The sequence below is a fragment of the Odontesthes bonariensis genome, chromosome 24, assembly GCF_027942865.1.
Source record: "Odontesthes bonariensis isolate fOdoBon6 chromosome 24, fOdoBon6.hap1, whole genome shotgun sequence".
Taxonomy (NCBI): domain Eukaryota; kingdom Metazoa; phylum Chordata; class Actinopteri; order Atheriniformes; family Atherinopsidae; genus Odontesthes; species Odontesthes bonariensis.
Genome location: NC_134529.1, coordinates 18,240,168 through 18,311,906, shown reverse-complemented (window position 1 = coordinate 18,311,906; position 71,739 = coordinate 18,240,168). Strand labels below are relative to the sequence as shown.

Sequence of the window (71,739 nt, the reverse complement as noted above, 5' to 3'; positions counted from 1 at the left end):
CCCGCCCCATCAAAACACATGAGAACTCGTGCACGTAGACGTGCACGCCAGATGCGCCTACACGACTCCTCATTCATCAACTCACCTGTCATTTGCGATCATGGAAGACACAGTAAGTAGACAAGCCCGTAATGAAGTTCAATAGTCCAGATAAATAAGCGTGGGGACGAGCCTACCTTGTATCGCGCGTGCACAATCGGTGATTGACAGGCAGCAGAGCCCAGCTCGTAACCTGATTGGTTATCTTTTACCGGTCCGGTCTGCAATTTTGTAAACAAACCTGCTGGCTTTGGAGGGACCTAGCGGGACATATAGGGGACCTAGAGAACTCTTTTTTTTTTTGTATTGGGGTATTTAATGTACTACTTTCAGAATCCCCGGACAGTTCCAGGCATTATGCTTGAAAAAGAGTTGCAGACTGCAGCTTTAAGCTGCATTTCCTTTCCCTGCTCTACCTCCGTCTCTCTGTCCCTCGCGTCTCTCTCGCATAGCCTACTCACACACACAGCCCCTCCCCTCCGTGCTTCCCTGGAAGCGTGGAAGCTTGCTAGCTTCAGCGTCGCTTTAGATTAGCTCAACGAAAGAATTCACGAAAGGTTGGTATCACGTGCACCTTTATAAAATCACACATTAAAAAGTCCTATAAAAATATTTTATATTTTGAATACAATGTTGTCCCGTCCCGACCCATAGCAAACAAGCGATTACGCCTTCTTTATAAAGTTAACTAGTCGCAAGTTTGCCGTAAAAAAAAAAAAAAAATGTAGTTGGGTTGTCGAGGTCTAAACACTAGCAGCTGCGAATCAAATAAAGTAGTTTTTTTAACTCTTACACTGAATGTTTGCTGCTTCAATCCAGATGAGTATTGAAAAATATTTTCCGCGATTGAAAGAGAAACGTGCGTGTTGATGATGAGGACCAGCCTGAACCGGAGGTATCAGTCTGAAACAGCTGAACAGTCCGACCAGTGTAATTAGCTATGTTATTCATTTGTTTACAATGAAGATGTGAATATCTGCAGAAAAGCCGCACCTGTGTCACCCACCGTGACACAGGTGTCACACATTCTTACGTCCCCCATAATTTTCCTTGATGGAGAAATTATCCAGGTTCTTAACTCCCAATGTGACATATATGTCACATTACAGATCTCTGACAGTGGGGGGTGGTATTTTGGAAAAAAATTCTGAAATGGGTTCTATGTGGTCTATTTAGTCTGTGTTATAACCCCCTTAATTTTAATTTAAGTAGAAATGGGTCTGGGTTCTTAAGGATTAATACAATAAAGTTTTGTGTGACCAATTATTAACGAAGGAATTATTTTGAAGAATTTTTATTTTTTACACAAAAGCTCTCTCCAGACATATCTTTCTTTCATTCCGCCCAGATGAAATTTAATGCCACTCTTCGAAAATCAGAGAAATTTAAGACATTTTAAGACCTTAAAAAACGTATTTTTTATTTAAGACTTTTAGATCGTGTCCCCTCATGCACTGCAGTGTTTGAGGCAATTTCCGGTCAAACATCAAAGTGAACCCAGGGGGGGCACACCGGCGTGGATGGGGGGGCAATGCCCGCGAGTGCCCCCCTGTGGCGCCGGCGCTGAATAAGTGCCCTCATGTCATTGAAGCCTCTTAGCTGTTAGCACTGTTTAGCTGTTAGCATGTGGTTGCCACCATCTTGTTTTTCTGGAAACAAAAAAACAATAACGACAGCGAAGGGTGAGCCATTGAAAAATACATGTGTACACATGCTAGTTAACTGTAAATCATAAAGTTACTTCACCTTAAAGGTGATAGAGAATGGTTGAATGGGGCATTAATTCTTGTTCTGTGATGTGATACGTAGCCCCCAAAAAAATAGTTTGGGTCTGTAATGGCTCAGAACCTCCCTAAAAGGCTCTCTGAAACAGCTATGTTACTATGCTGGGTTTAGAATGCGTCGTTTGCCCTTATTGGCGTAGTTTCAGAGCTTATCTGGCAACCTCATTATGAAATGCAGGTAGGTGTTGGTGCTATTCGGTTGCCGTTGCTTGATTGGCTGGTTAGCTCATTCCCTTAGATGAACAAGCCAGAGCTAACGTGCAATTCTTACAACAGGAATATGGCACAACACACATTTAAAACAAAATAAAATGTGATACTTACAGGCTGTACTGATTGCTGGGGTTGATTTTGTTCAGGATCAGAATTCGTTTTATTGCCATTGTTAGTGAACAGTGTTCACTAACTAGGAATTTGCTACGGCGTGAGGTGCAAACATGTAACATAGGATATAATAATAGAAAATAAAGAATAAAAATATATGAATATAAAATGTACAAGGTGTGTACAACAATACACACTATCCAATATACAGAACAACAACAGTGCAGCTTCATTAGTGCAATTTTAATGATGGTAAAGGGACTGGGGCAGGTTATGAGGTGATTAAGTGTTCATAAGTCCTAATGCAAGGGGGAAAAAACAGTTTTTGTGACGGGAGGTTCTGGTCCGAATGGACCGAAGCCTCCTGCCCGAGGGGAGTGGTGCAAATAGTCCATTTGCAGGGTGAGAAGGGTCAGCCGTGATCCGACCTGCTCGCCCCATAGTCCTGGAGACGTGCAGGTCATGGATAGATGGGAGGCTGCAGCCGATCACCTTCTCAGCGGAGCACACAACTCGCTGCAGTCTGTCTGTCCCTGTCGGAACTGACCCTCTACTGAGCATTACATTCCGACTGAAGCCTGCTCGGAATCGTGCAAGGTTTGTGAAACTGTACTCCGTGAAATGCGCAGCGCAAAGGAAAAGTTGGCGGTTGTATGTACTGGGGATGCTGTTAAAAATAAATAAAAGCCATTGATCGCGAACATTGCTTTCCGGGATCGTAGTCCGCTTTCACAGCCTAGGAAGGCACACCAGTTCCTGTTTCTCGCCGAAGGGGGGTGTCTGAAAGGGGGTGGCTGTGGATTTGGGTGTGGGGGGGCGATTGTGCCAAAAGTGACGTCACTTTTGCTGAAAAACGGATTGGCACTTTTTCTGGCGGCAATTCAAAAAAGGGGAGTACTTGAAACAGAGGTTCTGACACTTGCTGGCACTTCGTGTGTACTCCCCACAGCGGGGAGACTCAGAACTAACACCAAAAACGTGAAAAAGATGATTTTGATACTCTATCCCCTTTAAGTCAAACCCTACTTGATAGTACCTAATAGTATATTTTGGCCATAATATGTTACTTAATATGTTAATGTTCTAAAAAAAAAAACTCAATGTGAAAACGGAATCTACTATAAATTCATTTTTTGTAAAGATTTACTTTTTTCCTTCATTACTTGGAAATGATATCGGGCTGTACTCTTTCCTTTGATGCTGAAGTCACTGTGAGTCATTGAAGTTGACAATGTTGGCAACTGGCAATGTTTAACATGCGTACATATGTTGTGTACAGAACACAACAGATGGTGTTTAGGCAGGAAAGCAAAGTAATATGCAGGCTTGCAATCAAAGATAACCACGAAGGACTCACAAGCTGTCTGATTAGGTGGCACCGACGGACAATCTGCATCAGCGCCTAATTACTAGAACTGACCTTGAATGATGTTTGCCATTCAGTCTGAATATCCAACTGCTGCATCGCACCTAATGACATTAATACATATGCTGGAAAACAAATGCTTTCATTTACACGCTACATAAATCTGACTCTCAGGAAACTGCTGTAATACCCGGAATGCTGCTTTCCACAAGACTTGATCTTTCATGCATCCATCATATGCTACCACTGCCAAAAGGATAAGAATTCTTGTTCATATATGTTTCCGTAAAGACTGAATTTATATGTGGAAATGCCCATAAAATCTTTTTTTCATATGTTTTTCAGGTTTTTCTTTCTTTGTTTGCTTTTTTGGTTTATGGGAGAAGGCATGCGGGAGAGGGTCCGTTCAGTTGACAGACGAAAACTTTATTTATGCTGTTCCTACAATATATCCTCTTCCCTCCTTGCTAATATTTAACCAAAATCGGTACGTACTGTACGGTTTAACATTTAGTGGGAGTTCTGAACCTTGAGTGGAATTTACATCTTTTCTTTTTTTTGGGATGTTTCCTGTCTGAAGAAGATGTTTATCATGACATCCCATACATTATGCACATAGGGATGTTAAAAAATATATGATAAAAAAAGATCGATTTGGTAGATGAATTTTGAAAAAGAAAGAAGACTTTCTGTGCTTAAGAGCATTCAACCCCCTGACTCGCGACACGTGGAGGATGTTCATTAGGTTGTTTTATGTAATAATAATAATTTAAAAAAAACACACAAGTGTGACGCAAAACTATTTCCTTTAAGAGCTCATATCAGCACTGTATGATCAATGATTATGGAAACTTGAGTTGCCTTTTTCCAGTTTTCCGTGTTTCACTGGACGTGAATCATTTTTATTTCACCACGAGCAACAAACAGAGGACTGCTGCTGGCAATGAGCTCGACTCCCAACTCACTCCGACAGCTGTAGCTCAGGGAGAGGTCGATGTGTGAGACAATTTGTCGGAGACATCAGCCCAATGAAAATCACAGCCATGTGTAAGAGCTACTATCATAGCCTATTACGGGCCTGTTTTACATTTATTAAGGGAACAGTTTTAAGTGGGACTCTTTTCAGCTGATTCATTGTGCAAGAGAGCAATAGCCAGTGTCTCCGTGCTCTGTGGGACATTTTCACTTCAACAGATCGTTTCATATTCATCCACTGCTATTACCTTCAACATCAAGCGTGTGCCAATTCTGCTCCCACAGATGGGCTTTTCTTTGTTCTGATATTTCTGTGTGGCCTGTCTTAGCCTCTTGCTCACAATAGACAAATATGCAAGAACTAGTTTATCTTCTGTTTCTATTTAAACGTTCTTACACACCCAACTGAAATGATATTACTCCAATACAGCACAGTGTAGAAGCGCTTCATTAGTGTGTGCAAGAGGTTTTCACTCCAGAGTGTGAACGGTTTTCTTTTGTGTAGATGAGAGGAACATTTTCTGTCTAGCATGAGCAAATTTCATTAGTATGTTTGAAGGCTATTCAGAAGTTTCAGTGAGGACATTTCATTTGTGTTTATGTTGTGTAGGTGAGAGCATTTTACTTATACGTGTGCAATGTTTTCAGTATAGTTTGTGAGACATTTTGGTTTCATTGCTGTGTATGCATGCCCATTCTAAATAATGGAGTGGAATCATCCAGCGTCCTCATCGTTATCTCCTCCAACTTCAAATTCTGTCAGAAACTGACGTATAAGACGCCTCAAGGTCCGCCTCAGGAGCTAATCACACTTCGCGTACCTGCCATTGCACCAGCAAATTGTAACGTTTGCATTGCACCTATACGGTTCATACAAGTGCTTAAACTTGTTGCAGTACGTATTGCTACTGAGAAAAGGACGTAAAGTTACATTTGCCGCACCTTGGAAGTGGCAACTATAAAAATCCTTTCCTCTCGGTTTTTGCTTTGCAATTGATAGCAATTTTTCCTCAGCAGTCCTCTTGTTCACCTCAGAAATAAACGAGTTAATAATTCTCTGCCAGGTTTACCTCCAGTGTAGGAAAACTGAGTTCCGACAGGCGTATTTTTAAAATAAATCTCTGCAGAAGAGAGTCCAACTCGTGAAAATAACTTAAAGCGATACAATGTAACTTCTCAAAAACCCCACTCTGGAGCTCCCCCTACAGGCTTGGAGGTAATGTACGGTTACACTGTCGTAAATACAACACCCTTTCACTTTCACTTTTCACGTTTGTTGACGAACCGGCGAGGAGTCAGAAGGTGCAAGCTATGTCGACCGAGAAGGTAAGAGTAATCAAATGTACCTGGAAGCGTGAGAGGGGTCTATTTGTTTTTGCGGTAGGTGTGCCAGAAAGCAAGTCGAAGTACTTCCGCTCAGCTCCCGGGCCGGTCCAGCAAAGTTACATGGCGCAGTTTTTCCAACTCAGACCCCCGAAGGGCATAGGAGACAGGCCAATCGTAATTTTAAAACTCATTCTAGCCGCACAAATTTTTTTCAAGCTGTTATTTTAAGGTAGAAATGTTACATAGTATTGCTTTAAACAACCCAAGGCAGCAAATGAACCCTGCTTTCATTTGCAATCAGTGTGAAAACCATCATAAACCATTGAATAAGGCAACAGATCTGATTTTGCTCTTGTTTCTAAAAGCTGGGTCCCTGTGTACCAGCCTGCACTGCTTGTAGAAATATATTTGCTGCTTCACAGCAATGCAGCATTTAAAACTTCCTCAGTCATCAGCAGTGACCTCATTTTTGGGCTTTCCTTGTTACAAGTAAACACATAAACCTTACATCCACTTAGCAGATGCTCAAAATTGAGTGATAAACTTATTTTTCCGGACTTTTTGCAAGTGATTGATGAGGCTACGGCTACATGAAAACGTTTTTCACTGTAAACGATACTTTTGCTTATCGTTTGGCTGTCACTACCCCAAAACGATAGTTTTGGAAAACGGGTTCCAGAGTGGGAAGATCTGAAAATGGCGTTGTTTCGTTTCCATTGTCACAGCCAAAACGGATTTGTTTACATCTGCGTCACAGCCACATGGCCAACGCCAGTGACGTATACACATACTGTACGTCAGTGACCAGAACAAAAAGTGGCTTCCATTCAAAATCCGGAAGAAGACAACACAACAAGGACAGACAGCGATCATCATGGACCCCACAACATTGATAGCAGCACTGCTGCAGACACTGCTAACTACAGCGGCGTTGTTGAAGGAACAACGTGAGCTTCGCGCTGGTAGAAGTAGGGGCGTACACGCATGCGCATTGCTTCTTCTATTGTTCTGGTGTAACCGGTGGGGGTGGCTTACAGCGCACCTAGAGGTGTTTCGTGTGTACTGCATCGTTTTCAGCAAGCGTCGCGTTTCCATATGGACACAGAAGCTTCCCTTTGTGGTCGCAATCATTTTCGTACCCGTTTTCAAAAAAAACCTCGTTTCGTTTTCGTGTAGCCGTAGCCGTAACACTCCCTTTATTTACTTGAGTAAATCTGTCGCTGCTTTGCAGCTGTGGTGTGTTACATGTAACCTGACTCACGTCATCTGGCTGCGTTCACCAACTACACGCGGGGACGTTCCCTTTCCTCACACAACCATCTAAGGAGCCTGGGAGTCATAGCTGTTTCGTCCGATTAGAAAATAATCAGAGCCAATCATTAATCGCTGGGTGGGACTTTGGATGAATGGGCGGCGTTATGGCTGGCTTTTGCAAATATTGCCTTTAATCCTGAGATTTTCGTTGCACATACGACAATAATCGTTCACTGATCGCTCCTCGCTCCGTTTCATACTATCTGCCGTCATGGTTTTTGTTATGAAAGGCTAGCTAGTTGCATAGTGGTCCTGGTGTCGCTCTAAGCTACGTCACGGGTTGAGTCATTGGGAGTGGCTGAAGTAGCGTGTCAGTCAAGATGACGGACAGATTCTTCATCCAATCACATGCATGAGTTTTAGAAAAAATAGCCGCATTTGAAATCATGTCGGTTGTGGGCTCGTCCCAGATGGTATGCGAATACCAGAGGGCGGGAGTCAGGTAATGTTACATGTACAAGCCACCAAAATCTTTACACAATTTACGGTTTTGTTGCGAAACTTAACAAAGCTGCAATTCACTTTTTTTTTCAGTTAAGGGGTAGAAAGAAAATACTGAAGGCAGTTTAAATGCTTCCATGCAACTAAATTTGTACAAAAATGGCAAAATGGCTTTCATCTCCATTCACATTTTGGCAACTGGTGTAGTTTTCTTTTACTACTTCTTTGTTGGTGCAATTACTAGTGCTGTTGGCGTCCTTAATGACCTGGCTCGGCTTCTCCGTCTCTCATTCATGTCCTCTAAATGATAACATACAAAAATAAATAGTGTCTAGAATTAAAAGAAAGAGGAGTGAAAACTGTATGAATGAATTGTAACAGATATATGCATGAAACAGAAGATTTCATTCGCATGAACTCCAGCCACTCATTCATAGCAGTGTTGCTGGTTTTTGTAAATGAGGATTTGTTACAGTTATTTTTTTTCTAATTGCAATGTTCAGATTTCACTGTGACATGGCCTTTCTTGTGCTCAACATGTGTGAAATGAGTACTTGATTCTAATAAAGACGTGGCTTTAGTCATGGTTTAGGAGGAAAAATTACTTCACATCAAATCCCCATCAACATCAAGATCATTTACACTTCTCACGCTCTCTGTCAACTCACAAATTCTGTGCATTTCTACAGTGTCTTTTAAGTGTCTTATATTAAACAAACTTATTATAAACTGCGTTCAACAGCCTTTGTGATGATTTCTGATGAGTTTAATCTTTTGACGATCTTGCCATGAACATGCATCTTTCCAGTGGGATTTGTTTAATTGTGTAGAAAAATACTAGGAAGCGATCTTCTTTTTTGGATTTCAACTGATTACAGTTTGATTAACTGAATATCCCTATTTGATACAGTAACGTCTCACCTAAAGACCTCATGTTTGGCTCGGTTACTTTATTTGTTAATATACGGTTGATATACGGAATATATCAACCGAATAATATATATACCTAAGCTCTAGTTTGGCTTCAGAATAAACTCAAGTTGAAACAGTTCACCACACTGAAAACAAAATACCATGCAATTGAGTTAGACAATGAACAATGATAAAGTTTATTAACTCCAACTGTTAATAAGGGTGTACATAGTTTTCGTATACTTTTTATCTGATCAGGTAAAGGAAAATGCAGTACTAACTGAACTGTTAGGACTGCATTTTCCCACTATAGTATATTCACTCGTATTGTATTTATCTTTTTCCATTTATTTTATTTAATCCATTTATTCCATAATACCTCACTGTGTAACTCATTGTAATTATTCCAATCTACCTTTTCATCTACATTTGTATTTATTCACCACCTCACTTTACATGCACATACTCTACACTTTAACTGCTTGCATTTATTCACTACTACACTTTACTTTACATATGCACATTCTCTGCACTTTAACTGCTAGATGCTAAACTGCATTTCGTTGTCTCAGTACCTGTACTCTGTGCAATGACAATGAAGTTGAATCTAATCTTATCTAAAAAAAAAAAAAAAAGTTCTAAAATGATGTAAATACTACATCAGATAAACAATATCTGTCTTTATTGATCTTACATAGGATCAAAAGGGTAAGTAGCAGCCAATGCTGGTAATGAAATACACATGACAACCTTAAGCAGACATTCTGGCTAGTCTAGAGCATTCAGGTGTGTGTTGACTCAACGCTAAGGAGGAAAGACATCGGCAATGATCTTTGTGTAGCGATTGTCGCTGCCCATCAATCTGGGAAAGGTTACAAGGGCCTCAACTCTTGTGTTAAATGTTAGTTCATTACATTAAGACTCAACAATTATGGTTTGTTGAACTGCCAGGAGAAAGCCTCTTTTCTCTAAAATGAACATGGCAGCACAGCTTAGGTTCACAAAGTCACATCTAAACAAACCATAAGCAAAACATCTATAGCAATGTTTTTTTGGACAATCAAGACCAAAGTAGAGGTGCCATAAAGCACAGCACCACAGTTTGTGAAAACCAAGCACAGCATATTAGCACAAACATCTCATACCAGCTGTCAAGCACAGTGGTGGAGGGCTGCTGATTTGAACCTGTTTTGCAGCCACAGGACCTGAGCACCTTGCAACCATTGAGTTTACCATAAACCAAAGTATTCTAGAGCCATCTGTGAGGCCATCTGTCTGACAGCTAAAGCTTGGCTGAAACTGTCAATTCTATCATACAGAAAATCCAAGTTATTGCTGCTAATGGTTGTCGAACAGGCTTTCACAACAAGCTATTGGGGCTACTTGGGTAGTCATAAGTATTTTGGCACAAAAATCACACATTATTATACTCCACAATCAATTTGAAAAAGTTGAATAAACAATCTTTAAAATGATCTCTGATCCGACTTCTTAAAGGATGCCCCAGTATGACCCTTCTGTGTATCATTCTTTGTGTTTCTTCTCCAAAGGTGGTGCACATGGTAATTTAGTGGAACTCCAATCCCGCAGTTTATGGGTTCCGTGTCTTTTTGTTCCCTAATGAGGGTTGGTTTGGTGGTCTGCTAAAGTCAGCGAAGTGCTCGGTGAAGCTCTGCATGTTCAAATACAGCAGCTAGACAAACAGGCAAATTGAGCAATGCAGCAGAGGCTGAATCAGGTCAGAGAGATGAAGGTTCATTGAGCGAATCTAATGCAAGTGGGACTGACCCCTAAAACAAATTAATTCAGTCAAAGTCAATCAGCCTTGTTATTTGTGTTTGGCGGTGCCAAAAGAGAAGGATGGTGACAATTAGAAATAATAAGGCCCCCTACTTTTGTTCTCACGTCTCTATAAATGGCAAGACAGTAAGACCCTACTGGCTGAATTTGTCAGACTACAATAGCAACTGGGCCTGGCCTCACAGAAGTGGGAGTTGAAAACGTTAAGTGGAGCAGAGAAGTGTTTTGAGCATTTACTGACTGTTTGGTGACATGCAAAGAACAGCAGCATCAGTTTTATGATGTAAGCTTACTGCGTCAAACCTTTGTGTGTGTGGAATGTCTGTTTGTGTGAGCTCTTTACTCTTTGACATGTTAACTCATTGAAGGCTGGATGACCCGAACTTTCACAAAAGGACTCAGAGAGAACAAACTGTACATTACTAGCTGTGGTCATTAACCTTGTAACCTACGCTCATCACAGTGATTAACATCGAATGCTCCCACAATGACACCTAAAAATAAACTTAAAAAGATACAGTTTGTAATAGACTGTTCTTTCTATTCATGTATAGTATGTAAGTAAAACGTGGAACTCCACAGAGATTACTGTAACAGTGACCAGCAGCACTTTCAGTCATCCGTGTATTCAAGACACAACCAGCGTATTAAATGACGGTGACTTTTTCACTTCCGTGTTATGTTCAGATCACCCTCTTTTTGCAATGCGACTGTTGCTGTATTGGACACCATTTTTACAGTTTGCAGGTAGTTATTCCCCAGAACCATCAACTATCCTCAAACGTAGAAATGGGTCAAACGAGAGCCAACATGAACAAACACCCCATGGGACACAACTAAGCAAAGGATAGTCTCCATCTCGCATTCCCTGTGACCATTAAACTTTAAACTTCCTCCTCCTTTCTTTCCATTTTGCTCCTGCCCTAAAGCCTTCATGTGTCCTCTTCAACTCATCCAAATTGGGGATCTTACTTTGAGCATTGCTTGGGCTTTGGAAAGTTCCATCAGTCAGAGGCTTCTTCAGCTCTAGTGCTACAAAGATGATCACGGCAATAACTGCGCAACTATTCAACTGACTATTTTCTTTATGATAAACAATAACTTATAATTGTTTTGATTATTTATGTTGTAAAATAATTCCCTGTTTTGTGATTAACTCTTTCGGTGCCATTGACGTCTATAGATGTCAATTAAAAAAAAAACGTTGACTGCCAAAGACGTCTATAGACGTCAATTGCGTTTTTTAACGGAGCGGGCTGGGGAACAATCTAGCGGAGTTTGTCACTAAATCTTAGGCTTGTAAACACTAAACAGAGAATATACTGGCAAAATTACCCGCAAGGTGGCAGCAGTGCCACTTTGCACACAAACAAAAAAAAAAAAGCTCGTTTTCTCAATTTTTTGGTCAAAAACAGCTGTTTTTGGTGAAACCAACCTATGTTCTACTGTCTATTACTAAAGGACTGAAAATGGTAGAAACAAACTCTTTTTTCCTGATGAAAGAAGAGAGTCTACTCTTTCTTTTGGTAATTTCGGTGTGTACATAGTCATAAGACACACTTTTCTGTGGGTCTTGGAAAATCAGTCAAAATACTGTAAAACACTTGGCAGTATGGGTCTCTCTGCACTGAAAATGGCTGGCAGCCAATGAGTTAATGAACTTTCAACTGAATTGAAACAAGTCCTACTTGTTCAGTCTTATTTTAATTGTACTGTCATGAACTCAAACATTTAACATGCTAACTGAGCCCTGTAAAGTTTTAGCTTTTGGGTTTTTATAGTTTCTCTTTGCAATGAACAGTCTGACTTCGGTGTAAACGTGCTGGGATGTCCAATCCTGGGATGATTGGCAACAGTCAAATGTTTCCCACTTTTGAATGATCTTTCTCACTGTAGAATGACTCCACGTTGTTTGGAAATGGTTTTGGAATAATCTTTCACACATTGATGTGCAGTAATCTTTAATTCTCTAAGATCATTGCTGATTTCTTTCCTCCTAGCCAACCAAATGCTCTAGATCAGAATACTGACTGTGAATGCATAGACTTATAAACTGATTAGTATGAAAGGTACAGTATCTGATCCTCTCTAAATCCACTTTTTGTCCGATGTGTTGACTTTATCTTCATGTCCACACAGATGGAAATGAATTTGCATTAAAGAAACAAAAAAAAGAGGAAAACTCTTTCCCTCTTGTAGGTCCATCACAGCTGCATAAAAAGGTCTGCCCATGATTGCATATGGACCGAATGCAATTCTGTATCACAAAGTCAAAACTAACTAACACCATAGTTCCTGTTTTTCTTCTGGACCGACAATGCTTCGGTTTGTTTGGTGGGAAAATGTGTTTCTCGTTATTATACAGCTAGTGCATGCTGCTACGGAGCTACATTCTGTGTTAGTCAAAGACTGTATGTACCACGGTTTCTGATGTTAGCCCGAGGCTAACTTTCTGCTCTTCCAGCTGACTGGAGTGGTGCATATGCGCTCTTTTACAGGCCGTGGTGTGCACAGTTTGTAGAGCTGGGGCTTTAGAGGGAGCTCTGAGAGGAGCGGTTGGAGTCTTTTGGCTGCGGTAAAGTCTAGCATTCTTTCACTTTGGGAACACTTAGCCCTCTGCAGCTTGAAAGCAGATAGAGTAGATCTGAATATTTTTTTCAAATTTTCGGTTTCATTAGAGAAATGTGCTGAAGGTGTATTCTGACAGCATTTTAGAAAATTTCAGTATTATTCTCTCAGATGCCACACTGCTTGCAATAAATAGTCAAGACGTGAACAAACATAAAAGTGATTGAAACCAGTCAGTGAGCTTATTGTTAATGTCTAAATGTATTTTCTGTTATCCAAGCTCTAAAATGTGGAATTTGTATGTTCTCGCCATGGATGCATGGTGTCTTCAGGTACTTCCTTCCACCTCCTAAAAATGTGCCATTTTAGGTTAACAGGTTGACTGAAGTTTATTTGTTTTAAGAGAATTGATTGGTTAGGAGGGAATTATTTTATAAACAGTATGTTGATCTCTGGTTAGGTTTCCGGTTACCATAAGTTGGCATGGTGATCCAACCTAGTTAGAAGGGAACATGTAATCCTGAAAATCCAGCGCTGGACCCGAAGTTACCTGGATAAGCCACTTAGCCTTCTCAGTAATACAGGCAGGCTTTCAGTTCAGTAAAAGAAACACTGCAACACATTTGCCGTATTTTCAATTGAAAAAAAAAAAAAAAGAATCACATCAATCAATCTGAAAGAATCACAAACCCAACTTTGCAGGCAATGACAAAGGAAAATTATGATTTTTTTTTTCAGTGAAGGCAAGGGAATTATTCCTTCAAACTGGATCATGCCAGAATCTGCAGATTTCATTCACTAAAAATCAACAATCTCATCACAATTGCTATATTATTAATCGTCTTTTGTTCCAATAAGCAATATGATATCTTAATCAAGAAGTCCTGTGAGTGCTAAGAGAAACCTTTACTCAACAAATGGGGAAATGATCCTTGCTGATGAAATCCACTACATTAAAACCATGCTACGAACGAACCTTCTGATGACTGGAATTTATTTATAGATGCTTCTCCCAAAAAGGAAGAATGAACGAATCTTTAAATACTTTATATCTTATCTGTAATGGAGTGTGAGTGCGATATCATTCACAGTTTCCAGCTCTGCCTTCCAAAGGTAAAATAAGCTGTATTTGCTTTTTTTGCATGGCAGAGTTGACTTGTTTTAGAATTCTAACATTACCGGTAATTACATTGCGCGTGAGTGTGGGTAATAGGGCACTAAGACGATTCTGATATTCTCATTCCCATCATGGCTGGCTGTGCACTACTGTTGTCAGAGTTTTGCACAGTGGCACAGAGTCAGTTGGAGGCGCCAGACTTCTTTCTTCACCTCAGCCAGACCTCGTCTTTTGATTTCTTTTCTGCTTTTTGTTTGCTACAGTAAACCGATCTTTTCTTTCTCAATTGGACACATCCCCCCTTTTCTTTTGCTTTTACAGTTCCAGTGAAATTTTTGCAATCCTATTTTTAAAGTCTAATCCAAAAACATTTAAACAGGCCAAATTGTTAATATTCTGTTTGCAATCGTGCCTTTGCGTTGCTTCTCTGTTGTAGCAGTAGCTTTTTGTTAATCTGGTGGTTTCTTCCCCCCAGCTCCTTTCCTCAGCTTCTCAGTGTTTTTCCTTTTGAATTTATTTTCAGGAACACCACATTTTCTTTGCCTCTCTATCTGCTCATATTCAGCCTGTTTGCGGCAGATCACAGAGAAGGTCTCCACGTGCTCTGGACTTTATGGCATTATTCCTTTCCTCACCGTGCTTGACACAATGCCCATTCCCTTCTTTTTATCAGGGAGCAGTTGGCAGTGAGGTTTTGTCTGTGACCTGACCTTTTAACCCCAGGCAATTATTTGGGGAAACGGTCACTTCCAAAGGATAGAAATAATGGCCTCTTTAAGCATGTCTCTGAGCTCAATATTTCTCTTTCTTATCAGTGTCAAGCGATCAAACCTTTCAGTCTTAATTGCCTGAGTTTTTTTTTCAAATCTGTTTAGTTTTTAACCATTTGAAAGATTTTAAAACGATTATGCTCTGTGCAAATATTCTGTTAATGTCTTTAGCTCTCCCCTCTGAGAAGCTGGCCTTGTCCATCATCTGGCTGTGACGCAGCACAGCACAGTCTATCTGTTGTTGAGAAATGCATGCCGACGGAGGTGATTAGATTATTCATAATGAGCGTCTAAATGGGTCTCAGTTCTGGGGTAAGTGTTATCTAAACGTTTTACACCAAATCTTAGACTTCTTTCTGCAGAACTTTCTTGATCTAAAATCAGTCCGACCCTAAGAGTGGCCACTCCACTGAGACAACTGGATGTTATAATTTATGATCAGTTGTCTCTCTTGGTCAAGTTGCCCTGCACTTATAGCCATATCTTGAGGGGCTTTGAGAACCGGTTCCAGATGGTCCAAAACATCAGAATCATACGTCTCAGAGCTTATCAATTCCTCTGTTGATGCGTGCAGACGCTGCTGCAATAATCCGTGATTGCAAATCAACAACGTCATACATATCTTTGTAGTTAGGAACAATTTCTTTTTAAAGAAAATCGTTTTTCTCTTTAACTTCCACTGCTTCCACTGCAGCATGGGGAGACAAGTTTGTTCCCCAAAAAGGAAGTCTCTTCTAGTGTTCGGAACTGTTCTGTTTTTCCAGTGTCAGACCTGGAACAAACCACGGTCCATTGCTAAGTTTGTCCAAAGGTTAGTGGGACTAACGGCAACAGCACAACGGACTTATTTCTGCATCTCAGACAGAGGCATCCAGCCGGTCGCTGTGAGATGCAAAAGGAACTGCAGCCACGCACCAACAGCCGCGATAAAGCAGGTAACGTTAGTGGAATCATTTTCACAATGTATCCCAGATAAGAAGAGATTGCAGATGCAGTCATGATGCATATTGCTAAAGATGCCCCATTATACCATGGAAAAGGGTTTATCCCCATGCTAAAAATGTTGGACCCTAAATATGTGCTACCAAGTCTGAAATATTTTGCTTAAGTTTCCTTGCTTCACTTGTACAACTCTACATATGAATAGATGGCTAGAGAGCTGCAGGGCATGTCATTTTACCCCGCTACAACCGACCTCTGGTCCAGCCATACCGTGCAGCTGTACATGACTTTGACGGTGCATTTTATAATGATTCCCAAATAAATCAATTTTGAGATTACTACGGCAGAAGGAAGTATAACATACTGAGAACCAGTAGAGAGATGGCCCTTCTGATGGTTTCACACTGCTTGCAAACCAACCAGAGCCATTCAAACACACACACAGCTGTTTTTCAAATACAAAGAGCTGTGTTTTGCAAACTAAACTAACAGCACTTACAGCATCACACAGAATCCCACAAATTATACAGTTGGAAACTTTTGTAAAGCATCTCTGAATTCATTTAAAATGTCCATAGATCAACTGTCAAATCCCCTTGTCATAGTTTTATTTCTTTTTTGTATCTTTTATTTCTGTTGGCTTAAATGGGCTCTTTAAAGGGGCCATGAAACCACAAACTACTACACAAAAAGCCATTCAAAGTCTTCCAACACATTTCTTCTGTTTGTTTGTTTTTTGAGGGGACAATAATTTCTAAATAATCAGCTGAGTCCAGCACTTCTCTGTTTGACCCGCTATTCATTCCCTTCTTTTACTTAGCGAGTATGTCAGCTGGACCACAACAAGAACACAAAAGAGAGGAAATGCTGATCAGGGCACCATCATCAGATTAATGAAAGCAATGTCACCCCATAACTTTGCCAGACCTCGTCGTCTTTGCTGTAGGTCCAGAGCAGTTCCTCATAATAAGTCATAAATGTATTTTATGCTCTGCTGACATAGTGATAGGGGTTATTTCATAATGCTGTTTGAGGACATAATTGTAGTGATGCCACTTGATTATAACTAACTAAAGAAAAACCTGTCAGTATAAACCTGTGTTTATACTAAATCCAGGTTTTTGGTCCAGAGAAGTGGTAAATTATTCCAATTTTACAACTCAGTATAAAATGGGCACTGCTGAGTGCTATGAGGTAGCTCAATGCTAAATGCATGGGAACGTGCAACCATGTAATGACCTCACAAGGCGCTAAAGTGAAACTGCCAGTGCCAGCCGTGTAATTAAGCATCACACGATAAAATGGAAGCATCTGCAGAAGATCTGATGTACTCTGGTATTAATTAGATCCAGACTTTTACTGTGATTTCAAGAGGAGTTTAAAGCTAACGTGAGAAAAACAAAAGGCCGAGGCCTCGTGAGGTCTTTCAAAAGGATACAACGCTTCTTTGTAAAGAAGCCCATTTTCCTCCTGAACTGTGTTGGAAGGGTAAAATATTGCAGATTGCCTCTGTCCTGAAATACCTTGAGGGGCTCTCGGCACAAAACAACGTTTGAAACACTGTCAAATTCAGAATCAATTGTAATTTGTCTCATCTGAGTCGCCTTGCAGAACTTCAGCACCAAGGGAGCCGCATGCTGTAATGTACCAACAGTGATGGAACGCTGGCGGTTGTCGGTTCGATTGCCAATCACCATTACATCCCTCATGATACATGATTCACATAACTTCTGAAAGATTGATTGAATAATCCCAAAAAAAACAAGTCAAAGGGCTTAAACATATACAACTCACAACTTTGGGCTATTTAAGGCCACAAATTGAATTCAATTATATCAAGTTAACTCACCTCAAAGCACTTTACATGGTTAAGTCAAGACAATATTCCAGACTGAGCGCACTCAGCCATCTGCTTTGACTGCTTTGGGTTACTTGGCTTGTTAACAGTTTTCCTGTTGTGATTTAAACATTTAAACTGAGCTCAAGGAGTGATAAGCTGCCAAAAAAGGGAATGCATGTATAATAATAATTTAATAATCTGTAAACTCATGTTAAGCTCTCACTGTGCCCCACTCCACTTTCAGATCTTTAATGTTCCCGTCTGAGCTCCTGTCAACGAAAAGGTTTGGCACACATTTTGCGCTTTGTGTCAATGTGTCATCAAATTCAGACGATCCACCATTAACCTATAAATAACATGTATTTAAAGATTTTTTTTTTTTAAATGGTTTTGCTAAAAATTAATACAAAATAAAAAATCTAAAGCAATTAATTGCAAATGAGCAGACTAAAAGGTGCTCCAAGCTAAAACAACAAATCCCATTCTTTAAAGCTGCCGTCGGCAGGTTTTCAAAATTCCAAGTCTAAACTCGGAACTGATACAACTTTCAGGTCCCTCCCCCCGACCTCTACCAAGCTCCAAACCGCCCCCCCAAACCCCTCCCCCTCTGTGGACGAGGTTGTGCACGTGAGTTCACACCAGTGTGTTCACACAAGCTGGGGCAGACGCTCAGCAGCGTGTGCACAAGCTGTGATTGACAGGTAGCGATTCCTCCACCCTAACGTGATTTTTGCAAGCATGATTACAGGCTTTAGAGGGAGCTACAGAATTCGGGATTTTTCTTAAACAGCCTATTTAATATTCTACTTCCAGAATCCCATGACAGTTCAAGCTAATATGACTAAAAAAAAGTTGCCGAAGGCAGCTTTAAGGTTTGGTTAGGCACAAGAACATCCTCACGGAACGGTTGGAGGTTGTTGGGATTAGTTTACAATAGGTGCGTTTACATTAGGTGCGTTTATATGGACACCTTTTGTTTAAAGAGATTACATGTAATCGGTTTATTAGAATTCGACCGAACTGTATACATGAGCCACAAAATTTCTTCCGAGTTTACATGTTACAGCAATTTAATCCGATAGGACGATGTTTTAACAAATGTTGCAGTATGTCTGAGCTGTTTCTTTGCTTTGTGTTACATGAAAAAATGAGGTGCTCTGTTTTTTTTTCTTTAAAAAAATAAAATAACATTTAAAATCCCGACTTGAACTCGCACGCAAAGATGTCTATTTGGTCGCGCGAGACTGTCGGTTTGTTTTTCTAACCGTTTTATACACTGGAGTACGGGAACCTATGAAGGAAGAAGAATGTGATGTTGATGCTGCCAGCCACGTATGACTCTGCCTGCCTGCCTGTCTGCCATTAATGTTAATGCCCTGTTTGATTTTAAATTATGTTACACAACGCCTCTTCTTTACAAAACATAATACGCCTTAAAAATGACATCTGCCGAAGAAACGGATAAACTGAGAGGATTGTACACAACTGTTCAGTTGATGAGGATGCTAGCACGTCTGCAGTTGCTTCATCTTCGTAAACCAAGTGGATTAGTTTGACATAATTGTGAGCTTTCCTGTGACCGAGACACCGATTTAAGGTAGGACAGTTGGATTTAATGGGTTTGATTTTATTAATTGTATGGACAACTTAAAACATGTAGCGGGTTGTGGTGACCCAGGCTAACTTCCACTCTTGGTCAGACAGGCTGTTATAGCCTACATAGCCTACTGGTGCTACACACATAGAAAAAAGATCTTACTAGTAACATTTATTACTAGTAACATTTCGGACGTCACCATGACTGACGTCCGAAAGGGGTCTGCCTCCCAGTATGTCGTCCATTTCCGTCTGGTACGCGAAATTGGCCGGGCTTGATCCGTTTTTACCATTTTGCCTTTTGGCATTGGAGTAGGCGGCCTTCAGGGCTTTCCATCTTGACTTAATCTGGTCAACGGACCGGTCAAACCCTGCCTCTTTCAAGGCTGTGTGGACATCATTAAAGATTTCCGAGTTCCTCATCTTCCTCCCATCCAGTTTTGACATTATATTTTGCTCTTGCAACGTTTTCAATTAAAAACACCGTTTCCTCCCCCGACCAATTTTTGTTCTTCTTCACCGTCGCCGTCATTTTAACTTCGATATCTTCCGTTATCTGCCGTTTAACTAGGACTACACAGTCTTTATTAACTTTATCTCGCGCGCCCTTACACTTGCGCAGTAACATGAAACGTGTTCTAATAATCGGTTTATCCAGGTCCGCCTGTATATATGGGGAGTTTCCTCCTTCAATCGGATTATATGAACGGTCCAAACCACCTATTGTAATCGGTTTAAATATTTAACCCCTTTATATTTAAAGAGATTATTTGACTGTTTACATGACGCATATTTAATCTCTTTACACGTGTAATCGGTTTAAACGTGCATTTAATCAGATTAAACGTGTCCATATAAACGCACCTAATGAGACGTTTTGTAATTATTGTCATGGCATAAAGGTTTAACCGTCTACTTATAGGAAACTGGGAAGTCTTAAGAGTGCTGATAATGTTAGAGTGAATAATAATGCGGATGAAAGGTCATAAATTAAGTAACCAGGAGGGCATTACATTTTCATAAATGTGCACAAACTATTGCATGTCTTTATTGTTTATCACGACTGTCTTTATTTTCCTATGCAGAGAAGGTGTAATAATGTGATCATCTTGTTTTAAAAAATAATGAGAGTGTGGAAAAATTCCTGCCTGACATGTGGTTTCAATTTCTTGTCTTTCTGTCTTCTTGGTCTCTTGCTGATATGCTGTCAGAGTCAGAAATCTGTTGTTCGTGACTGACCTAGTCTGAACCTTCTACCGCGGCACCAGGCTGTCAGAGTGAGAAGGCGATTAGAGATGCCGGCATCAAGCCCATCGCAAAGCTCTCTTCCAGCGCTGCCTGACAGCTCCATACTCATTTTTTTCTGTTTTCCCTTTCCTTCTTTCCCTTCTCACCGACTCCTCTGCTTACTGATGTGTTTCTCTGTTTAGTTGGTCTATGTCCGTCTCTGTGCCCGGTCAAGGCTGAGGAAGGCTATGACCAAAACACGGCAGGTGCCATAACTGATACTCCGAACAGAAAACATGAAAGCAAAAGCAAAGAACCATAAGATCAAGATTGAATAAATCACAAGAAAAAATCTTATAATTCAAGTATTTAGTTACAGGTTACTTTTGCAGATCAGGAATCTGTTACTGTTGACATTTTATTGAGTCTCTTTGCACGATTTGTTGCCCCCCCCAAAAAAGAAAAAAAGATAGAAAGAAAACCTGTGTCTCCTCTGAGTCCTGCACACACCTCTGCAGGTTTGCAGCTCACTCAGCCAGCGGGACGGTCGTAAGATGGTGGTTACCCCAGGAAAGTGCTCGCTTTGTTTTGGATTTTTCAGTGAAATTCAGATTGTGTCTGTGTGTCGGGCTATAAGGGTCTGTGAGCAGCAAAGGACTAAGATTTCAATAAGAACTAGTGAGATGAGGTTTTTCCATCTTCCTTCGATAATGTCTTCTATACTTTCTTTTCTAATTATTGTTGCCTTGCAAATATAAAAAAAAAACATGTTGGCAGATACTACAAAATGACATAAAACCTACATTTATCCCTCTGTTGTATAGATATAGTCCAAAATAAAGCGATGCACTGAAAGAAAAAGAACGGTACATTTCCGGTGTCTCTGCTTCCAGGATTGTACTCATCTTGATTATTATTCATGGTCATTCAAGATAAATTCTCATTGTGTATTTCCTAAGTCCTTTCAGAGAAACAGCCAATCTGTGCCTACAAGCTTAACGATTAGTGTAGAAGTAAATGCTAAGGAAGTTTTTTTTTTAACATTCATGCAGCTTTACTTTTCAGGAGAGAGAGAAGAGACATTTTTACTGACCCTCAGCGCCTGGAAATTGAAATACACAGGGGGGATTCAAGCCAGAGGATGTGCTGCACCTCTGCAATTCCTGCAGAACTGAGGGAGACTACTTACGGTCAAGTTAAGGATGAAGGATGAGTTAAGTTATTTACTCGGGGGTGACTTTAAGCTCAATTAGATATCCAGCATATCAGAATCATTTGAAATTAAATGCATCTCCAATGATAACCAAACCATGAAGTCAAATTAAAAGAAAAGTCTCTGCTTTATCATTATTATAATTATTATTATTTGTTTGAAAGAAACAATCCTCGATTGTTGCCCAGCACTTTGGATAGGAAGCCACTACAAAATAAAGGGGCACAATGCTGTTAGTGAGTGATTTTTAGTGTAACTGAATTATTAATAATGGCAGCTGAAGAATGTGAATAGATCCCGTAGAAAATCCTGTATTGGAGAATTTCCTCTGTGCAGAGATCAGTTATGGAGGTGTCAGTGTGTGGTGTGGTGTGGTGCCCCTTGGGAGAAATAACAGTCCCTCCTGTTCTGTGCAAGACTCGTTGCAGCGAAAGATAACTTTTACAGCTCTTGCACAGTTCTCCCTTTTCCTTTTTCTTTTGTTTTTTGTTTTTTCCCATTTCAAACCGCTCAGATACAGAAAAATGTGTCTCACAAAGAAAAACACTCAGCCTCTGGGGACGAATGTGCCAGCTTGTTGTTGTCTTTTAATGCCGCTACCGATGCCGCCGTGCAAAATGTGGAGTAAATCTGTTTTTTTACTGACAGTGAAAGCATGACGGTTGGATTTATTGGGGTGTGTGATGCCCCCCCATGATGTCATGCACGTGTAGGACACTAGTGTCAAATCCCAATCAGCCTTCTACTTAAGGCTTTCTCAATGGCCTCAGTTCTGCAGATTCAGAGATAATTTTTGAAGTGTGATGAGACATTTTATTTCCCTACATAATGAGAAATGACTCTCTGTACCTGTCACAGTCTTCAGGCGCCTCATTAGGCAGTTTTTGGCTGCAAGAAGGGAAGCAAATGTAGCACAATCGCCTTGATGAGAGTATCACTTAAAGGAGCATCTCTTCCTTCAGTTTACCACTGTTAGCTCCGGTTCTGCTTGAAGCATAATAGCACCCACTCCTCCACCTACATCACCATCCTTCACATAAGTGATGGGAATAAATGTAAGCAAATAAATAAATGCATACTTCATGTCTCTCATTTTGTGCGCACAGATTGTTCTTTTCTTTATTCGATTTAAAGGGATACAGTTTTAATCACTCAAATCCGTCTCTTATCCCAGTTTCATCTTATCATAGAGGTATTTTCATGCTTTCTGTGCTAATTCCTCGGCCCTTATTTTCTCCCCCATCCAGCATCTTCGCTCTTGGCCTTCCTTCTCATCCTTCCTACCCCACCTTTTTTTTTTTTTTTTTTTTTTTTCCCTTCCCCATTGATGTCATCTGAGGTTGCAGGCCCAGGCCGCAGAAGCTGCAAATTTACCCAGCAGCACACGTCACGAACAGGGGAGCGCGGAGCTCTTAAAATAGCCCAAACAGCAATTGGTGAAAGGGCCTCCAAGTGGTAGTTACCAAGGGCCAATTCCAACAGCAAAATGAAGCTTTCTGGAGATTTTTTTTTTTTTGCGAGCACCCGTCATTTCATGAGTCACCCGCACAAGCCGCACTTGTAGAGTCATTAAAGGCCACTGAAAGTTCCTGAGATTTATCTCTGATTTTCTTTCACAAAACGTTCCTCAGCATGTGCCTCTTAATAAGTTGGACGAGGGCAATTCAGGCCAGCGTAAAAACAACAGGCAATACAGCTCAAAGACATAAAAAAAGCTCTTCTTGCATAAGTCATGTGGTATAACTCATCCCACGGATTAGCTCATTATAATGCTGCCAATAGAATATTCAAAACTCGGATAATAATCTGGTGCCTGACTTGATTTGTGGAGCGGAAGTGATGCGATCTTGCACTCGAACCTATTTGATATGTCGCAAGGCCAAAATTGCAATAGTTTGGGTAAGAAACGTTTGCTATGTGACCGAGTACGGCAAACAAATTCACAGATGAATTGTTTTTGAAGAGGTGTCACTCAGTTCTAGTCATTTCACGACCAATCAGCCTTGAAGGTTATTGAATGAGAACTTTGGGGGGGCTTGCACAATTATGGGTTTTGGTTGCATAAGGAGAAAAGACATGGAGGGTTTAATTAAAAGCAGCTAACAAAGACCACATTCAATGGTTTTCTCTCACAGTGTGCATACCAATTCCTAGAATTTCAGCATGTATCCCATTGTGGAAGAGCCTGGTTTATGGACTGCAATAAAGGCATAGAAACTCTGCAAACCCTGCTCTTTATAATGTATGGCCAAACTGTTTATCCATGCAGATCAAAGGCTGTGAACTACACATAACTTCTCATAATTGCTCTGTTGGCTCGCTTTTAATTAACTGAAGGCAACTGTTATCTCTCCGAGTTATGAATAGTGTTAAAGGCTGCTTTTGCTGTCTGTTGAATGAGTTGTGGGCGCGTAGCCGTGGATTTGTTAAGAGCGTGAATATGTTAAGACTCTCTTGTTTTTTTGTTCTTGTTTACAGCATTTAATCCAAAGGCCTGCCACAGACCTTGCACCCCAGGGGCCTCACCTAACACGACCCCACTGAGCAAATCTGTTATTCAATTAAATCATTACAGTTGAATTCCCTATAATTGATTTATATGGCTCCCGTGGTGGGACAATCATGAGACAATTACACATGCAAAGAACAGATGGAATCATTACTTTAACACATGCTTCGTGTGGCGTTTGTTCACACAAGTTGTCAAAGACGGAGGGAGAAGAAGATGGATGGAGTTACAGCAGTCACGATGTCTGAGGGCTCGTCGGAGTGCTCGTGTTGCAAGGACTCCTGTTGATTTTGTTTGTGTGACAATCTGATTGAATTTATTCTTTTAGAAAACACAGGGGTTATTTGTCCTTGTAACTTAGTTTAGGAGGTAATGGGAAAGGTGGCAGCTGTGTTCAGGAAGCTTAGATTTTTTTCGGAGAAACTGAGAGCTAAAGATATTAAAGCCCTCGTACGTTTGCGGCACTGAAGTGGCTGAGCTGAAATCTGATTGACATTATGGGATCACATGCCCATTGCTTCATGTTTGGATACGTTTGAACTGAATCTGCACTTAGTAATGTCCTTTTCTTTTTTTTTTTTTTTAATCTAAAAAAAAACAAAAAAACACTGTATGTTAAGTTTCTGCCAAGATATAAATTTGCAGCTTTAATTGGGATATGGGAACATTTGCAAAAAAAATTGGAACGGCCACATGCTAATTTCAAGTGCACAAATTCTTTATTCACATTTCTCGACCACATTACTTTTGCTATACAGCAGGAGGGAAGCCACTTTATTCACTTAAAAACAGCCACAAAAGAGGCATTCAGACACTTCACCTTAGTAAAAGTACTGATAACCAAACGTAAAAAGCAGGACAATTCCCCCATAACGGCCATGTGCATTATGTCATGAAGTATATAAAGACAGCAGATAACTCTGAGGTGTTATGAGATGATTAAAATGATAATTTTCTAAAACACAAATCTAGTTTTAGACATTTTCCTCCTCTAAACCCTCATTAATCTGGGGCGTTTGTTTCTTTGCAATAAATAAATAAATTAACAAAAAGCACAAGCCGATGGGGCTTTTAACACAGGACGTTAGCAAATTCAACAACGTTTCATTTCAAAAACCGAAACACAACTCGTCCAGTTTGAAAAGCAACGTAAAGCTGTCGAACACGTGGTGTGGGAGTACAACATTTCCCTCAAGAATGGGGAGAGTAATCAAACAGGACGAATAACAGCACAAAAGTTCAACTCAAATGCCTCAGGATTTGACTTTTGCACATTCCGTGCACTTTCCACCACGGTCGAATGTGTGCTCACACCAGTGAGCCCCTTACATCTCATGCTCCCACTCACGTCCGCACACATCCACTTCAAACGCTTAGTTGCCGAACATTTCACCCTCACTATTGTTTACATTTTCAATGAAGTTGTAAACATGTCCTAATATCATTCGTCTCGCTTATATTTCACATTCTAGCGGAGGGAACTCGTCATAACGTACGAATGGACAGATGAATACATTTTCAAGCTTTATTGTCGTGGAAGGCACAAAGAGCATTTTTTAATCATAACCCTTAAAAATAAATGACAAGAAAATTCTTCCACACACACACACACACACTGTGCTTTCCCTGCATTCCCCCAGTTTGTGAAGCCAAACCCACTCCCAGCTGTTCTGAATGTGTGCCGAATGTACCGAACACACGGGTCCAGAAAGGAGCTCCGTGTCATGATTCTACAGTAAGTGCTTCAAAGATTTCGGTGTCAATCATGACGGCAGCAACTTTCGTCGCCCCGTGCGGGGATATGCTGAATGTCGTGATATTGACTTCTACTTTCCAAAACTCAACTGAGATTGTGAATTGGCTATTTTGAATTTTTACAATATTGCAATATGTTTCAAGTCCCATTTTCCTAGCTGCAACACTCAGAGTTAGAACCGAGCAGTGGATGTAATGATATGCAAACATTTGGCATGGGCTGGGATGGGGAACATGCTCATTAAATTGTGCGTACGGCAGCTCATTCCCAGCTCAAGTCCTCAAATGGTCCTGTATGATGTCAAATATGGCTAAGGTTCAAGTAGCTTCAAAAGAACTGAGTTTTTTTTTTTGGTGCACTACCCCTCTACAGTCACCCTGACAGCTGTCAAAAACAAAGCAATACAAAAAATATAAATATGTAACAGGCTGGTCAGGGGTGCCATCTAGTGGTCAGATTGGGATATAATACTTCATTGTTGTATGAATGTTTTGCATGTAACAGTTTCGTTGAAGGATGTGGAAACAGTCGCTTCCTTGAGAAGGAAAGACGCTAATCAACGCTACTCAAACCCCAAAGGAGGCGGCTCAACTCTCTCAGGTCCAGCTTGGAGAAAACCGGTGAGAACCTCGTACGTGAAGAAGACCACCATGTTTACTGGGAATGCACGCAGACAGTTGATGCCCAAGCTCCTGAAGAAGACCCCGGCTCCCTCCACTCTCACAGTCTCAGAGATGCAGTGGAGGAAGCCCTTATACCGCTTCGTCTCCCGAGCTCCGTCCATCTGCAGGCGGGCTTTGATCACGTCCATGGGCGTCCCGACAGTCCAACCTGCCATTCCGGCTATTCCGCCAGCCAGCATCACACCACTCCAATCTGGTGAAAAATGACAAGACACCGAATCAAATAAAGACCCTGGAATAAGTTCAGGAAGATGCCCAATTAAACATTTTTCTTTTAGATTTGTAAGCGAACAGCTTTGGCGACATTTGCAGCCACTGTTGGGGAAGTCAGTCACATGGTGATCTGATACTTCACAAGAAATAAACGCAGTTCCACAGAAAAGCTATGGCAGGGGATGAAAAAGATCTTCACTCACCAGCTTTTTTCATGCTGCCGCCCGACAACCATTCGCAGATAGTTGTGTAAGTCAAAAAGTACGTGGCATACGACGGCCCGTCTCTCAGCATGAGCGGCAGAGCTCCTCTGTAGAGCCCAAGGAACCCCTCCTCTTTGACGATGCTCATCAGACAGTGAACGGGACCCTTGTACTTTGGTATCGTGGTTCCTCCTCGCTTGGACTCTGTCTGACACTGCAGACGGACCTTCACTATATCACCAGGCGACATCACCGTTATCTGTTAGAGGCAGACGGGGAGAGACTCAGAGGCAGATTTTTTTCTCGGCAACTGGCCAAACACATCTGGGAACGGGAAGGATATCCTGGATGTAAACAGTGTACACAACAGTGTTGCTTTCTGGTCACATTAAGTGCTCCACTACCTGAGCTACACCACCAGCCATTCCAGACAGGAAGACTTCTAGTTTGGTGTTTGGACCCCAGTCGGCTCCTCTCGCCTGCTTCAGACACTGCAGGCAGTTCCTGTAGGTGCCAAACACCACTGAGGAGGTCATAGAGACCGTGGCCATGGGTAAGGACATGCCTTTGAAGAAGCCACTCACCTGATGGAACACAGGAGAAACAACTTTTATTATTTGAACAATATACCAAAGAAGTAACCCTCAAAATAACACAAATGCAACCCCGTGACATATAAAACATGTAATAAAGTTACCACAACTAAGCCAAATTCCAGAAGCAGTGTGAAAGTCCACCCCATGATGTGGCTGCGGAGGATTTTTGGCCCACTGTACTTTCCAGCGTTGCGTCAGAGGTTTGCGGCACGTGTTATTCTGTGTGTACACATTCTGTTGTAGATTTGCTGCTGCGTTTGGGATCGCTGTCCTGGTGCATGACCCAGTTTCAGCCGAGCTTTAGCCGTCAGACAGATGGCCTCACATTTGACTCTAGAACACTTTGGAATACAGAGGAGTTCATGATTGACTCAATGGCTGTAAGGTGTCCAGGTTATGTGGCTGCACAACAAGCCCTCCACCACCGTTCTTGACAGTCGGTATGAAACGTCAGTGTCGTTACGCCGCGTTTGGAGAAAACCAAACGCGGCGCTGTGTGTATGCTGCCACGTTTTTTACTTTTTCTTGCAATTTCTCTGCGCACAACAGAACTTGTTGGTATGTTCACTTCTCGGAAGATTTGCGACTCTCTCGGATGTTTTCCAGTTGTTAATAGTATTTCATACAGTAGAGCTTTGACTTATAAGTCTTCCCAGACCGATGGACAGCAACAATGGCTTCTGTAGATCATTGCTTATGCCTCGGCTCTCTGAATGCTCCAGACCAACAAGCTGCCAAAACGTCTGCTTTTACAGAGGTGCCCACACTTGCTGATGATTTATCAAACAAATGCGTTTTATAAGCGAAACCTGTGCAATATGTCATGTGCTGTTGTTCATCTGAGGTTGCATTTACCTCAATTTAAAAAAGCTGGTAAAAGAGTGCTGTTTTTTTCACTTTCTGTCTTTGAACTGTATCTTATCTCAGAAAATTGTCCAAAATATGTAGCCGACAAGTTCTTACACAGTGATTCTTTTAATGAGAGATTTTTCTTGTGTAATTCTGTTGCTTGAGGATGAATTGACAGACAAGGATCCCGTCAGATATTACAACCGTTGCTATAAAACACACTCGGCTGTGCAACAGTTTAAAGCAATACAATGTAACTTCTCAAAAAGCCCACTATGGAGCTCCCCCTACAGGCTTGGAGGTAATGTACGGTTACACTGTCGTAAATACAACACCCTTTTGCTTTCACGTTTCACGTTTGTTGACGAACCGGCGAGGAGTCAGAAGGTGCAAGCTATGTTGACCGAGAAGGTAAGAGTAATCAAATGTACCTGGGAGCGTGAGAGGGGTCTATTTGTTTTTGCGGTAGGTGTGCCAGAAAGCAAGTCGAAGTACTTCCGCTCAGCTCCCGGGCCGGTCCAGCAAAGTTACATAGCGCAGTTTTTCCAACTCAGACCCCCGAAGGCCATAGGAGACAGGCCAATCGTAATATTAAAACTCATTCAAGCCGCACAATTTTTTTCAAGCTGTTATTTTTAAGGTAGAAATGTTACATAGTATTGCTTTAAGGCTCATTGACCAGCAAAAGCTAACAAGTGTTGGAGAGACCCAGAAGTGCATCAGGCCCAGGCTCCAGCTACAGCCATCCACCACCAGGCCCAGGCTCCAGAGCCATCCACCACCAGGCCCAGGCTCCAGAGCCATCCACCATCAGGCCCAGGCTCCAGCTACAGCCATCCACCATCAGGTCCAGGCTCCAGAGCCATCCACCATCAGGCCCAGGCTCCAGCTACAGCCATCCACCACCAGGTCCAGGCTCCAGCTACAGCCATCCACCACCAGGCCCAGGCTCCAGAGCCATCCACCACCAGGTCCAGGCTCCAGCTACAGCCATCCACCACCAGGTCCAGGCTCCAGCTACAGCCATCCACCATCAGGTCCAGGCTCCAGAGCCATCCACCATCAGGCCCAGGCTCCAGCCACAGCCATCCACCACCAGGTCCAGGCTCCAGCTACAGCCATCCACCATCAGGCCCAGGCTCCAGCTACAGCCATCCACCATCAGGCCCAGGCTCCAGCTACAGCCATCCACCTTCAGGCCCAGGCTCCAGCTATAGCCATCCACCACCAGGTCCAGGCTCCAGAGCCATCCACCATCAGGCCCAGGCTCCAGCTACAGCCATCCACCATCAGGCCCAGGCTCCAGCTACAGCCATCCACCATCAGGCCCAGGCTCCAGCTACAGCCATCCACCTTCAGGCCCAGGCTCCAGCTACAGCCATCCACCATCAGGCCCAGGCTCCAGCTACAGCCATCCACCATCAGGCCCAGGCTCCAGAGCCATCCACCATCAGGCCCAGGCTCCAGCTACAGAGCCATCCACCATCAGGCCCAGGCTCCAACGAAAAAAAATTAAAAAAACTGAAGCTAAAAAAATGCCTCCTAAGGTAGCAAAAGTGGATATAAAGCCAGATGACGAGTATGTGCCAATTAGCCAATTAAACGAGCTAATGCAACAACAAAAGGAAATGTTTATGGCACTGCTGAAACAACAACAAGACAACTTCCAAGGCTTTGTGAAGATCTTGGTGGACTCGTCGAACACAAGACTGGATGCAGTAACGAAGGATTTACAGGAAATTAAGGTGAGCTTGCAGTTCACACAAAGAGAAGTTGACGACTTGAAAGCTGAAAATGTTAAACAGACCGAGCGAGATGACATGATGCAGGCGGATATCTCCAAAGTCTGTGACAGTTTGCTCACCATCACAGACAAGATTGAGTACCTGGAGGGACAGAGTAGACGAAATAATCTAGTTTTTGACGGGGTAGTGGAGTCACCAGGAGAAACTTGGACTGAGACCGAGCAGAAAGTTAGAAAAGTTTTGACGGAGAAGCTACAGATGCAACCGACGGTGGAAGTAGAGAGAGCGCACCGCACTGGGAGACATGGAGGGGGTGACAGACCGAGACCCATAGTGGTTAAACTTTTACGCTGCAAGGACAGAGATGCCATACTACAGCGCACAAAAGCTCTCAAAGGATCCAATATTTACGTTAACGAGGACTTTACTGACGCTGTAAGAAGAAAGAGAAAAGAGCTACTACCGGAGATGAGAGCAGCGAGGGGGAGAGGGGACATTGCATACCTACGTTACGATAAGCTGGTTGTTTATCCGCGCAGCGGCGCACCAAAACAACAGCAGGACATTTAATTCACAGAGGTATGTTGATGATGAACTACTAAATATACTATGACTATTGACACTTCTCACGCGTTTTCATATTCACAACATTTAGGGATACAGCAAAATATCCGGAACTATGAGCACTTGGAACTGAAACCGTTTGAGTACACTGAACATAAGAGATCAGATTTGGAAGATGAACTAGACCCTGATAATAACTTGTTTTTATCATCTAACACGATTGATTGCAACTACTATACTGAAGATGATTATAATAACTTTGTTAAATCAGAAGGGACATTTTCAATTATTCATTTTAATAGTAGAAGCATGTATACAAACTTCAACTCTATCAAAGAATATTTACAGCAGTTTGGGCAGCCATTTAGTATCATAGCAATTTCTGAAACATGGTTTAATGAAGATAAAGGTATTGATTTTGAGTTAGATGGTTATAATTTGACCTATGTAAATAGAACAAACAAAATAGGTGGAGGAGTTGCTATATATGTCCATAATTATCTTAAATTTAAAGTAATAGAAAAGATGACATTGACAATAAATGATGTGTTAGAATGTATATCAATAGAAATTTATAATGGAAATAAGAAAAATATAATAATAAGTTGTTTATATAGGTCACCGGGTTCGAGTTTGGACATATTTACAGACTGGGTGGAAAAAATGTTTTCGGTAATAGGTAATAAAAAAATCTTCATCTGTGGAGACTACAACATTGACTTGATCAATCCAAATAAACATAAAACAACGGAGGAATTTATTAATAGGATGTACAGTATGAGTTTGTTCCCAACTATAACAAGACCCAGTAGAGTTACATCACACAGTGCAACACTCATAGACAACATCTTTACAAATAATATAGAGTCCATAAATGTTAGTGGTCTAATGATATGTGATATAACTGATCATCTACCGGTCTTCACACTGTACGACTATAGTTGTAATTATCATAAAATACCCCAAAAATTTATATTTAAACGAGTAAGAACTGAAGAAGCATTAGATGCACTTAATTGTGACTTAATAGAACAGGACTGGAAGTCTGTATACAGAGAGAAGGATGTGGACTGTGCTTTCAATAACTTTTTAGGAATTTTTTGTTCTCTATATAACAAAAACTGTCCGATTCGACAACTTAGTACAAATAATACTGTTGTAAAATGTCCATGGTTAACAAATGGTTTACAAAATGCTTGCAAAAAGAAAAATACTTTATACAGACAATTTATTAGGCTAAGGACTAAAGAATCTGAACAGAGATATAAAATATATAAAAATAAATTGACTAATATAATAAGAACTAGTAAGAAATTATACTATACCAATCTACTAAATAAAAATAAAAATAATATTAAAAAAGTTTGGGGGATACTAAATACTGTAATTAAAGGTAATACAAAAAATAATTATTATCCAGATTATTTTACGGTAAATAACAATGATAATTATAATATGAATGAAATGGTTAATAGTTTCAATACTTTTTTTGTAAATGTTGGACCAGATTTGGCAGCGAAAATTCCTGAGTGCAGTAGTGATCACAGTGAATCATTGATAGAAATAAACCCTAGCACAATGTTTCTCTCTGGAGTAAGTGAGGCAGAAATAATAGATATTGTTAACAAATGTAAAAATAAAACATCGACTGATTGTTATGATATAGATATGACTTTAGTTAAAAGGACAATAAAAAGTATCTTAAAACCGTTAATTTACATATGTAACTTATCATTTCAAACGGGGACATTTCCCAATAAAATGAAAATTGCAAAAGTAATACCACTACACAAAAATGGGAACACACACATCTTCACAAACTATAGACCTGTCTCTCTGCTCCCTCAATTTTCCAAAATTTTAGAAAAGCTCTTCAATAATAGATTAGAATCATTTATAGATAAATATAATATAATAAATGAAAGTCAGTATGGGTTCAGGTCAGGAAGGTCAACTTCAATGGCTTTACTTGAAGCAGTGGAAGAGATTACCAACACTGTCGATAGTAGAAAATACGCAGTTGGAATATTTATTGACTTGAAAAAAGCCTTTGATACCCTTAATCATTCAATATTATTTAAAAAACTAGATAAATATGGTATAAGGGGAGTGACTTTGAACTGGATTCAAAGCTATTTCATGGAGAGACAACAGTATGTGAAGATGGGGGAGTTCCAATCGGAGTATTTGGGCATTGCTTGCGGGGTCCCTCAGGGATCTGTATTGGGCCCCAAGTTATTTAATCTTTACATAAATGACATATTTAATGTATCAAATATATTAAAATTATTATTATTTGCAGATGACACTAACATATTCTGTTCCAGTGATAACTATAGTGAGCTTATAAATGAAGTAAATGATGAACTAATCAAGTTAAAAACTTGGATGGACATCAACAAATTATCCCTAAATTTAGATAAAACAAAAAGTATGTTGTTCGGAAACTATAAAGAAAATTCAGATTTAGTAATAAATATAGACGGTTTTGTTGTAGATAAAGTGTCAGAATATAAGTTCTTAGGGATAATTATTGACAGTAAACTAAGCTGGAAAACTCATATTGAACATATACAACGTAAAGTTTCCAAAAGTGTAGCAATAATGTATAAAGTTAGATATTTCCTAGAATATAATGCATTATATTTATTGTATTGTTCATTAGTTTTGCCCTATTTAACATACTGTATAGAAGTCTGGGGTAATAACTACAAAAGTTCACTACAACCTCTTGTTATACTCCAAAAACGTGCAATACGAATTATACATAAGGTAGGATATATTGATCACACAAATACCTTATTTTTGCAGTCTAAGCTGCTAAAATTTTCAGATTTAGTTGACTTCTATAATGCGCAACTTCTATTCAAAGCTTATAAAAGTATATTACCTAGTAATATTCAGAAGATTTTCACACAGAAAGACAGGGGTTATAATTTGAGGGGGTGTGGTAACTTTTATGTCCGGAAAGTACGAACCACAAGGAAAAGTATGTGTGTATCTGTATGTGGCGTTAAACTGTGGAATCGACTGGGGCTAGAGTACAAACAGTGTCCAAATATTTATCAATTCAAAACAAAATACAAGGAAATGATTTTGTCACGGTATGGGAATGAAGTCAGGGGCGTTTGACTGTTACTTGGTGTTCGCAGGTACCATCATTATTTTTGTTTTGCTTTTTGAGAATAATAATTGGTAAATAATGATGAGTATGGGGTGATCACGTGTGTATAGTATGTATGTGTGATATATAATAGGTGTATGTTATGGCTATATGTTGCAGTGATGTATATTATATGTTAACTTATGAATACTGTTGATGCAGTAGACTACGGAGTATAGTGGGAATTGAAAACTATTGCGGATTGGATGGGGGTGGGAGTAAATAAGCTTGTCTTCATCCCACTCCTTTTCAAGCTGGTATTCTGTTGTTTAATTTATCATTTGTTGTTTTCTATGCCCAGTGGGCATAAGTGACTGTTATTTATAAATAGACATATATTTATTTTTTGATTTATTTTTAAATTCTGGCTTAAAATAAATAAACAAATACAAAAATACAAAAATACAAGGCACTTCTGAGTGAGTAGAATTTGTCTGAGATGCTCGGAAATGGAAAGTCCTGAGGAGCGGCATTCAAGATATTTGGCCAAATGTAGGTTTTTCTTTTTGTTCATGCATGAATGGTTTATAAAATGGTATATAAACTAGGCTTGCTCACTTTATTTTAAGTGCATTCACCTTAAAATAAACTGTACGCGTTACTCTGGCTCTGTAAGTATAGTGCAACAGCTGGATCTATCTCGTTTTTTTCCCACAGCAATCTATTTGTCTAACAGCAAGGTGTTTTCTAACCTCTAAAGAATACAAACAATGCAGGCAAACAGTACACCAACATTAGCTGCTAGTTTTCTGCTTTCCTGAACTGACTAAGATCCTGTCCAAACTAGCTGTGCAGATAAAAAACTGTTGCAGAGGCTGGAGTATGTCCAACAGCTGCTGATCACATCCTGCACTGTAGATGAGCTAAAGACATGGCACCCACGCAATCTGTTGAGGCTTGCTGTAGTGTACTTCCATCACCTGGTGAGCCTTTTGCTTAACCCTGTCATCACAGGCTAAGTTAGGAACACCTACACTGTCCCGATATACCCTCTCAAGCTACAAGGTCCACCTTTAAGTCACCTTAACTTATTGTTCCCCAGACTTGTGCAGATCTGCCCTCCCCTCGTCTGCTTTAACCAGGGCTCATTCTGGTGGCTTCTGTGTTTTAACTCACGGGATGGTTAGCAGACACTAATCCTTCTTCATTCATACTCAATAACCCATGTGAAACATTTCTGAACGTTTTGTTTTGACGTAGTCACAAAAAAGATGCACCATGCACGACAGACTTCACCGGTTCCACTCACCCCTTCTTTCGAAAAGGTCTCCGCTGCACATTGATACACTCCCGTGAACTGTTTCTGAGTTTGGATCCGGACCTGAAGGGACGAAGAAGATGTCAAAATGATGTCTACTCGGTTGGTTTTTCACGACACATGCCATCATAGACAGCGGCTACCACCTAATGTACCTTCACGGTGTCCAGGGGGTAGCCCACCGCAACTCCACATGCCCCTGTGTGTGTTCAAAGAAAAGAGAGAGTCATTGACAACACAGAGAAGGTTAGAAGCTTAAACAGCTAAACTATTAACAGAGGCCGGCAGGGAGGTCAAATGTGTGGATTTATTGCTATCGTCTTTTACGTAACTGTGAAAGCATCACCTTGACAGACAACAAGGCTAAAATAATGTGCTATTTTATGACATACCACTTTAAATTGTTTTTGAGGAACACACACACACACACACACACACACACACACACACACACACACACACACTTTTTTTAGTTTTTTAAAAAGGTTTTCCATTTAAGGGGATATACAATTGTTTGACCAACAAAGTTTCAGACTGGATAAAACACTGACTGACTTGGTGGCAGATGTTGTGACCATAACAACATCCTTTTTTCTATGACCACTCAATCGAGACTAACTCGGCTGCCCGCGAGAGGCGTACTCCCATCACATGGCCATGAATTATGTCAGTTACCTGATCTTTTCAGCTGTCGGGATAGAAGCAGCCACAGAAAAACATATGGGACTGATGGTTTTGCTCTTTTCTGATAAGCTTTAAGTGGTCATATCAACCAGCTGTTGTTTGTAACACCAGCTCAAGCTTAATAGTGAGCAATGAAAGACACATGGTCAATCAGGCTTAATCTAATCTTCTCAGTTGTCGCATTATACACGTACAGCAGCTAACTGCTTAGCAGCTACACCACACAAGTGCTCACGTTGAATTAAAACAAGCAGAGAGTAAATAGAGTTGACAGTTACCTCCAATTGATCCGGACACAAAATCAGCGATATGCATCCTGTCATATGGTGACTGACCGGTAGATGCTTCTCAAACGTGGACCCATTCTTCCCCTCGCACAGTAACCTTGAGTATGTTGTTACATGACAAGCGGCGGCAGGGTGTTACAGAATTAGCCGAACGGTTTCGACTATGATTACGAGTCTCAACGAAAATAGCCGAAAGGTTAACTATTTGTACAGTATGTCAGTTCACACTTAAAAAATACAAAGAAACACTTTCTAATTCAATTTAATGTTTTTTAGGCGTAATACTATAATTTATGTAAAATAAAAGCCACTACATATGAACTTATCAAGAACGATCTGTTTTAAATATAGGGGCACGCGGTTATTACTTTGTAGACAGTCCCTTGAAACCAAATTCAAAACATCACGTGGCCATTCGAAGCATTTCGACACCCAGGTCCAATGAATGACGAGCATTACGCCTCGAGCGGGTGTCGGCGTTTTCTTTTCTCTCTGATTGGATAAAAACTAGAGGCCGGTAAATGGAACAGCCCTTTTGTATTTACTTCCTGTGACGCACATTAATCGGCGGCTATCTTCACAAACCTCCATAACATAGAGGGTGTTCACATTGAATTTAATTACGGGATTTAAAAACGGGTCGTGGAGAACGTGTAGAGTTCTACCAGAACAAGAGGAGAACAAGCCTAATACCCGAATAGAGAAAATATATTTGTCAACATTTGTTACCATAGAAATCATTCAGAGCCAACTCGTTGGTCCTGCTAGCTAATATAAACGCAAACTGACGGTGTCAGCTAGCATTGAGCCTATAGCTAGATTAAATAGCCGTGGACAGTTACTGCAAGGTTACCGACGAAGTTACCGGGGTAAGAGAGAGCAGTGTGTTTTACAGAGTTGTTAGGACCTGATCATAAGCCTCAACACGTTGAAGAGCAGTGATGGACTTCGTTGCTGGATGCATCGGAGGTAAGTCTACGGCAGAAGCACTTCTGTCACCCGCTATCAGGTAATTTATCAGTACACAATGTGAGTAACCAGATATCTTCAGAAAACTATACTTTCACAGTATTATCATTACAGTACTAAGGACAGTGTTTCCGTGGTGACTGGGAGGGTTTCGAAATGATGGAGATTTTCCATTAATTGCCCAATCAGAAGCTATCTTTTTTTAAATTCATTTAAATGATTTTATTTGTTTCTCTTTATATTCTTTTTTGTATTTTAATGCTTCTTCCACTCCCTGCTGCTATGCTTTTATTTTATGTAAAGCACTTTGAACTGTTTGTACATGAAATGTGCTATATAAATAAATTTGATTTGATTTGATTTATCTTTGGTCAGATAGAGTAAAATGAATCATTGTTAAGTTTTCTGTTTGCAAAAAATCTCCTTCCCAAACATACTTATTAGGACTATATTAAAACTCATATACAGGCTTGATTTGATTAATTTAGCCCACAGAATGCAGTGTAATCCCAGCATATTTAAAAGTTGCTTCAACCCTCTGCACGTCTACCCTGGTGTCACACAGTGAAAGCTAAAAACTTTGGAAACACAAACAAGTGCCACCCACTGTTTTGCAATAGGATGGTGTGGATTAGTTTCCACACACCACATGCAGATGGAGTGAATCGGTACACACCCCTTCACAGGCCAATCCCATGCTTTCTTTATTTACACTGACTGACACCATAGATCATGTGGCGTGCCAAATTTGAAGCTTGTGTATTTGCCGTTCATCTCAAAGTGCGCGTTTGTTTATTATTTTTTAAATTAAAGAGTGCAAGCCCATGTTCCCAAGTGTGAAGCAATGGGCAATCACACTGAAAAAGTTTCCTCTTAGTGGGATACTGTGAAAGAGTGATGCCGTCTTTCTCTTGCGTTTGGTTCTCGCAGATCACAAATAAACTGAGGTCAATGACCGCTTGTCACTTTGTCAGACACATGCTTGTGTTCTTTTCCCAGCTTACAACAGGAGCTCCCCTCTGATAAGCTCCTTTTTTTTTTTTTTTTTTTTTTGCACAAATGAGTCATGTGACAGCTCCTGTCGGATTAGCTTGTCCTGTTTTATTCAAATTCACAACACCAAAACGACTACTGTATGTTTGCACACTTGGGACGGCGCAAAACATCTCGCACATTTACGTTGCTGCCTTGTACTGTCACATGTTCTACGACATTAAGGGGAAAGACAGAGGGCAGAACCGTTTCCTGGAATTACGCAGGTACTTTCCCATATGCGAGTTTCCTGCGCAAATACTTGATGTGAGTTGTCATAACTCCAGGATCCATCATCTGTTCAGTGCATGAGTATCATAAACGGGTGTTACACATTTTGTAAGACAATATCAAAATAAGGAGGCCTGAAAAATGGTTCCATTTTTCATTCCCACAGCTTCCCCACTCCATTCGGCATGCAATGATGTTTTTTATTTAGGCAGTCAGACTTATCACAACAGTATTGTGTTGTTAATGAAACATTTTTAAGGGGCAAGGGATTAAAAAGAAGAGTTTTCTTCATCTAGTCTCATTATTTAAGAGCCCACACCTTGAATGCTTCAATATGGACTAAGAAACTGGCATCACAACACAAGCATATGCTCCACAGGCCCAGGTTTTCCAACAGTCAAGGGCGCACTACAGAAAATTTCATAGGGTGTTGATGCATGGTGAGTTGGCTTTGGATAAGACGGGGCAAACTCCTGGAGGACATGGCATTATGCTCTAAATTTGCACGACAGTGGGAGTTCTGGTCTTCAAAAACCGTTCAAATAGGTTGGAGACCGTGTGTAAGTGATACACGAGTAATGGAAGTGTTTACATGGCCTTCGCATATGATGTACAATTGTGTTCAAGAGCGTGTTTTTACCCCCTGCGGAGCTTTCCATCTGTTCTTCGGTTTGATTTCAAATCAAATGATGCAACAAATGGTCATTGCTGTTCCTTCTCTCCCCAGGTGCTGCTGGAGTGTTGGTGGGACACCCATTTGACACGGTGAAGGTAAAGCGGTGCCGAGCGGTCTCCTGTCAAACACTCCCATTTTCCCTACATTATAAAAGCAATCATTCCAAAAGGAAATCTCACGACGCTACCTTTTAAAAGGAAACGCCGTGTTACCTAAACACACGCTGCTTCAGGTTTTCAGTGATGTATATATAGAGCTGACTTTGAACATTAATGAATCATTCATCCATTTTTTATTTTCAGTTTTTTCTTCTTTCTTTTGTTCAGCAACGCATTGGTCAGATTTTCAAGGTATAACTGATTAAAGACATTTTTTTTTTTTCTCTTCCAGGTCAGACTGCAGGTCCAGAGTGTTGATAAGCCTCTGTATCGGGGGACCTATCACTGCTTCCAGTCCATTATACGACAGGAGTCGGTACGTAGATTTCTGTACGTTTGGTGGTCGGCAGCATTTGGCAGTAGGCAGGTTTCCATCTCTTAGGTGTCGGAATAGAGAGGTCTGAAGCCATCGTTTGAAAAGCCACAACAAAGAAACGTAGTCAGACACATTTCGAGTGAATAAACTCGGCTCAATAAACTAAGCCACCAGAGGGTGGCGGTGTGGACTACTTTCATAGTGTTTGAAATACTGTAGTTGAGGAGAAAAGAAAAAAAAAGCCCAATAACAAATGCGATGGACATCCGCAATAGGAAAATGGAGAGAGCTCTTCTTAAGGATTTACATTCATCTCTGGGATATGATATCATATGTGGAAAGACGTTTGCCACTCATGTAAGTTTGTGGTTTGCTTGTTAGACCAGAAGTGGCTTGAGTCACCTATTATGATCTTTGCCAGCTCAGACGGGAAGTGTTCTCAGTCCCCTTAATGTGCATCAGTTCTTCTTGGAAGCGAGAGGATTGAAAGATTTTCACATTTTTGATCTTCCATCAAGCTTTTCTTACACACACCTTCTAAATGTGAATCAAAAACGGCAAATGGAACCTAGCCTGTTGTAGTTTAAAGTCCATGAGGTAAGACTGGCCTGATGAGCGTATCATGTCGATGCTCTTGGACTTAAGATCGACTGGGGCACCTTAAATGGAGGTCACCTGTGGCGATGGAGAGTTTAGTAGTTGGATTGAGTCTGATTTCTTTAGTTTGTGTGCATTTTCTTTTTCTTTTGACCTGAAATCATGTTGTTTTTACACCTCTGTTGTAACTTTTGTTACTGGTTAACCTTATATGGGCATATTCCATCCAGGGGATTTAGGATTTAGTCTAAGAAGACTAATACCTCACTTATTTCAGTCAGTTAGACACTCTTATCGTTGAACTCAGCAGAATGCTTGTTATCTGAGCAGCTCTATTTATAGTCTCAGGGTCTTTCACTTCATTCACCACACTGTGGCAGGCACCTCGCAGAGGGAATTGCGTGGTCGACAAAAATGATACTTTGATGAGCGAGGAAGCAGTCCTTGTCCTTCACCAACATTTTGTTGGGCTAGATATTATTTTTTTCTTTGGATCTCGAATTAGAATGGAGGAAGTCAAATGTTTCTCACCCTTCCCACAGGTCTTTGGTTTATATAAAGGCATCGGCTCCCCCATGATGGGCCTTACATTCATCAACGCCATCGTGTTCGGTGTCCAGGGAAACGCGATGCGGCTGCTGGGGCATGACACCCCCACCAACCAGTTTGCTGCCGGTGCAGCTGCAGGAGCCATCCAGTGCGTCATCTGCTGCCCCATGGAGCTGGCCAAAACCCGCATGCAAATGCAGGGCACAGGAGAGAAGAAGTCTTCTCGGAAGATGTATAAAAACTCTTTGGACTGTTTGGTGCGCATCTACAAGCGGGAGGGTCTGTCGGGTGTAAACAGAGGGATGGTTACTACATTTATCCGCGAGACGCCGGGCTTCGGAGTGTATTTCTTGGCCTATGATGTGCTGACGCGCAGCATTGGCTGCGAGCCGGACGACCGATACATGATCCCCAAACTGCTGTTTAGTGGAGGCATGGCCGGAATCGCCTCCTGGATCTCCACCTATCCCGTGGACGTAATCAAATCCCGGCTCCAAGCAGACGGGGTGGGCGGAGTCAACCAGTACAGCAGCATCGCTGACTGCGTGCGGCAGAGCATCAGGAGAGAAGGCTACATGGTGTTCACACGAGGCCTCACCTCCACGCTGCTTCGAGCCTTCCCTGTGAATGCAACGACCTTCGCCACCGTCACCCTGGTCCTCATGTACGCACGGGGCGTGGAGGTAGGACCCAAAGACTGCGAGTCGGCCCAGACGAGCCACCACACTCCGATGCAGCAGCAGGCACAGCCCTCGAGCCTGTGATGGCTCACACTCAACCTGAGCACTTTCGAAACGCATTGCGAGGACAAACCGACCTATTAAAATACCGCCTGGCTCAGTTTCACTTTAGACTAAGCATTCCCAGTTTTAAGTCAGAAAAAATTCCTTGTTTAAATAAGCACTTGTTTTTACTTTCATTACAGAAAGAGAGAGAGGGGGGGTGGGGGTTTATACTGCTACTGATGAAGGGGGGCGATTGGATCTGAGAGTTTTCTGGAACTTTTAACAGCAGCTTTTATTCTCTGAAATATTTAATGTAAGAGCAGTTCAGACTGAGCCACTAAAGCGATGGGGTGGCTGGATTGTGTGCAAAGGGTGGACGCTGGAAAGTCATATCTCTTTTCCAATAGATCCTAAAATGTGCAATTGATCACTAGACCACTAGTTTCCTTTCTTAATTTAATTATTTCTTTCTTTTTTTCTTTCTTTTTTTTACACATGTATCGGAAATCTTTTCTTGCCTTATGATGCATAATATTTATTAGCGTAAAGAAGCTGACATGTGTTCGTACCTGAACTGTATCCTTTGAAGAGCCCAGAGAGAAGCAGAGCCTATCAGTTTGTCTGCTATCAAACCAAAAGAACATGTCGGTATATCCACCGCAGACAATGACCCGTCTGGTGGGAAGAGCTCCTAAAGAACCGAATGGAAAGCGTTCGTGTGTGTGATTCAACTGCGGATTTTTCTTTTTGTTGCAGTCGTTTGTGTTTTTGATTGTTGTCGTGTTCTACCAAACAATGTGAAGATGCTGCTGTACTGAAGGCCCGGTCCAGGTGTGGTGCATGGATTTAATGTTTTTGACGCCGTCCTTATGTTGGTTCTCGGCATCCGTTTCAAAGCTGGAGCTGAGGTTCGTGGTCAAAATTCATGGAATTTTAATTTAATTGAATGTTTTTTTTGTTTTTTTTTAGAGCAACACCATATTTAGGATCGTCCTTTTTATCACTACCATTGTCTTTTATTGTAGATTATTTACGGCATTTTGGGGTTCTTTAAAGTGTATTACTCTAGAAGTTTTTATTTTAATTTTATTATTATTCTCAAATACAACTGAGCAACTGCGTCTGTTTTCCGAACCAATCGGGGCTCTTCCCTTGAAACCCTTTGTGGATGACGTCTCCCATAGCAAATAAATGAGACAAAACCTTAAAAACTGTCAGCATGATAGGGTTAAATGTTTGAGGACAGTAAAAACTGGCCATTTATTGGGAAGTCGCATGTCTTTGATTAGGATTTATTGGTTTACTAAAAGGAGTCGATATAAAATGAGTGTCATGTTATCCAAATACTGTAGCTGATCTGGACTGGAGCTTTCATCAGATCGCACTGACTAGCTCAAAGATTTTTTAAGTATTATGGAGGATTGTATACTGTGTGTGTATTTTTAATGTCACGTGGTTACTGTTTGCGTTTGTCTTCCGCCCCTCGTTAGAGAAACGCCTCTCTCACTTACCTGTCGGAACGACAGACAATCTGCTTCCGTCAATGCGTTTTCTTCAGATTCGTCTGAAGTTCCAAAACTGTTGTCGTTTGCGTAGGATAACTCCCTGAAAGGCTGTCGGAGAGCCGGAGGTCCCAGCTTGCACTAAAGCTTCACGTGAATGTAGCGTTCTGAAACTCGCAGAGGTTGACGAACGGGTTTTTTTTTGTTTGTTTTGTTTGTTTCAATTGAATGGTCGCTACTTTGAAAACTCCAGTGCTGCTAGAGAAAAACATTGAAAACTCATCTTTACATGAAAGCGTTTAAAATCTTAAATTCCACCTCTTCAACGGTGACTGTTAGAAACGAGAGAAGAGCAGCGAGTGTTTGTGTTAATGGCAGCCTAGGCTGATGCAATATGTACAGAATGTTACTATAAAAATGTGCAACTGTTTTGAAGTGCACTATATAAATATATATATATATATATATATGTATGCATAAATATTTTCCATTCTAAAGTACCTATAAAGTGTGGTTCTATGAACGTCTGATTTTGCTGATGTACTCAAGAGAAACTGAGACATATTTTTGTCATACAGGACCTGTTTTATCTCTGAGGATCTGTACTAATGAGCAAATAAAAATGATGCACCAGCTGTTTGTGTTTTTGCTGTTTTTCTTTCTTTCTTTCACCTGCACTGTTAAATACACAGGACACATCATCAGTAAGCAGAGTGCAGTGTTACTGTGAAGTTGGCTTATTTACGGATGTATTTTCTATCATGAATAGTTCTATAGAATTAAGTTTTATTGATCTCACTGAAAATATGCACCCTGCAGTCACGGAAAGGAGAATAAATCTTAATTTCTAAGGTTTCATTGTAAAAATGATTGTAAAAAAATTCAAAAAAGGAAAAGTTCTTACCTGGTAATAACAGGATTTAAAGGTTTGTAGCAGTCAGGAGCTTCTGATCGAATCCAGTACAGTTGATTTACTGATCATTTGTTAGTGGGAGCAGTGAAATGAAAGCTGACGTTCTTACAGTGGCGACAAGGTGGATAGACATCAGAAATGGGAAGCGTAGGGTTGCGAGGACATTTCCAAACTGTTCGGAGTGAAAAGATCATAAGCAAGTACAAAACATTCAAGAGACAGAAGAACATTTCCATAAGACTTGTGGAACAGCGTCCTTTGGAAAGACTAGACCAAAGTTCAGATGTTTGGTCACAATGAACCATGTTTGGTGATAAACTGAACGTAGCATGTCACCATGAACTGTCACACAGCGACTCCACAGTGTGGAGGGGTGATGGTTTTGGGCTGGACACCTTGGAGTCATTGAGTCGACCATGAACTTACGTCATTATCGGTTTGTAGTGTTTTTAAGCAAATAAAATGTGATTTTAAATTAAAAAAAAGAAAAACAAAGGTTTAGTTCTTGGGTGGTTTGGTTTTTATAACATCCAATGTCTGTTTTATCAGTGAGTATAGAGCATTGCTGTTGTTTTGTTGGTTGTATATCATTGCTGTTGTTCCTGTGACAAGTGTGTGATGTCTTGAGTGAGTGCGAAACAGGTCAGTGCATGTAGCTCGGTAAAATTTCCTGCTGGGTGATAGAGAGTTCAACTCATCCTCACTATTTTGTAAATCTAAGTGTTCCATAGTCAAAAGTGAGGCCATCAGTCCGATAGCTTAAAAAAAACTGGGTCACGAAACACGACGACGATCCCAAACACGGCGGCAAATCTACAGCAAAATGGCTGAAAATAAACAGGTTTTTTTCTTTTCAGAGGAGATTTATTTATAAATCTGACAGTTTAAGCACAAACACAAAGCGCAGATGGGGGGCACAGACTGTTATCAATGCAAAGGGTCAAAATGTTGACCGAACTGCGGTCCGATTGAATCATGGTGTCATAAACTACTTATCTGACTGAACTCGTCATGATAGAGTAATCCCATTAGTTGGCATCTGGGTATGAGTTCCAATCTGCTGTTGTGCTACCACAAAATGGACGAGTGCAGTCAAGGCAGGGGAATTCCGCTCAAGCTTTGTCTCATTAGCGAACCTGGGACTCAAACTCACCAAAGACAGAAAAGAGACGAAGCGATCAGCAGAATTACAGCAACGCCGACTCTAACGCACTTTTCAAAGGAAATGATGAAACAAAAGACCAAAAAACAAGGACAAGCTAAGCTCTGCCTGCCTTCTCGAAGAGAAGAGTCCTCTGTGACTCTCCAGAAAGTCTCCTCACACAAGTCACAGCTATGCTATGTTTCTTCAAAAAGTCCATATTTCTGGCATGATGCAAGAAATTCATTGACTGAGCTCCGGTATAAAACTTTGGCAGAGCACCCAGGGCTCAAAGTTGCACAAGGCTGCATGCTGATCTGTTTGGCTTTTCATCTGGAAGTTTCAGTGAGGCGAGGCCAGAGTTCCAGGGCTGCCTCACTTTAAAATATGGTGGTCAACACCATTACCTATAAAAGGTGGAATAAAAAGTCAGATTGCAAAGACACTGTATACACTCTTGGTTGCGGGCATATAGATGCTCTTACTCTTGGCTTTCACGAGGCGACCATCTTTGATGTTTCGAAACTCGTGTATGCCAAGAGAAATGGTGCTTGAATAGCTATCTACTGAACAGGCCGCTATGTATGAAAGGATAAACTGTAAACACAAGTCAAAAAAACAACCCTGTTTCTAACAGCTTCCCCTGGATTTGTCTCCCTTCTCTGTAATCCTTTTCTTCTTCCCGTTTTGGTCTGAAGGTCATCTCTCCTGACAGCACAGACAAGATTTCTCACGGATTTCGAAATCTTTTTAAAAAAAACAGTCGGCCGTCTCCCTCAAAGCAGGACCGAATACAAATCAGCTCTGTTGAAGGTTGCCCGGAGAGCTTATATCTATTTTTTTATTTATTTCTCCAGACATCAAGAGGGGAGCGCTGCAACCACTTCCTTTTGCTTGAGACTGTTTTTGAATTTTATCTCTCAAGAGCAAAATCCTGCTTTTCTTACAAAAAAAGATCCCAAACCATGTAAAATGCAAATAAAAACAAGCAAAAGTTTTGTAATGTCATAAACCAATATTTTATTCTCAATAGAACATAGAAAACACATCAAACATTGAAACTATTTTTTCAAATGAAAAATATTCACATATTGCAGCAACGTGTCTAAAAAAAGTTGGGACAGGGCAACAAAGCTGCAAACTTTTAACTTAGATTAACTGGCAACCAGTTTTTTTTTCTTAAAAAAGAGCACCTAATAGAGGGAGAGTCTCTCAGAGGTAAAGATAGACAGAAGTTCAGCAAACTGCAAAAGACAGATCCACCCAAATTGCACAGGCTAACATTTAACCCAACAATATATATTATGTATTGTATGTACAGTATATGTTAGTATATAGTATATAAAGTATGTATAAAAGTAGTTCACATACACAAACCAGTTTACAGTGATTGGGCTTTGAATGTACCATTCTACAACACTCAATTTCTTCCTTTTAAGCCATACTTTTCTTTTTCTTTTCGGGTTTTCTTTTGTCTTGGGTGAATATTGTGTTGAACGGCCCACTTCTACGTCAAGTTTTTAGTCTTTTAAAGCTTACATTGGTAACAATCTGGAATATGCATCATTTGTGTGATTTATTTATTGATTTAATTTACTAAATGATCGAATTCTAACTATAAAACACCAACATTTGCATTCCATTTAAAAATGTATCTACTTATTCAAATAAGTCAAAAAGCCCATGAGGTGTATATTTCACACAAATATTATATTACAACTGCAACAGGAACGAAAGCATAAAAATATTTGCAGACAAAGTTGAAAAAAAAAAGGCTTTTTAACTGCGGCGTTGTGTCTGAAACTCTGCTGCAAGATATGTGGACGAATGTTGCAACTCAGACGTCCAGCAAACCAGTCAGTTTTTTCCATGCCGGCAGGTTGAGGATGTTGACAAATGCAGGAAGTCACATTTCTGTTTGACACCAAGCGTGACAACGCTGAACCTCAGTTGTACCTTTTCACGCTAAGGAGATTTGCGCGCAGGATGCCTGGAACCGTTCGCTTTGTGATGAAGCTGCTGCTGTTGTCTTTGATCAGAACAGGTAAAGTAAAGGAATAATTACTAACTCAGTCTTTTGATCTTTTATCTGTTGTCCCTCTTTTTTTTAATCTCATTTTTTCCCCTACAGGTGTAAATGGAGAAGATAGTCTGATATTAACATATCCGTGTGGTAAAGATTTCTGCTATAATGTATGGCATTTGAGCGCAATCGCAAATAGTGAAATTGCTATAGTCTGCAATGGGGAGATCCAGACATCTGCAGCACAGCTTGATGACTCAAAGTGCACCTACCAAATCGAGGATCTCACAAAGGAGGATGTCAGACATCATCGCTGCCAACCGAGCCCAGGTATCCTCTCTCACAATTGTGAGCACTGTCAAGAATAACTGTGTGGGGCCATATTAAAGAAGCTTGGGGGACAAATCAGTGGCATAACTTCATTTCGTTCTTCCCTTCAGTTTCTAAAGCTGCTGCAACGTTCATCCTGACACCAGGCAAAACGTTGACGCTGCAGTGTGTCCTCTTCACCTACTTCGAGCAGGATCACTGCTACACACCGATGCAACAAGAGATCACTCTGATGTGGGTGGATGAAACTGGTGCTCAGATACACGCGGACTCTCAACACCAGATCCAGCAGCGGTCTCCTTGTGAGGTCACGCTGACTTTGGCTCTTCAAAGTCCTGGAAGGAAGAAGTTTAGGTGCCAGGCGACAGTGGGCGAACAAAGCCAGAGTTCGGCGGCGGTGTGGGTCAGAGTGCCAGGTCTGTTCAGGGATGGTGCTGACAACCAGCCTGTTGTCTGTTCATGTAAATAGACCGAATCACAACAAGTGCGTTTTCTCTTTGCAGGGCTCACAGGGAGCGGAAGAGGCTTTTTTGTCAATCCAGAAAAAGAACATCAAGGTATTCCCTTCCTCAATGAAAAGCTTAGACAGGAGCTGGATAGGAAAACGACCAATTTAAGATATTTCATAATTCAGCTAAATTTGGGTATTGCAAATCAGAAAATACTTCACAACATTACTTCCCCATTTTTAATGCTGTATATTTCCTTTTTCTTCAGGTGGCAACAGCGACATAATTGGGGGTGCCGTGGGCGTTGTGGGATGTGTTGTGTTGACAGCTCTGATTGCAGCATTTGCTGTAAACAGAAGAAGAGCCGGTAAGTTCTCCTAAACGTCCTTAAGTTATGGGCAGGCTCTTTTGAAATAGCCGTGATGGAAAGCCGTCCCTCGTGTAAGCATTCGCGTCACCTTAGACAACTGTGGTTTGTGGTCTGTGAGGCGGTCGCTTACATGCTGTTGTGCTTTAATGTCCTGCGTTGCCAAACAGGAATTTATGCATTTCATTTTTTTGTTTCAGGCCGCCAGCTGCCGCATGAGCCATGTAACACGATCGATACCAACCACGTAAGTTTTTTAAGATCAGATAGAGAATGATCTCATCTGGATGGCTTTAATCGCATTGAACGTTAATAAGAGCGTGTTTCTGTGTAGGTCATGTATGCAGATGATGTGATCTACGCTGATATTATTCTCCCCGTCAGCTCTGAAGCAGTCCAGGTCCAGGAGTGTGAAACCACAGAATATGCATGTATCAGATACAAATAGTGTAAATCACACTATTTCTTTTTGTTGATTATGAACTCCAACTGTGCTACCTCCATGTAACTCCATGGACTGTTGCTAATATGGAATGGAATTCCATGGAATGGAATTTTAAGTTCCAAAATGGCTTCACAGGAGTTTTAGAGATGGGAGCTAAAAAAGGGCTTCAGCTGTGAAATAGCTAAAGAATAGTATGAATAGTATGAAAATGAAGGCATGTACTTGTAAACCCATTCGAGTTTAGCTCTAAAATAAAATCATGAACCTTTTGATAAAGATGGTATAGGCTCTTTTATTGAGTGACTTGTCCGTGTGCATTTCCTGAATCTTTATCAGATGTAGACTTTTAGAAATGACACATTTACTGAAATCATCATCTGATGCCAGTGTTTGTGTCAACAAGTCCTCCAGCTGATACAATCGTGGTGGTCATTTGTTTAATACCCATTCATGTTAGCATTTCCACATCATTCTCAACTTAATCCTTTAACAAGCCACAGAATCCTCAGAAGTAGGTAAGAGAGGGGTTGGATGACGTGTTACATGCAGCACTTTTTTACACTCAGACTTGTTCAAGACCAACATAGTGCAAATATTGTATATATATATATTTTCCCTTGTGAGATTTGTTCAGATAATAACACGACAGCACTTTACTATGACCTAGAAAACTGAACTACTTGGTTAGTGTTAGAAAACAATCATCATTTGGACTAAAAGACATACTTCTGACAACGAAATCCTCACTCTCATGTCATGGACACCATTTTGTTGATGGCCTTGGTTTACATGTAAACAAAATACGTAATGACAAAGCCTTGTCATATCCTGGTTGGCTTCAGGCAATGACATAACCTGGTCAGGTTTAAAGCATCATCATGGCAAAGGATAAAGCACTTTATCTTTATGCAACACGATCGACAACTCAATGACTGCCATTTTCACATGTACATGCAGTTACTCCGATGACCACTAGAGGTCGCATACTCTTCAAACGTACTGATTCTTGTTCAATTCACTTTGAGTCTAAAAACGAATGAATAAGGTGTCAGTTCAGAGATTTTTGGGTACCTATAGAGACCAAATGTCTATGTATAGGCTCTATGCTACCTTACGTCTTCAGATATTACTCTTTCTGACTCAAAACCTTTACAGTGACAGAATTTAGAGAACTGAACACGGATTTCTTGCAATGTACTTTTAATAGGAGTAAAGTGTCAGTTGTTACTGATGAATAGAGAATAGGTTTTTTCCTCCAGCAAACATGTTTGTTTCACGGATTGCTCAAGCATCTGTTCATTATTCCCCTGCATCATCTTAATGCACAATATTTGTGCCAAAAACACAATGGCAGCGATAGATAAATCTGGTCTGACAGCAATGTGAGTCCATCATAATGCCCATACAACTGAAGAACTGTTTTGAGTGATTGCAGTGAAAACTGTGGTTAGTGGAAGCATTTTTGCAAAACCAGTCACACGTGACCCAATGAACACTGGATACATTTCATAAAAAGTGTGACAAGACTTGAGTTTTCTTAGCATTTTCTGCATTTTCCATAGTATATTCTGCAGGTGACAAAGTGCAAAGGCATCATTTGGCCAGGCTGTGCAGCTAAATGCAGCACTTCATGTTGGGCACAAGCTAATCTCTTTAGCCTGTGCAAACAGGCTAAATCAAATTTACGTGTTGAGTACACTACTGGCTTCCATCCTCATCTCCCTTTACTTCCCCTTGCATACACACACCTGCACTCATGAGCTCACACACACACGCACACACACACGCACACACACACACACACACACACACACACACACACACACACACACACACACACACACACACACACACACACACGCAGCCACAGCAGGTAAGAGACTGCCGGAGCCGGTCCCAGTGTTGCCCTATTTGCATTTTAAATGCTTACAGCAAGCCCACTACTGTGTTCACAGTGCAGTGCAGCACAGCTAATCTACACACCTAAGATGTGTGATTGGCTTTAGACAAGAGTCTGTGGGGGTTGAGGAGATGGTGAAGACACAAACATTAAGAAGAAAGGGTAGAGGGGGGATGAATGCAGTCAGGAAGCTGAGCCGGGAGAAGTTAAAAGCTTTAATTCCGTGCAAGCAGATGTAAGTCAGATTCTGAACATGTTCACTCACTTAGATCTTTATCAGAAAACCAGATGTAAAAGACGAATGTAGGAAGACCATCTTTTCTGAAATGTTTTTGAAAGGCATCCATGTGAATAGAAGATGTCAGTAAAGAGGAATGTGAGATAGACAGATGAAATCGGGGTTAGTAGCATTTACCTGACACTCAGAGCTGAAGATCCGGTATCTTGTTGCATATTCTATGTGTTTGCACATGACTGAGAGTCTGCAATGAAACACCTCTACAAGGCTATGAAACTCTGGTTTATTACTAATATAGTAAATGAAGCAAGTAGAGTTTGTACAATTCCAACGAGCTTAAAAGTCTTTGGTATGAACCTCTTTATTCTTCAACACAGTCTGAACCCTCTAAGACAAGCTTTCTTGTAGTCTTCAGGAATAGTTCTCCAGGCTTCTTGAGGGACATCCCAAAACTCTTCTTTGGATGTTGGCCGCCTTTTGTTCCGTTCTCTGTCAAGATGATCCCACACTGCTTCGACAACGTTGAGGTCTGGGGAGGATTCATCCCTCCATAAGACCTGCCGCCACTGATTTTCAGTTCTCTTCCATTTCGTGTTTCATGTGGCATACCTCAGCCTTTTCTCTCTGTTTCCCTTCCTTAAGAAAGGCTTCTTGACAGCCACCTTTCAGTGGATACCAGTTTTGATGAGGCTTTAGGGAACAGTAGATGGATCAAAGTCCAGATCACTTTCAGATACTGTTCACCTGCTGTAGATAGTTTTGTTTGACCTGCCACTTCTTCTTTTGTCTGCCGGTTTCCTCAAGTTTTTCTTTCAATACAGTGCACATCATGCTGAGATAAGTTTTCAGCTAATAGCTTATTGGAAAACCCCTTGTTGGTGAAAAAAAAGTACCATTTGATGACTGTCAAACTGTGTTATCTTTGACATCCCTCTAGATGCAACTGAAGAAACTGAAACAAGTGATGAATCATTGGAAAAGGCTGCAAGTCACAAAGTGCCAAAAGATACAATTTAAAATAGGTTTTCTGTTGTGTGTAGACACAATAGTGGTTCATCCTATGAATTATGTGCCTTTTTTTATGCTTGAATAACTCATAGGTCAGTATTAAAAGATTCCTACATAAAAATGGTCAAGTAAAAATTGAAAAATCAGCCAGGGTCAAAAGAAAAACTTTTACAGACCTTTCAGAAAGCCTAAAGAACTATTGCTCAAGGGCACTTTAGAATATTACAATAGAGCAAAATATAAAGAAATGATTAATGGCTCATAACCTGTGCACAATACTGTATATTTAGGAACTTTTGGCAGACTGTAACCTCTGAAACAGGCTAACAATGGAGGCAAATACGAAGACAAAGAAAGAACCTGACATTCACACACCAAATGCCAGACCTTCTATCTTTCGAGTGTCTATTGGCATTGTCTTTATTTGCCTGTCAGATACACAACCCCCCCCCCCACATGGGAAACCCACACTTACACATTGTCCATATAGCTGATAAGATTTAGGCCAAAGCCTTGAACCCCAGTGAACTCAGGCACCAGCTTGTCTGCCGAAGACTTGGAGTGGACCAATCAGTGGGGGCCAAATGTTCCTGTCCCCTAGTGTGTAAATGTGTGTGTCAGAGGTGTAGAAAGTAGGGTCTACAGTATGGGTTTGTGGGGGGTTGGGGGACAGTCGCTGGGATTGTTGTGCGTGTGTGGAGCAAAAGGCCTTGATTACTGAAATCCTGCAAAAGGCAGGAGAGGAGGTGTTAAAAGTGATACAGTGAAGAAACAATCTGAGCTGGAACTCAGGGGCCTTCCTCTTGTCTCATAAAACCTGTGCCCACACCCTGTCTACACATGTTTACTCTAATCAACAAACTTGCTCTTACATGCGAGTGCAGACCAGAAGAATCACTCAATCACTCATTGTATAGTTACCGTAAGAGGAAAACAATATATCTATATATATATATATATATAATACATCAAAAATATATATATTGCAGTGAAGTACGCCAAGCAATAAAGAAAATCTCAAACATAGATGTCAACATTTACTCGGCAGCACAAACACGAGGGAGATCTGTATGTGGCACAGAAAGAAGCACTGACTGCAAACTTGACAAACAACCTTGAAAGTGAACTGTTGACGTGTGAATTTGGCTTTGCCAAAGAGGAGCAAAAAAAAAAAAAAAAAACGTGTTGACAACACGTAAAAAGCACCGATACCTGCCGACCCCGCGGGGAGGGATAGGGCTCCCCCCGCGAGGGCCCCTGACACATTGGCTTTTGTTAACACTTCACATTGAAATTGACCCTGGCTCAACGCAAAGTGATGGTGGAGGAGGAGGAGGAAGAGGAGGAGGAGGAGGAGGGCAAAGGGAGGTGTTTCACAAAGCTGAGACAAAAAAGAAAAAAGAAAAAAAAAACAGCGGATCGGCGATTGACAATTTCCTGATGGGAGGTGCCTCTTATCATTCTCCGAAATCTCCTGCGCGCACTGCAGGACGGGACTCTCCGGAGGCTGAGCTGGGCGCCATGGACTAAAACTCTCAGTGTGAGGTCAATACTTGAACGGTGAAACCCTCCGCCGCGACTGCGCGTCTTTCCACGAGACTCTTGTTAGTTTCTGGACGCCCAGGTAAGAGATTAATAGTTCCCCCCTCCTGTTCTTTCAGCGTTGTGAGGGATATGGAGTTAGTTTTGGTGAAGACAGGCGCTGGATGTTCTGCTGTAAATGAAGAAGCAGCCCGCAGTAGCTGTTATTATTCCAGACAGTGACTATGCATGTGATCTGTGTTAGTTTTCTTGCACTGAAAACAACTTACATTACACACTCTATTGTGTGAGATGTAAACAAAGCACATCATTCATTCATTATGAGAGAAAATGCTTTAAAATGCCATTTATATTATTTAATTCTTAATTCTGCAGATATTTTTTCCTTAGGCATGAGCAAATTTCTACCATATTTTTACCGTTGAATTTCTACCACTGAAGCAGGGAAATACGCTCCAATCATCCGTTTTCTCCTCTTGTCTCTTTTGCAGCTCTCATGAGGCCGGCCAGTATGATCCAGAGGAAGGAAACCGTTCTGTCCGTCCTGCGGGAGCTTCAGGAGGCCACTGAGAGCTCTGGCCTGGATGCTGTGACCAGAGTGGCCCACGAAGTCGAGCAGGTCCTCGCTCCCTTCCAGCTTCCCAAAGCCCCCTGTCAGGATTTCGCCAGGTGGGCTAGTCTGGACGACACAGCTCGTGGTTTATACCCAGCTGACGCACCTGGAGGACTCCTGCCTCTGAAGTGTAACGGAGAAGGCAACTTGCTGTTTGATGCCGTGAGCATGCTGCTTGTGGGGAACACCGGACTTAGCTTGGAGCTCCAGGTTAGTAGAGCGGTCCACACTGGGCTTAAAATGTATACTGTAGTACTGTTTATTGGTTTGTATGGCTATTTAATGACTGTGACACTGATGCCATGAATGTTGCCCCTCACAGGTACGAACCGTAGTGGAAATGGTGCTGTGGAAGAGGTATTACTTGTCTGGGATGATTGATTCTAAAATGATGCTCCAGGCTGTTCGCTTCAGTTTGTGCGCAGAAGAGTCTGAGGATATGCTCAACCTACCTGTAACGGTCTTGGAGGCCATCTTCGACGCAGATGTTAACGCTTCATGCTTCCCCGGCTCCTTCGCTAACATGTGGCATTTGTATGCCCTATCATCAGTCCTTCAGTTCAACATCTACTCCATCTACCCCATGTTCAACCTCAAGATCAGACCCTATTTCAACCGACTCATACGCCCCAGGACCTGGCCCGAAGACTCCGAGCCGCAAACCATACACGTAATGTGGTCCGGGGAGCTGCAGTCTGAGCTACTGTTCAGGCCGAACTATTTTGTCGCCCTTGTTCAGACAGGTGTGCACACTTTTGGAAGCCCTGATGGTGAGCAGAGGGCGTCCCAACTCAAAAGCCAGGAAGAGCTGAACCAGGATGCGCAGCTTTCTTACCCAAGTCTGAAGGACAAGTACAACATCACCAAGAGAACCTTCTACCGCTGGAAGAGGCAGACGCAGGAACACTGCAAAAAGTCTGCAGCAAGATATGAGGCTAAGTATTTCCTGCAGGCTTGCTACTTGGAGGGCAGACTCATCCCATTGCACCAGTTTAAACAGTTCTTTCCTGAGATCTCGAGGTCATCGTACTATAACTGGAAACATGAGCTCATCAAATCCGGAGGAAACCTCTCCACCTCATCTTCAGCTGGAGAGATTAGTCCTGGGGAGAGCACGGAGCAGGAGGCCTGGTCATCTCCAGAAGCAGAGCACGATGAGTCGGACCACCATGACAGCGTGGCCGGCATGTTCGGCCTCAGCCTCAGCCGGCTTGATGTGGAGCGGGCTCAGAATGTAGCACACATGCAGGAAGCTAAGCGCTGTCTGCAGCAGTGCATTGCCGCAAACACCTCCTTCCCCTTTAGGATTTTCAAGAGAAACTTCCCAGGAATCTCAAGATCAACCTACTATAACTGGAGGAGGGAAGCCATGCTCTTTAACAGGGGCTACAAAGGCAATCTGGGCAGCAGCGAAGACAGCTCAGATGCTGACAAGAGCCAAAGCCCAAAAAGTCGGTCGGTGTTGCCTCAGGCCGTCGTGCCGAGAACCAGAATCTGCAGGCAAAAACACAGAAGTTTCAGGCTTGCCTACTTAAGTAAAAAACAGCTCAGAGAAGCTGCAAAGTTGCATGTCCAGAAGTCCAGATGGTCCTTGATAAAGTTCAAGCTCAAGTTCCCATCCATGTCCTCTTGCCTTTATTGGCTCTGGCGGAGCAGCCACGACCTTAAGATGAAGATGAAGAAGAAGAAAAAGGAGGAGGAGGAGGAGGAGGAAGAGGAGGAGAAGATGATCACCCAGAGTGCACAGGTCAACGTCCCAGAGAGTCTGGAGAGTACAGTAACAGAAAACAAGACGGTGGAGATTCAGAATGAGCCCCCATTTGTTAAGACCCCTGAGAATCTGAACGGTTCCACCGTACATTCATTTGATGCCCCACACTCTAAGCACACCTTTCACAGAAAGGCCCCCATAAATGAGCAGATGTTTGCCATGGATGTTGTGGCTCTGGCCAACTTTAAGGCCAAGGCTAAGCTCTTCCTGCAGCAACGCTTCGAGGAGAAATCCTTCCCTACGTTTAAAGAATTCCGGTCTTACTTTCCATTCACTGCACGCTCTACATACTACATGTGGAAGCGAGCTTTGCACCACGGGGTGTCGCTGGTTCACGGGTGAACACGTAAACCTTTTTTATTCCACTGAAAATGGGAGTTCAGGTGTCAAATGAAAGCAAAGCTGCAGAACCCGCAGGCCCCAGAGACTTTCATGCCACTGCGTTAAATAAACTACCTCCGTATTGTTATTTTTATGTTCAAAAAGATTAAGTACATTGGTTTAGCATCTAAATGCATTGTGTCCTCCCTCTTCCCCGCCACCTCAGATCAGTCCTCCCTCCTGGACATTTGCACGTGTGTGAAAAGGAACTACATTGTGGGTCTGTGTAAACCCTGCATGTCGCCCTCCAGGCAAAAGGCAGTTCAAAGCTGTTGTTTAGTGGTATTTTGTTTGAAGCAGTTTCTCCGCCATTCTTTTTAAATCCTGGCTTTTGGACTTTGGGCCTTACGTTTTTTGTGTGATATGTTATTGCATACTTGTGTGCTTGTCCTGAGTTATATCTGACCTGGGATATTTGTTTTTTAAGAGATTTTTTTTTTCAAATTCTTTGAATGTAAAGCGCTACCTGTATTAGTTGTCGGAGTGGATTACTCCTTTTTTTTTTTTTGGTTCAGACACCCTCTGTAAACAGGGTTCCAGTAACGTTTCATGTTTCTTCGCTCATGCAGTTCTGGGTTTCACTTGGTGCACTGAAGTTTTAAGTGGTCGTATGAAGATTTTGGCATTTTAAAATGCCCTTCCTTTCCAGAAATCGCCACTCCATGACTGAGTTTTGTCACACTATATTTGCACTAAGATTGTTCCCATTATACTGAATGTATTTTCTTAGTCGTTATGCACACTGGTTAAGTTGCTCAAAACTGTTTTTGAGAAATAACTTGAGAGCAGGATATGGATGAAGATACTTTATTTTTTCATTCTTCTTCATTTCAAAACTACCTATTTCGCTGGAATGTTGGGAAAGATTTTTTGCCTTAATAAGCTACTTTGGTGTACAGTACTGTTCGTCAGACACACTAGTGTGTTCTGTGGACTAGCCTATGTAAAACCCCTGAATTGGTTTAAATTTTACATTTGTACTCCCATGTATTTATTTTTTTGTATTCATTACTTGTCAAAAATAGGTACTATTAACACTGGAATCTATGTTGGGTCAGTAGGTGAATAAATCTGTTCTTTGGGGCTGTATATCAATAAACTTTCAACCTGCAGCAACAGTGTACTTGATGTTTTTTTCCCCCCCGATCAGTCTTCATATCACAGGCTGATAAATTCTGCTTTTTTGCTGCCCTGTCATGAACATGGGTGTAAGAAGAGATGCTTTGTTACATCAGCTCATAAACACAGGTCATCTCTTTTTGCTCCATGGGGTCCAATAGCAGTGAAATAAGTTGAAATACCTTTAATTTTCCTGAATCAAATGTTCACCCTTCATTTTTTTGCTCTCCTTTAAACCATTGCTCAATCAACTGCATCTTAACTGACGGCTTTGCTCGGATAGATTGGAGCACTTGACACTTGAAATTGGTCACTTTAGTGGCAGAGGGCTAAACTTTTCTAAACACAGGGGAGTTGATGTGAAGAAAATGGCATGCAGTGCAAAAGATAAGCACAAAGTGAAAATTCAGCTGGATCTTTGTGTTACTACAAACAAGCAGGTAAAACCAAGCCGGTGGTAAAAGAATAGCAGTGAGCTTTAGTGGTTTTTGCTCACTGCCTCTTCTCTGGTCAGCTATTGTGCTTATGCTAATGCTCAAGAGTGGTTGGTGGGAAGGGGGAAGGGGCTAATTGTATGTATGTATGGGGACAGAGGTGTTGGAGATAAGGCCAAGAACATCCAAGAGTTTTGGGGGTGGAGGGATAGAGGTACAGACAGAAGGAAGGGGGGAGGAACCTGTACCTTTTTGTTTCAACAGTCTGTACTGAAACCACTGTGTTGATCAAGAGAAACATCTTTTTTTGACTAGAGTTGCAGAACTGCTTCTCTATCAACTATTAGACTTGGAAGTTTGGGATCCATATTCAGCCTTACCGATGATGAGTAAACGTTCATCATGATATTTATTCTGTCATCGCATGAATGAAGACTGCAGAGAAACTTGGCGTGAATTAGGACGACCTAAACACATTAGCTCTGCTTCCTGCACACTCTAAGAAAATAAAGTACAGAATTGTACCTTTAGGGGTACGATGGCTTGTCACTGGGGCAGTACCCTCAGAAGGTATAGTTTTGTACCCTTGTGGTTACAGAGACCAATCTTGTACCTCTGGTGGCAATTTTGTACCCTTACACTGAAGTAGCCTAACACAGACAGTCTATTGTACCCCAGCATGTAGAAAAAAAGGTACACATATGTACCTTTAGGTCCAATAATTAACCCTAGGGGGTACATTAGTATAGAATGTACCTCGGGGGACAAAAAAGGACTTGTACTGTACCCCTATTTCATCCCTGTTGTTCCAGTAGTTCTAGTGGGTATGAATTGAGTTGAATTAGAATTTGTAGACGCTGCCAAGTCGGAATCATGAAACATCATCCTTGATCTCAGGCCAGCGTGGGTGTTCTGTTGTACACTACCTGCCGTCTCCGTTCTCTGCAGGAGAGGCGTAAATGGCAAGAAGAAAGTGATATAGATAAGACAAAAGTCCAATCAAGTGAACAAAAAAAATGTTGGAACAGTCAAAGTTATAGTTCAGGTCCTAAAACAGGAGTCGACCAAACAATCTTCACTCAGCGGCCGGAGCTGAAAATTATAGCTCTTACCCTACTCAGATAAACACGAGCTTTTGAAAGGTTTATCATCTCTTGGAATTTCAGAGGTTACTGACCTTGGCACAAGAAAATACATAACGGAATCTTAGTGATCTTCTATTCCCGTGGGTCTATTTGCCATTTCCATCATCATTACTGAGCGATGGAAGAAAATCTCTCTGCCACCGAGCGACCCCACATTGTTTATCTCCAAAATGGCATGGAAATAATGAGGGCCGGCAGGTGGGAGCTGAAGTCTTCGTGGATTAGCATACTGCGGTCGCTTCAGAAAGTCAGAGCGATAAAGAAGAGCAGCGTCTCGAGGATACCAATTTTCCATAGCAAACAAAACAGACCTGTGAGACTCTTAAGGCTTTCACTTTGCTGCCAATTACCCTCTGATAGGAGCAGTGATGTGAACTGAGTCTGAGACGTGGCACAAAGTGAGGAAAAGGAGAGGTGGAGAAACAAAATCCCCGGAAATTGAAAGTTTTAAAATCAGGTAGCATTTTGACACTTACAATGAGTCACAGAAAACACAGCAATTGTGGCAATAGTTAGTTTCATCTTCAAAACAATGCATGTAAACAGATTGTCCACTAGGTGGCGGTGGTCTCCTTCATAAGACTTGTGCTGGTCTTCAGGAAAAGACGACCCTCAGGCACGCAATCACTTAGGTTTGGACACAAAATCAATGTGTTACTGCTCAGCTGAGAGTGCCCAGTGCAGATTTCTCTTGTGATAACTCCATTAATAAACATAATCCTGCGCTGCAGTGAGGTGATGCCAAAACCAGATAACGTCTGGGGAAACAAATTCTTTCTCTGCCAGATTAAGCAATACAGGAGAAATAAAAGAAAAGAATGAGAGAGGGAGCAGCTATTAACAGAGTATGGGATTATTCTTCAGAATACACAACTAGTTCATTTCATTTGCTTATCAAATGCAGAAGAAAAAATTGTTTGACTTATTTCTTACTTTTACCTGGAATGTTTAAGAGGCTAGACACAAAGATCATTATGCGTCATTTTGGGTCCGTACCGTGTAAAAGTCTTGAGGCCCACCTAATTAGTTTATAAACTGCCAGAAAAACCTCAAATTGGTACAGTGATTTATTCAGCCATGCATAAAAACATTAATGGGAATTTATAGATGAATACATAAAAAGCGTTTTTTGCTAACAGCTCTTTGGGAATCACTTGGGGAAAAAGACTTCTGCTTTACGTCTGTCAAACTGTTATTTTTAACATATTTTGGTAGATACAACCAAATAAATGGCAACAAATTGTGTCTTTTCAACAGCCTGCTAGTAAAGATGCAGTTTGAGTTAGGTTCTTTGCTAAGTTGTCTGTTATGTGTAGACACAACACTGGTTGATCCCTTAAGTTATGGGCCTTTTGTATCTTCAGTGGCTTCACAAACAAAATAAAAATGGAAAATAGAGATGTACAGGGACTGGAGTGAAAATTAGTGATTCAGCAGCCAATGTCAAAAGACCACTTCTAATAATTACTAGAAAGTCAATCATCAATCATCAATCATGGAATCAAAATATAAAGAAATGAAGGGTGGCCCAAGGCCTTTGCACAGGACAGAATGTCTTTGTGTTGTTGTGCCGTTTACATCTGCTTTTTTTCTTTTTATGTTTTACTGAAACAAGAGTCCCAGTTTTTAGAAAAAAAAGATCCCTCATTCATCAAAAATGATGAAGCAACTGGAACGTCGTAATGTGCTTCAGCATGATGTCAGAACCAGAACAAAATAATGCATCTGCTCTTTTGAAAATTCAATCGCGGCCTTACATGTGAGGCTGATGGGACCATTTCTGTGAAGGTGGATGTAAATTTCCGATTTCAGTCAAGCAAACAAAAAGCTTTTTTGTGAATTTTCTGTGAGTGATGAGCAATTTTCGTGCTTAATTATACATAATGTTGTTCGTGAGCACGCTCACATCCTGAGGGCACGGCGAACTAATGCAAACCCGAGGAGCGAAACACTTGTTAATTCACTATGAATATTATTTACTTGTGCTGGCTTGTTTGGGGGCTATAATTAATTCCCTTTCACATTCATCACTGTGATGTTCTTCTGGGCTGTTGAGGCATTAAGCCCCTCCCATTTCATTTGTGAACAGACCCACTGCTGAAGCTGCTGATCAAAGAGTTGTGCGGACAGGTCAATCAGTGAGCGACAGGCCCATCCTGTGACAGTCGTTTCATGTTTGTTTGCACTGCACCAATTAATCTTTTTTGCTGATGAACGCATAGAGAGAATTCCCCGCCGTGGGATGAATAAAGTATAATTTAATCTAATCTAATCTAAGAGTGTATGTGTGTGTGTTTGAGAGAAAATGCCCGCGTGGAGTCCCCCGTTTCCTCCACACAGATGATGGTTGAGAACGAAGGTCTGCGGTCACGTAATCCTCTGTGTTTGCTCCGTGGCCTTGTGCCACCCGCTCAGTTTTGGGTCAATGTAAGCTGATGAAAGTAAGACGCTTGATCCCTCAGTGCAACTTTAAAAAACCGCGAGCCAGGGAGCAGAAATGCCAAGTTCAATAAAGTTACATCTAAAGATAAGAAGCCGGAAGGAAACATTTATCATCCACCTGTGTGTTCAGCCGTCCGAGCCTGAGCAGGAGCTCCTGTTAGAGATAGAAAATAAAAATAAAAAACTCTGACTCAGATGTTACTTTTTATTTATTAGGATGCTTTAGTATAGAACTTTCAATATTTCCATACAAATAGGACCTAAGACATCATCAGACTACCCCTACAAGGTCTGACATTAGTTACCCGATTCAACAACTGAGAGGTAAATGTAACACTTTGTAACTTCTTTTAAGAGGAGACAATTTTCCAGGGAATCAAACACAACAAAATTTCCAGCATCTTTCTTTGCCATTACTTTATGATACAAGTAACTCCCTGTGGTTCGAGTTGTTTCGCACGCCTGGTTGTTGAGGGGGAAGCGGCAGTCTGTCATAAACTACGTTTAACAAAATTCTGTTCAGTTCAGTGCTCTTCATCATGTTTGTTTGCCAGCTGTTAGTTTTCCATTGCTATTTACTCACAATAATGGGTTCAAACATTTCTGTCACGCTGCTTTCATAAAATCCTGATTTTATGACCACGGTGAATTCTAGACTTACATGTACGATGGTCTACCACAGAGAAAGTTAAAAAAATGTCTCGACCGCTTTGGCACACAGTCCACGGCCTTCCAGCGTCGGACAAATTTCAGTCAATAACATGATTCCCCTCCAGTGCATGTACACTAGGGCAAGGACGGTGCTCCAATTAAATGGCCAGTTTGAACTCTAACCGTAGCTCGGCTTTATGAATGAAGGTTACCGTGCTGACTGTGAACTTCACTTATAGCATGTGCAGGACTGATCAATAGCAACCTGCAGCCTTTAGCTGCAGTTATTGCTTTACAGGGAGTCGCATCACTCACTGCAAGCAAATGTCCTGCTGTGATTGTCACTCACAGATATTTAATCATTTTCATTTGATTGGTTGATGTTTTAGCCAATGAACCGCTACAAATACATGTAACTTAAAGTGTACTGTTCAGATTTGGTGGCATGTGTATCTGACTTTCCAGTAAGAGAGGGACCAAGCAGAAGGTCAAACTTAATTTCAGCCTTTTATGAGGCCTTCACTGTGTATGTGTTTTATTAAACATTTTCTTTGATTCTGTGATAAGAACAATCCCCCCCCCCCAATTTTATAGGTCCAATTATGGGACTATCAAAGGTAATCAGGAGGATTATGTCAGATGGTTAAATGATGCTCTGAATGTCTTTGATTTCAATAAAGACAGAGATCGAAACACCTCAACAAACAGACGACATGTCCATTCATCCCCACAGAACAGCAGAACGCGTAAAAAGTAATGAATGAGCAAGCGGCTGTGATTAGTGACACCAACCCTGAGTAATTTGGCAGGTGTCACTCACCTGGTGTCAACAAGAGCAGAGAAACAGTCGTCCCGGTGACCTTAAGGGATAATTATGCCCCCGTTTTTCTGTGCAGCGGTGAAAACACATGATCCGCACATGCCCTCCGTCTCCTGCAGGGTTCGGTGTGTGCGGGCTGTTGGCTCGATAGCCCTGCTTATCAAAATGAAGGAGAAACCATCCCCTGCTAATACCCTCTTTTGATTCCCATTGTTAACCAGAGAGCCTTATTAGTGACCTCAGCCTCACAAGAGGAACCCGTCATAATGACCATGAGGGCACTATTGTGAGCTGGGTGGGTGTAAGCACAGCTGTTGGCTCCCCATTACAGCAAGTGGCCAGGGTTTTGATTAAAAGCAGTGCCAACTATGAACTCATTTCAATGCGAGCTATTGTCTGGAGAGTAAGAAGATAAGAGCTAATAGCCAGATTTTGTTTCAGCATAAGAAAAGGCGAGTGATGCACAGGGGAATAACAGTGAAGTAGGGGCAGGAAATTAGGCTTTGGTTAATAACTGCCTGTCTGCATCAGTTACTCAGAGCCAACGCATATGCGTTTGTGACGGCAGAGTTTTATTTGCTGGTGTCTACACAACTTCATGCTTGCTGCTATACTTTACAGTGGGTGTGTATGTGTTCCTTATAAGACAGTCCAAAATGTATTTAGATACATGGGGTACAATATGATTCCAAGGGGATACATTTTAAAACTAATTTGGAGCAATTGAATTAAGTTGATGCATTTATTGATTTAATTCTCAGTACAGGATATTTGAAAGTTCTTGTTCAGCCTTGTCCTTTACTTTGATGAACACACATCTGAAATAGATTCCAGTTAGTGTCTGTTACCACAGCTCTACTGTACAGTATGCATCATGCCAGTGGATAAATCTATATCTATAAGAAAAATCGCACAATAGATACTATTAGTAAATTTGATCTCCCTAAGATGTGGCTAAACTGTGGGAGTTAAAGGTCTTTTTTTGTTGTTGTTATTGTTCTTGTTTCTTCCAGCAGTATTAGCATCCGCTGTCCATTGACCATGATGTCTGACCGGGTGAGCGCTCAGATCTGCCACTGCTTTACTCAATCGATGCCCCACATCCAAATGTTTCTTCCATCCTATAAAATCCAAATGACGGTGCGTTGTAAACCAAATGAGTGGCTGCTAGATCTGAGCCGGGCATCCAGCATGTGGAATGCAGGTTTAAATGGTGTGCAGTCTCGGCTCGGTCTGTGTACCAAAGTAATGACACAGATGCAATTTTACATTGCTGTGGATATTTGTGCAGAACCTACAGTAAAAAAGAATAAAAAATACTCTTACCATTGTACCATCGAGTGATTTATGATATATTTGACTCAATCTAGTCGAAATAATTACATCTTTAACATTAGATTCTATGTTTCAATCTATGTCTGTTGATCTTTACACCCCTATTACTTGCATTGTGCAATCTGAATAAGTAGCAGAGAATGCGAAAAAATAGAAATGTGTCATGTTTGTGAGTTTTGGTTATGATTTTAGTTCCTCTTATGTTTTACAGTCTTGTCATGTTTTAGGTTTCTTTTATGTCTTAGTTATGTTAGTTTTCAAGTCCATGTTTAGTATTTAGTTTTGCCATTAGTTTCTCTTGCCCTGCCATCACCTCCACTCATGTCACCTGTGTTTTTCCCCTCAGCTGCACTCACTCACCAATCACTCCCTCAGTATTTAGTTTCCAGGTTTCCCATGTATCAGCTCCAGATCCTCCCCTTATCCCCATGATTGTCATTGTTATTCAAGTCAAGTTTGTCCTTTTGTTTATTCATAGTCATAGTCATGTTTTTGTTTGTGTCAGGGTCAAGTTTTGTTTTCACAGTTTAGTTTTTGTAATCCGGCTCAGCCGCGCCTTTTGTTTGTTCTTTTGGAAATAAATCAAGAAAATCTGCATTTGGGTCCTCCTTCTCCTCGCACAACCCACCGTCCATGACAAAATGAAATGTTTGTATGACGAGGAAGGGCACAAAGAACAACTTCTGCTCTATACACTTCCAAAACTGCCACTAGTTTGTGTCTATTTAAGCTTGGCACATTGTCATGGTAAGAATAAGCTGCCTGCATGAGCTGGGTGAATCATACTCTCCCCTGTGTCAGTTTAACTCCTTTGCTTGAATTATCGCCGCTTCTTAATTCCTCTTTAGTTTTACTCTTCGTGCTTTGGGGTTGAAATGATTAAAGAAATCATCAGAACTAAGGTCTGAGATGTGCGCTCAAGGAAAATACGTTTTCACCTAAAAAACTATGTATTCCATAGAGCTGATCCTGTGAGAGTTTCAGTCTCTAAAGAGATTCGTGTGAAGCTGTGCGAGTGGAAAAACCTCTTCTGTAGTTTTCACACATGCAGGGTTGTGGATTATTTATACTCAAAAAATGGCTAGTTTATATCGATTGAATCACAATCCATTACCAAGTACTGACAGCTTATTTCACAAAGTAACTGATCCATGGATATTACAAGACCATTTCAGTCAAAGGCTAATAAACAGAATAGCAAGATAGATACAAAGCCTTTTTTTCTGAAGCTTTCCTTTATGCTTGTCTCCGAAGTCAATTACAATTCAGCTTTAAGTCTACCAAACTCTTCAAAAGAGAATTTTGCACCACTTACATAGCAGCCATGTAAATATTTCATGACAGACTTTTAATTTTTGGCCCTGTGATAGACCTGTGAGGGGTGCACCCTGCCTCTCGCTCAATAGTAGCTGGAATATGGACTTTGAATTGGATAAAGCAAGTAAAGAAAAAATGGAAAATAGATTTTAAGTCACCAGGAGAAACAGATGTTTGTTAGCATTATTAGACGCCAAGAAATTTACCAGTTTTAAAATTCAGAACAGAGCCCTGCTAAAATGCTCCTCTTTGGCTTTTGTTGGTCTAGAAAATGAGCTGTGCATTAGGTCTTATTCTTGTGCACTGTCACTGTGACAGTTGGCAGAATAATTACAGAAGATTTGATTTTGAAGGTCCTAAAAGCGTAAAGATTTACTGAGTAAAACAGGAGAAGATTAGGTGCACTTTTACAAGTGCCCATATGTTCTGTGTGTGCACGCATGCGGTTGACTGTATATTGGTGTGCTGAGGCAAAGGCATAGTTCCTCTTACCGTGGTGAATTATAGCTATGTCACTTCCAATAAGTTGTGTAATATTTCACACAAAGCAGAGGAGTCCTAAATCGCTCCGTCTGAGAGCATTTGTCCAGCTGCCTGCTCCGGGACAGAACTCTTTGATTGTATCCTGAGAATTGGACCACAGTGTTTCTTCAAATCACCAAGAAAGAAAAATGATTTAAACCTTTTTTATGTAGTAAAGGCAGATTGGGTAAAATATGACCCTCGTGAGAGCCTCTGATGTTTTTTATGCAATTAAAACGAGTTTCAGGAGGGAGACCTTCGAGCTGGTTTGGCTGGAAGAGGTGGGCGCTGTGAGGGGTGCGAGCTAAAATCGCAAAACATTAAAAGCTAAAAGTCAGGATTCCTGTTGGGCAGGACACCCACTGAACACATTGAGTTTTCTTCAATACAGGGTTCAAGCTATTGTGAATTCATCATGGTACTTTAATGGGGTGCAAAGACATCGAATGAGAAAAAGAAGAGATTGTGTGTGTAGCTATCTGATGAAATCGCTGAGTTTGCTGCAACTGTGCAGAGCTCCATTGAATTGCTGCACTGTTTGCCAAAGGAAAACTCATGGTGACAGGATTGAAATCCTATTCTTTCCCTCTAACTGTGTTGGCTTCACAAGACAGTTATGGGCAATACTTTAAGCTATAGTTCCAACCGAAGCTGCAGCAGTATGAGGGTGTGTTTACTGAAATTGTTGTTTCGAAGGAGACATATTATGCCCTTTCCTCACGAGTTGACACTGTTTCCTGAGGTCTTAATGGATATGTTTGTGCTATGCTTTGGTAAAAAAACAACAACATTGTAAGACAGTACAACAGCCCCCTTTTCCACCATGAAATTCCACCTCTATTCACCCATTTTAGGGTGACCTAACCACTCCACTCCAACCCTCTCTTCTACAGGGTCTGCGTCTTTTGAGATCGTTTACACACAATAACCTCAAGTACATTATCATCACATGATAGAGCATAGGGTAAACAGCCTGAGAGCTAACACTTTGAGGTTAGGGGCAGCAAACAGAGCTCCCATTTCCACACCGCAAACTGATTTAAAGATATTCATATGTAAGCCGAACCTAAATGTCAGTTTTATTCTTAAATACTTATATTTCTCTTGTCTGCAGTTTGGTCATGGACAGTTGGTAATGATCCCTCTTTTAGACATATTTGCATTGTGAGTTATATGATAAGATGGTCCAGGTTCTTAAAACAGCACACTGTAAAGGTAATGACCAGCCGGCTGGTTACTAAACCAGTTAAAAAATGATTTTGTTATTCTTTAATCAAATTTCAGCTCCATCAGCCCTTGGCTTCACCAATAGTCCATTTCCCTGTGTTTTGTTTTCAAAGGCTAATGTTAAAGGTTGGGTAGGAGATCCTGGATTTTGAGTCCAGCGAAGCTGCATTTTGAAAATACACAGGTCAAAAGTCCCAACCCTTTTCTTCACTTTCCCCCCGAAGCCACGCCTCTAGAGTACATGACAGCAAGCATCGATCGTTGCCGTATTTAGTATATGCTAACTATACGTTTAATAATGCTAGGTGCTAGCCAAGCTGGCTCTAGTTTAGCTTCCTGCCAAGCTTCTGGACACACGTAATTCGTTCACGAAGAAGGGTACGTGCACGGCGCACAGGGGGAAGGAGGGGGAGGGAGGAGCAGATTGCAGTTTGATAGACGGCATCAGAATCCAATCATTGTGAATGGTCCGTTCAGTATGATTGGATAGTGTTTTTCCTGGATTGTTCGTTCTAGAGGCCACTAAAACTTTTCATATTTGTGTCAAAACTTTTAATTAATTGGTTGCAATGGGGGTGTGAAGAGTATTTCAAGCAATATGTAAAAAAATGCTCCAGAAAAAGAACCCCTACCCCACCTTTAAGAATAACTGCTTGTTTGGACAAAGTTTTACTTCATATCATTTTTGCAATGTGAGGTTTCAGTATAGTGCGGTATTCACTGGAAAATAGGAAATTGGAACTTCATTAGTGATTTCAGTATGATGTAAATGTAACCCACCTGGTGTGTGCTTCACCAATCCTGCAGGTATATCTATGATATAAGCTCCAAGAGGAGACAGGCATTAAAATAAAGCAGTAGAGTACTTGAAATCCTTTGATCCTTTCCGTAATGACTCACACCACAAGAAATATGGCAACTCAATTTATCAGAATTTGCAAGGAAATTTCACTGAGCAAATATGTCAAATAACAGTATACTCAATAACATAAATGAAAACAAAAAAAATAATGAGATCTCAAAATAAAAAAAATAAAAAATTTACACGTTCAGTCAGTTTTGTCTTGAGTGCACTCAAGTTTGGTACCACCCTTTATGGGAAAGACTGTCCATCCTGGATAACAGGTGAAGAAGGCTGTAGACTCAGTTGGAGAGATGGGGACTGAAGATGGTGGAGATGATGACTGAAAATCCAGCAAGCAGGGATGAAAGGGAATGATGAAGTGGAACCCAGGAAGTAGCAAGATGGAGGCAGCTGGTGCAACTCAATCCACATCTATATAACAGCTCAACAAAAAAAAAAAAAAACAGCCAGGATATTCATTAGCCATGTCGTATAGACGGGTCAGTAACTCTATAGCGGTCGGATGACTTCTCCTTCAATGTCAAAAAACTCTTCTGACGTAGCCTTGCTAACGTTCTACTTTTCAACAAGTGGTTAAGTGTTGTAATCAAATAACAGCTGTCTGCTGACGCTGCTAAGCTCAACTTTTCATGCTTATGTCCGTCTCTATCCAACTAGTTTAAACTCGTCTGTGCAATACAACTTCTATCTCTGTTACCCCACTAGGTGGCAGCGGCAAAACTGAGAACAAATATATTGTCAATACAAGAATGAGTGTTCAGAGCACCTAGTTACATAAAGATACAAGCTCTTTTCACACATCTAGTGTGGCTTATCCGCAAAAAAAAGTCCATGTTAACCCGCTGCTGCTTTTCTTTGACAATTCTCACACATACCAAGCAGAGGAAGTTCGGTCACACATCAGTGTTTATATACATATGTCAAGCTAGCACACTAAAACAGCTGAATGACGGCAGCATTGTTGATTAAAATGAGGCTTTAGTGTGAAGATTCCATCACTCCGCTTTCATTCGAGGGTCGCTACTGTATTTCTAATATCAAACTTACTTTAATTGTATCGCTCATATTATCCAACGTTTGTCTTCGCCTTGGTAACTAAGAACTTGGAGATACTTTGACAGGCTCTCTGTATTGAAGCTGTGCAAATGCATGTCTACTTGTTATAGCATTTTATTTCCACTTGTTGCCAGTATCAGAAATACTGTAAGTGGAACAATCTGAGATTTAGGGTCTTGGTTGTGTTGATGCTGATGTTAGTGCTTTAGCTTTGCTCTGAAAAAAAAAAGATAGAATTCAAAAGTGGATAGGAGACCAGCTGTCCAGCTGTCATTGGGCGAGAGCCTGGACAGGTCGCCAGTCCATCACAGGGCCACACAGGGACGAATGAGACAAACGACCATGCACGCTCACACTCACTCCTAGGGACAATTCAGTCACCAAGCAACCTGGCATGCATGTTTTGGGCAGTGGGAGGAAGCCGAAGTACCCGGAGAGAACCCACACATACACAGGGAGAACATGCAAACTCCACAGAGAAAGACCCCGGCTAGGATTCAAACCAGGAACCCTCTTGTTATCTACTTAAACATCTGTATTATACGATATTTTGAATTTGTCGCACAATTGTCTTTTATTTGCAAACTATTTCACCATTTACAACCATTTTTACAAAGTCATCCTACTTTCCTTTATGTGGGTTGAAAACTAAATACTTTTTTTTCCTATAGTTCCAGGTGAAAATAAGAGAATAGTGAACAGAGAAGAGCCTCTTTGTTTTCATTAACTTTAAATTAAATAGCATTTTCCCAGGGAGCTGTGCAACAGATGACCATCCGATCCCCTGGGTTAGATCCTTCACTAGCAGCACGTGGCTGTAGCAGGGCTGTCTTGCCATGTGCCTGATCCAAACAGGTCACGTCTGTAGGGAGAATATTAACCGTATTACTGAATATCAGCCATCACTGCGTCAGCTAGTAAACACATACTCGATGAAGTCAGCTTTCTAAAATAATACTCAAGAGGTTGTCTGGCCACAAGAAGATGATCTCAGAGCAATCATGTGTCTCTCTCTGTCTTCATTAGTTTCAAGAAATCTACCCTTGACTTGCTGTCTTTCTGTCCCTCTGCAGCTTTATAGCTTTTTAAGCAGCTCTTCTCACAGCTCACTCTCTGCTATTCAAGCCCTTTTGTAGTATTCCCTGATAGGACTCAAAACACATCCAACAAAAGCAACCTATCATAATGAAGGTACAATAGTTTCTCATCTTGTTTTCCTGACGTTCTGGCCTTGTCCTTTGTAAACATTGGAGACCCCGCTTCCATCTTGCAACCTTACTACACAAAAACGCATGGTGGGGGTTAGGATTAATGTACATGGGTACATTTCTACAATGAAAAATGTACGTATGCTTAGGGTTTGTGACATGGTTAGGTCTCACTCAAAACAACAGGCTCACAGATATGTTATAATCTCATGATTCTCACCATGGATTGTGACACTACTAAATTTTGGAGATGTTGAAAATCTTACCTGTTACATGGTTTTCCAGTAAGACAGTGACATCACTAGAAGGCCCAGGCCATCCTCTTCAGCGAACAGTAGAACTTTGAGAGTTGGCTCTATTGCCTTGATGGTGATTGTCTTAATGATCTCAGATTCATGCCCCCACAGAGGACAAAAATGAATTGCCAGGGCTCAGAAGGATAGCTGTCCACTGCAGTAGATCTGCGTGAACAGGCTGGAGGCACAAGGCAAAGAAACAAGATGAGGACAACAACTTTAGCATTTAAATTGAGAGTTTCCCGGGGCAGGTCATATAAGATTCTTTTACAGCAAGAGATGGACCACCTTAATGGAATATTCTGGGAAATCAGCATATTCACTGTCTTATAGAGATTCATAGAGGCAGAAATAAAAAGCCTTGTTCTGCCCAAATAACTAAAGTAGTCTATTAACACTTGAAAAGTTTTAGAATTAAGACGTTTTTTCACTCTCTCTCTTGTTTTTTTCAATTCATAAGCGTACTTTGTTGGTCAAGTTAACTTTTCACTAGGGTGTAAACTATACAACTTTATAGCTTTATCGATTGTGAAGAAACAAGAGTGGCCTTCAGCTTCTCATCCATTTCCTTGGTTTCAAACTCAAAACACTTTGCGTTAATAACTTTTATCTGCCTTTCAAAAGTCTTCTCTAAAATAAGTTTGTTCAGCGAGTTAAGACAAGAAAGATATAATCTATTTGCTGCCTGTGTCTGTAACCTGATTTCCCTGTAGAAATCATCGACAATCGTCTCATCCCGTCTCGCCGCTCACCTGTTGAACTGACTAAACAGTCAAAGTCTGGGAAATGTGTCATTAAAGGCTCTCAGGAATTTCAAACACAGGGTGACGTTTCCTTTCATCCTTTTTGTTTTCTGTCTCATGACTATGCCTATCGAGTGCTTTTGTTTACGCCAGGAGAGCATGATTTATTTATGCTGCATATCTGCTCGGGCATCCTCAGACTCTGAACAAGCAGTGCGGAGAAACAAAGAAATGGCTTGAGATATATGAAAATAATCAAAGGGGAAAACACACTTAGACTGGCTGTCAAATGACGCTTAAAACATCTTTTTTTTAAAATCTTTCCTAAGTCTACATATTGGAGTGTCTGAACTCAGGATTGCAAAGTCACCATGGATGACATCCCTTAAATGAATTCAAAGATCATGAGACGAGATACACACGAAGCTGCAGAGAGCTTTAAAAGACCAGTCAGAACTTCTCTTTTTTTCTCTGTTCAATAAAGTCACACAGTATAGCTTTCGTGGCAAAAGATGTGGGGAGGTGGAGCAAAATTGGAAAATGTTTTAGTACTTCCTTTACTTACAGATTTATTTTTTGCAGTTTAAGGACAGTTGGATTAAGCTGGTATAGAAAATGG

General features: G+C 41.1%; 4 protein-coding genes across 4 annotated transcripts; 3 read left to right on the top strand and 1 right to left on the bottom strand.

Moving 5' to 3' along the window:
- Window positions 1-24,754: 24,754 nt before the first annotated feature.
- On the bottom strand, window positions 24,755-36,197 carry slc25a47a (solute carrier family 25 member 47a). Its single transcript, XM_075458619.1, has 6 exons — window positions 36,056-36,197; window positions 35,249-35,292; window positions 35,085-35,156; window positions 27,323-27,502; window positions 26,919-27,177; window positions 24,755-26,695 (listed from the first exon to the last, which is right to left on the bottom strand). The coding sequence occupies exons 1-6, from the start codon at window positions 36,090-36,092 to the stop codon at window positions 26,382-26,384; spliced, it is 906 nt and encodes a 301-aa protein (XP_075314734.1). The 5' UTR covers window positions 36,093-36,197; the 3' UTR covers window positions 24,755-26,381.
- Window positions 36,198-36,624: 427 nt separating this feature from the next.
- Window positions 36,625-43,454, top strand: LOC142374794 (mitochondrial basic amino acids transporter-like). Its single transcript, XM_075458618.1, has 4 exons — window positions 36,625-37,033; window positions 39,024-39,067; window positions 39,363-39,446; window positions 40,586-43,454. Exons 1-4 carry the CDS (start codon window positions 37,006-37,008, stop codon window positions 41,354-41,356), a joined length of 927 nt encoding a protein of 308 aa, XP_075314733.1. The 5' UTR covers window positions 36,625-37,005; the 3' UTR covers window positions 41,357-43,454.
- Window positions 43,455-46,842: 3,388 nt separating this feature from the next.
- On the top strand, window positions 46,843-48,713 carry LOC142375385 (uncharacterized). Its single transcript, XM_075459391.1, has 7 exons — window positions 46,843-46,917; window positions 47,005-47,226; window positions 47,337-47,642; window positions 47,730-47,783; window positions 47,944-48,042; window positions 48,243-48,289; window positions 48,377-48,713. Exons 1-7 carry the CDS (start codon window positions 46,860-46,862, stop codon window positions 48,488-48,490), a joined length of 900 nt encoding a protein of 299 aa, XP_075315506.1. The 5' UTR covers window positions 46,843-46,859; the 3' UTR covers window positions 48,491-48,713.
- Window positions 48,714-53,686: 4,973 nt separating this feature from the next.
- vrtn (vertebrae development associated) lies at window positions 53,687-55,901 on the top strand. The gene is made up of 2 exons (XM_075459760.1): window positions 53,687-53,998; window positions 54,111-55,901. The coding sequence occupies exons 1-2, from the start codon at window positions 53,687-53,689 to the stop codon at window positions 55,899-55,901; spliced, it is 2,103 nt and encodes a 700-aa protein (XP_075315875.1).
- The last annotated feature ends 15,838 nt before the right edge of the window (window positions 55,902-71,739 follow it).

Bases quoted from the DNA above. Each gene is read 5' to 3' on its own strand.
- slc25a47a (XM_075458619.1), bottom strand. From the start codon at position 36,092: ATGCATATCGCTGATTTTGTGTCCGGATCAATTGGAG. The intron at 27,178-27,322 runs GTAGTGGAGCAC...TGCCTCTAACAG, and splicing joins TGGCTGGTGGTGTAGCTCAG to ATAACGGTGATGTCGCCTGG. The intron at 26,696-26,918 runs GTGAGTGAAGAT...ATTTTTCACCAG, and splicing joins CGGCAGCATGAAAAAAGCTG to ATTGGAGTGGTGTGATGCTG.
- LOC142374794 (XM_075458618.1), top strand. From the start codon at position 37,006: ATGGACTTCGTTGCTGGATGCATCGGAG. The intron at 39,068-39,362 runs GTAAAGCGGTGC...TTTCTCTTCCAG, and splicing joins ACCCATTTGACACGGTGAAG to GTCAGACTGCAGGTCCAGAG. The intron at 39,447-40,585 runs GTACGTAGATTT...CCCTTCCCACAG, and splicing joins CCATTATACGACAGGAGTCG to GTCTTTGGTTTATATAAAGG.
- LOC142375385 (XM_075459391.1), top strand. From the start codon at position 46,860: ATGCCTGGAACCGTTCGCTTTGTGATGAAGCTGCTGCTGTTGTCTTTG. The intron at 46,918-47,004 runs GTAAAGTAAAGG...TTTCCCCTACAG, and splicing joins GTTGTCTTTGATCAGAACAG to GTGTAAATGGAGAAGATAGT. The intron at 48,290-48,376 runs GTAAGTTTTTTA...GTTTCTGTGTAG, and splicing joins ACACGATCGATACCAACCAC to GTCATGTATGCAGATGATGT.
- vrtn (XM_075459760.1), top strand. From the start codon at position 53,687: ATGATCCAGAGGAAGGAAACCGTTCTGTCCGTCCTGCGGGAGCTTCAG. The intron at 53,999-54,110 runs GTTAGTAGAGCG...TGCCCCTCACAG, and splicing joins GACTTAGCTTGGAGCTCCAG to GTACGAACCGTAGTGGAAAT.